The 72,089-nt window shown below is 34.7% G+C and overlaps 4 protein-coding genes and 1 long non-coding RNA gene across 9 annotated transcripts; 4 read left to right on the top strand and 1 right to left on the bottom strand.

Annotated features, from left to right (window-relative positions):
- The first annotated feature begins 28,551 nt into the window (after positions 1-28,551).
- On the top strand, positions 28,552-32,802 carry LOC106425911 (auxin efflux carrier component 7-like). Its single transcript, XM_048766530.1, has 6 exons — positions 28,552-29,693; positions 29,768-30,032; positions 30,126-30,211; positions 31,493-31,650; positions 31,727-31,803; positions 31,869-32,802. The coding sequence occupies exons 1-6, from the start codon at positions 28,592-28,594 to the stop codon at positions 31,933-31,935; spliced, it is 1,755 nt and encodes a 584-aa protein (XP_048622487.1). The 5' UTR covers positions 28,552-28,591; the 3' UTR covers positions 31,936-32,802.
- Positions 32,803-43,220: 10,418 nt separating this feature from the next.
- Positions 43,221-44,097, top strand: LOC106425919 (ethylene-responsive transcription factor ERF069-like). The gene has a single exon (XM_048766529.1). The coding sequence runs from the start codon at positions 43,398-43,400 to the stop codon at positions 43,881-43,883; it is 486 nt and encodes a 161-aa protein (XP_048622486.1). The 5' UTR covers positions 43,221-43,397; the 3' UTR covers positions 43,884-44,097.
- Positions 44,098-48,043: 3,946 nt separating this feature from the next.
- LOC106425886 (2-oxoglutarate and iron-dependent oxygenase domain-containing protein ICU11) lies at positions 48,044-50,375 on the top strand. The gene is made up of 9 exons (XM_013866606.3): positions 48,044-48,473; positions 48,591-48,638; positions 48,721-48,897; positions 48,986-49,136; positions 49,239-49,325; positions 49,410-49,528; positions 49,646-49,764; positions 49,895-50,006; positions 50,089-50,375. The coding sequence occupies exons 1-9, from the start codon at positions 48,150-48,152 to the stop codon at positions 50,131-50,133; spliced, it is 1,182 nt and encodes a 393-aa protein (XP_013722060.2). The 5' UTR covers positions 48,044-48,149; the 3' UTR covers positions 50,134-50,375.
- Positions 50,376-62,939: 12,564 nt separating this feature from the next.
- LOC106425946 (polyadenylate-binding protein 3) lies at positions 62,940-66,584 on the bottom strand. Its single transcript, XM_013866658.3, has 7 exons — positions 65,955-66,584; positions 64,597-65,378; positions 64,430-64,507; positions 64,267-64,356; positions 63,856-64,170; positions 63,516-63,749; positions 62,940-63,306 (listed from the first exon to the last, which is right to left on the bottom strand). The coding sequence occupies exons 1-7, from the start codon at positions 66,256-66,258 to the stop codon at positions 63,091-63,093; spliced, it is 2,019 nt and encodes a 672-aa protein (XP_013722112.1). The 5' UTR covers positions 66,259-66,584; the 3' UTR covers positions 62,940-63,090.
- A 2,684-nt stretch (positions 66,585-69,268) lies between these two features.
- LOC106381134 lies at positions 69,269-71,753 on the top strand. 5 transcript variants are annotated; one of them, XR_007327856.1, is made up of 7 exons: positions 69,269-69,788; positions 70,222-70,366; positions 70,445-70,805; positions 70,881-70,965; positions 71,056-71,361; positions 71,436-71,513; positions 71,593-71,753. It is a non-coding gene; the product is annotated as an uncharacterized LOC106381134 (long non-coding RNA). The 5 variants fall into 5 exon arrangements; XR_007327854.1 differs by having other exon boundaries at positions 69,271-69,788; positions 71,056-71,317; positions 71,423-71,513; XR_007327855.1 differs by having other exon boundaries at positions 69,273-69,788; positions 71,436-71,753.
- Positions 71,754-72,089: the final 336 nt, after the last annotated feature.

Genomic DNA, 72,089 nt, shown 5'->3' with positions numbered 1-72,089 from the left:
GATCCATCGGGATGGTCCTTACGTCTACGTATTCCAGGACCGAGCGAAGAAAACACTCTACTGCCACCTGCCTCAGATCGGCCTGACTGCTCTACTTTCAGAGGCTGCAGTTGAGTTCCTACCCCCTGCTACCGCACTAGTAGACAAGCCATCCTTCTTCACGCCAAAATATCAGACCAAAGGCAAGGGTGTGGTTGATGAAGAAGGACAAGATGAGGCTGCACAAGCCATTCCAGATGATTCACAACCCCATCAGCTACTCCCATCAGATTCCAGCCAGTACAAGCTGGAAAACTTGATGTCTCGAGTTTTAACCCGATTATCTAACTGCAAGTGCACAGTAAAGTACGCAGTAGTAATGCGGGATCGAATCCACAGGGACCGATGATCACACGTAGAGTTGCAGACAAGTTAATAGCTACAGCGAATCAAGATATATTTTTGATGATTTTTATCTAATTTTTTTAGGTGTCACAAAGCATAAACAAGCATGTAAAAAGATTATTTAAACGATTTGAAAACTATTTTAAAACAAACGTTGGGCATTGGGAATTCTCAGGGATTTCTTTTTAATCAAGATACAATTAATGGCAGACATAGGGATATATTAAGAACCATCTAGAACTCAAACACGATATTAGAATTAACCTACTTCCGTAGCGCTAATTCTCTATGTTATAGAAATCTCCACACTAACTTCCGCTGAGTTTCAATTTCTAAACAAGCATTAAGAACAGGTTCAATATGTTCACAAAGCGCAATAACATCAACTTCCGAGGGTTAAGGACACTTTGCTCATCTAAAGTATTTTCGGAAGTTCAAACAATCACTTTCGGTGCATCAAACAATCTAATATCATGAACTAAGTGATCAATTCAGTTCAAGCAGTAAGAAATCCATTAGATGAAGAACCAAAACGTAATCCCTTAGTCTACACACGTTTTATGGATCAAAACATCAAGAAATCCCATATGAGAACCCCTAAACCCAACTAGATGACTACTCACACATAACTAAGCAAGAACAAAACGATTTTGATGAAGAAAACATGATAAGATTGTATTAAAACAGAGTAAAGGTTCAGAAGATCTTCTCCAAATGGTTTTGAGATGAACTCCTTTACAAATCTTCACAAATCACACCAAAACAAGTACAAAACACTCAAATCTCTCTCTAGAACTTGTAAATCTCCTCCTTGGTCGCCCCTGGTCTTTTGTGAGTCTCCAAAGTCGAGTTCTTCTCTGAATTATTGAGGGGAGTGGGTAAAAAGGAGTGAAAAGCTCGTTTGTGCGTGTGGAGCCCGTAGCGCCTGAGATCGGTCGATCCACATGGACCGGATCGGTCGATCTAGGGCATGAAGGCGTGGGATCGGTCGATCCACGTTGTCCGGATCGGTCGATCTGTGGCTCTGTGCGATCAATACTTCTTGCTCGGTCCATCTTGCTTCTGAATAAATCCCGAATGCGTTCTTTTCTTTCAAGCTATCTAGTAACCTGCATATTACACTTAAGAACACCAAAACGCATCAAATAGACCAAAACATTAATTAAAACCGACCATTTATTTGCTCCAAAACGAGTTTAAAACCGTTAAAAACACGGAATATCAACTCCCCCAGACTTGAATCTTTGCTTGTCCTCAAGTAAAGAGGATTAAAATTTGGGAGCTCACTAACCCTCAGTAGACCTTACCTTGTGATTTCGCTAACCACTTAAATCAGAGACTGTCAAGGCATTCATTCCAAATCCCCACCAAGACCGCGCAAACCTTTCCATATTTCAGACCTGCAAGTCTCAGTTTCAAGTAATCAACTCTTTACATTCATTAAAAAGTGCGTGACCTTTCCACCAAAGATATCTCCATCAGGTATAACGGGCTCGGTGTTTGGGAGGTTGTTTTAGTGTTTAATTAGGTGAGGCTCAAGTGTTTGTGGGTATCAGCGATAACAAAAAATGCAAAACATTATGCAAAATCGCTGGAGAAACCGAGTATATTGATAACCACGTTTTCGAACTGCTCAAGTTTCAAATGATCAAAACCCAACAAATCTCAAACTCTAACCCCAAATTTAAACAACGCATCATCTCTGGTACACAAAATAAAAATAAAATGTCTAAATCAAATCTATTGAATGAGATATAAACATGAACTCTTTTTTTTTTTTTTTTTTTTTTTTTTTTTATTATTATATTTTTTTTTTTTTTTTTTATTATTATTATTTTTTTTTTTTTTTTTTTTTTTTTTTTTTTAGAACGAAAACTTATACAAACCGAAATCGAATATATACACTGCGATGCAATCACACACTTACAACACCCAATTTTTCTATTTACACCTCTAGACACACAGGTCCGTGTCTAACCACCTAAATGTTCCGATCCTACCTAAGCAGTCGGATGAACCATGTCTACCCTAATTTCTCCATTGTTTTTGCACATGTATGCACATATGATCATTGTGTAAGAATGCATGGAGATGAAATAAAAGGGTAAGGTGTAGGTGAGGTACCAAACTATTGATGAGTCTGGCCATTCAGGATTATTAAAGAGTGGTAAAATGTGGTAAAGATAATCCTGAATGTGTATATGGTGTACCGTTTCCTGATGTTGATTCCTGGTCAAAAGAAATTAAATTCATTAATGGTCAAAAATATTTGAGTCGATTACAATTCACCGAGACTTGATAAAAGATTTAAGGAGAGGTTGCTTGGTCAGGTGGTTCCTCGGTTTGTCTGCACTAACAGTCCTGAAAAATGGTCAATATGAAATGTAATGCACAACACACAAGGAAATAGTCTAATAATCATCACAGGGTCTGAGAAAAATACGTAGAGAGTTTTTTTTTTTTTTTTTTTTTTTTTTTTTTTTTTTTTTAAAACAATCAAATCCGATAAACTAAGAAAATAAGAGAAATAAAAGCAATATGGTACATAAGTAGCATCCTCCCCCAGACTTACTTCACACCGTCTCGGTGTGAAAATAATTCCAAGAGAGATTACCGATCAGGCGTTGCGGTCAGTGCGCCTCTTGGAGCGCCTCTCCAAGGCTCCATCATCGTCCGAGTCCTCCGCTGCCTCAGGTCCAGCAGCGGTGTCGTGAGCGCCCGAGTCATCATGTGTCGTGAGCGCCTTAGATCGACCGATCCATACGTGTCGGATCGACCGATCTCTTACATGGATCGCCCGTTCTGTTTCTTTAGGATCGATCGATCTCTGCCTGATCGTGATACATGCCTGAAAATCATCTAAAAACACAACCAAAAATCAATTCACACAAGAAAACATAATCACAAAAGAGAAAGAAAATCAAACCATGTGGGTTGCCTCCCACTCAGCGCTTGTTTAAAGTCGCTAGCCTGACTATTTTGTTGTCCTTAGGCGAGATCGGGTTCCGATAAAGGAATGTTGGTTCCTTCTTCGGGTTTTGCATCTGTGAAGTAAGGTTTTAGTCTCTGCCCATTGACGGTGAATTTCCTCCCATTCTCTTCCAAGACAACAGCTCCATAAGGTCTAACCTCTGTGATGGTGAAAGGTCCGGACCATCGAGACTTAAGCTTTCCAGGAAATAGCTTGAGTCTAGAGTTGAACAGAAGGACTTTGTCTCCAGCAGCGAAGTCTCTCGGGATTATCTTTCTGTCATGCCACGCCTTAGTTCTTTCCTTGTAGATTTTGGTGTTCTCATAGGCGTTCAACCGAATCTCGTCCAGCTCGTTCAACTGAACCATCCTCCTTTCTACAGCGGTTTTAATGTCGAAGTTCATCAACTTTGTTGCCCAAAAACCACTGTACTCCAATTCCACAGGTAGGTGACAAGACTTTCCATAGACCAGATTAAAAGGAGTGGTGCCCAAAGGAGTCTTGTAGGCGGTTCTATACGCCCATAAGGCGTCATCAAGCTTCACAGCCCAGTCTTTCCTCGTTTTGCCTACAACCTTCTCCAAAATCCCTTTGATTTCTCGGTTCGATATTTCAACCTGCCCACTTGTTTGAGGATGATAAGGTGTAGCTACCTTATGCTTTACTCCATGTTTCTTCAGCAGTTTATCGAACGTCTTGTTGATGAAGTGAGAGCCTCCATCACTAATAACCACTCGCGGGATCCCAAATCTTGGAAAAATGATTGTCTTGAACATTTTCTTGACAACACTAGAGTCATTTGTCTTGCTGGCTACCGCTTCCACCCACTTGGAGACATAATCTACCGCGACCAAGATGTACTCATTTCCATAAGAAGATGGGAAAGGGCCCATAAAATCAATTCCCCATACATCAAAAACTTCAACTTCAAGGATGAAATTTTGGGGCATCTCATTTCTCTTACTGATGTTACCCTTCCGCTGACATGCATCACACTTTGAGACAAACTCATGGGCGTCTCTGAAAAGTGTAGGCCACCAGTAACCAGCATGCAGAACCTTAGAAACCGTCTTGAATGTTGCAAAATGGCCTGCGTATTCTGAGCTGTGGCAGTGGAAAAGAATCCCTTGCATCTCATTCTCCAGAACGCATCTCCTGAATAAACCATCTGAGCATCTCTTGTAGAGGAAGGGATCATCCCAGTAATAGTGGTTCACATCTCTCATGAACTTCTTCCTCTCATATCCCTTCAGGTTCGGTGGTTCAATTCCAGCACATAGGTAGTTTGCAAAGTCTGCAAACCATGGGAGATCATCCTGAATTTGTCTCATGGCACAGCAATCAGCCTGATCCAAATACTCATCCTCCAGCAAGGTGATCACATAGACATTCTCCTCGGGTAATGTATCATCCAGTGGTGTTTCAGCTTCCACTCTCATTCGGGAAAGATGATCTGCCACTCCATTTTCTGCTCCTCTCTTGTCTCTGATCTCAATATCAAACTCCTGTAGGAGTAAGATCCACCTTAAGAGTCTCGGTTTAGCATCTTTTTTCGTCATCAGGTACTTCAAGGCTGCATGATCTGTGTGCACAATTACTTTCGAGCCCACCAAATAGGACCTGAACTTCTCGAAAGCATAAACTACTGCCAGCAACTCCTTCTCAGTGGTAGCATACTTGATTTGAGCATCATCAAGCGTTCGGCTGGCATAATAGATCACATGGAGTTTCTTGTCTTTTCTCTGCCCTAAAACAGCTCCAATCGCGTAATCACTTGCGTCACACATTATTTCAAATGGCAAGTCCCAATCTGGTGGCTGCACAATGGGAGCACTGACTAGAGACTTCTTGAGAATCTGAAACGCAGCGAGGCAGTCAGCATCAAGAACAAACTTCGCTTCTTTGCACAGCAGACGGGTGAGTGGCCTCGCTATCATAGAGAAGTCTTTGATAAACCTCCTGTAGAAACCGGCATGTCCCAGAAAACTCCGAATATCCCTCACTGTCCCGGGAGGCTGTAGGCTGGTCATAACTTCAATCTTTGCCTTGTCAACCTCGATACCCTGCTCTGATATCCTGTGACCCAAGACAATGCCATCTTTCACCATGAAATGGCACTTCTCCCAATTTAGCACCAAGTTCTTCTCCTCACATCTTTCCAGCACCTTGCATAGATTAGCAAGGCAGTCGGTAAATGAAGAACCGTAGACTGAGAAATCGTCCATAAAAACCTCCATAATGTCCTCAATAAGATCAGTAAAGATCGACATCATGCATCTCTGGAAAGTGGCAGGAGCATTGCACAATCCGAAGGGCATTCTCCTGTAGGCAAAAGTACCGTATGGACAGGTGAATGTTGTCTTCTCTTGGTCGTCTGGATGAATGGGTATCTGAAAGAACCCGGAGTAACCATCGAGAAAACAATAGTAGGGGTGGTTGGCTAGTCTTTCCAGCATCTGGTCAATGAAAGGAAGTGGGAAGTGGTCCTTCCTTGTGGCTGAGTTTAGCTTCCTGTAGTCAATGCACATCCTATGCCCTGTGACTGTTCTGGTAGGAATCAGCTCATCCTTCTCATTTGTGATGACAGTGATGCCACCCTTCTTAGGAACCACATGAACCGGGCTCACCCAAGTACTGTCTGAAATTGGGTAGATCACCCCTGCACTCAACAGCTTTAGAATCTCCTTTTTCACAACTTCCATCAGTTTGGGATTCAGTCTTCGCTGGTGCTCTATGGACGTCTTTGACTCATCCTCCAAGTGAATCTTGTGCATGCAAAGATCTGGAGAAATACCTGTAATATCATCCAAAGAGTACCCCAATGCTTTTCTATACTTTCGCAATTTTGAAAGAAGCAAAGCGGTCTCCACATTATTCAGGTTAGCACAAATAATAACAGGATATGTGGAATTCGGTCCCAAGAATGCATACCTCAGCCCAGCTGGGAGGGCTTTAAGTTCCACCTTTGGAGCATTCTCCTCACTCCAATCTGTTTGGGAGGATGACGGTTTGACGGTTTTATCGGTGCCTGAGTCTCGAGTTTTAACCCGATTATCTAACTGCAAGTGCACAGTAAAGTACGCAGTAGTAATGCGGGATCGAATCCACAGGGACCGATGATCACACGTAGAGTTGCAGACAAGTTAATAGCTACAGCGAATCAAGATATATTTTTGATGATTTTTATCTAATTTTTTTAGGTGTCACAAAGCATAAACAAGCATGTAAAAAGATTATTTAAACGATTTGAAAACTATTTTAAAACAAACGTTGGGCATTGGGAATTCTCAGGGATTTCTTTTTAATCAAGATACAATTAATGGCAGACATAGGGATATATTAAGAACCATCTAGAACTCAAACACGATATTAGAATTAACCTACTTCCGTAGCGCTAATTCTCTATGTTATAGAAATCTCCACACTAACTTCCGCTGAGTTTCAATTTCTAAACAAGCATTAAGAACAGGTTCAATATGTTCACAAAGCGCAATAACATCAACTTCCGAGGGTTAAGGACACTTTGCTCATCTAAAGTATTTTCGGAAGTTCAAACAATCACTTTCGGTGCATCAAACAATCTAATATCATGAACTAAGTGATCAATTCAGTTCAAGCAGTAAGAAATCCATTAGATGAAGAACCAAAACGTAATCCCTTAGTCTACACACGTTTTATGGATCAAAACATCAAGAAATCCCATATGAGAACCCCTAAACCCAACTAGATGACTACTCACACATAACTAAGCAAGAACAAAACGATTTTGATGAAGAAAACATGATAAGATTGTATTAAAACAGAGTAAAGGTTCAGAAGATCTTCTCCAAATGGTTTTGAGATGAACTCCTTTACAAATCTTCACAAATCACACCAAAACAAGTACAAAACACTCAAATCTCTCTCTAGAACTTGTAAATCTCCTCCTTGGTCGCCCCCTGGTCTTTTGTGAGTCTCCAAAGTCGAGTTCTTCTCTGAATTATTGAGGGGAGTGGGTAAAAAGGAGTGAAAAGCTCGTTTGTGCGTGTGGAGCCCGTAGCGCCTGAGATCGGTCGATCCACATGGACCGGATCGGTCGATCTAGGGCATGAAGGCGTGGGATCGGTCGATCCACGTTGTCCGGATCGGTCGATCTGTGGCTCTGTGCGATCAATACTTCTTGCTCGGTCCATCTTGCTTCTGAATAAATCCCGAATGCGTTCTTTTCTTTCAAGCTATCTAGTAACCTGCATATTACACTTAAGAACACCAAAACGCATCAAATAGACCAAAACATTAATTAAAACCGACCATTTATTTGCTCCAAAACGAGTTTAAAACCGTTAAAAACACGGAATATCACAACCCCATCAGCTACTCCCATCAGATTCCAGCCAGTACAAGCTGCAAGATCTTCCACCGAACGCCACTTCGCGCCAGCAACAACATTGGAGAGATCAGAGCATAAAGACAAACAACGACATGCTACACAAGATCTGAGCTGCCATTTCACGTATCAGGCCGTGTCGTTGCCAAAAGGATGATGTAGTTCATCGGGACAACTCTCCATCCAGCTCTGGTTCGGGTTCGAGTGGTACACACAAGGTAAGAAAGAGGTCCAAGAGACCCAACGATGCAGGAACATCTGGAGCAGGAGACGAGGAGTAGGAGCTATCACCGGCTATTTTATTTTCTTTTCTATTCTAACGTTTTATGGTCTTATTTTCTGTTAATTTTGAACTGAGTTTTTTTTTAGGTTTTGTAATTATGAGTTCGTATTTCTTTTACATGGTTTCTTCGTTTTATTTGGTTGTGTTTTGAGTAGCTTTTAATTCGTATTCAGCTTTGCCTTGCTAGATAAACCAAATAACTATTATCCGAGGAAAGAGGTTATATCAAGTGTTCCTCGAAATTTCCTCAGTATTTCTTAAAAAAAAAAAAAAAAGTTCAATGGTAGTCTGTTTCCGAGTCATCATCACCAGATGAATCTGAATCTGGATCTTGGTGAAACTCTCCAATCACTGGTTCATCCTCAACGTGAACGACGGCTTCCTCTCCAAAGTCAGTTAAATCGACTACAAGGCCAACTCCAGCTAAATCTTCTGCTGCACTTAAGTTGCCGGATGTGCTTGGTTGTAGTGGGTCTTCCAGCTCAGAACTTCCCTGAACTCGGCCTCTCGGGTTGAGTCTTGTAACAATAACCCATGGATCATCTCTGTTCCTTACCCGGGGGTACTTGATATAACAAACCTGTAACATTTAGAAAAATTATAAATTAATACACATGATGATGAATCATTCTGAATAATTAACATTTAATTACCTGATCGGCCTGGGAAGTAAGAATGAAAGGATCATAATATTGCAGCTTTCGCCTCGAATTTACTGATGTAACACCAAATGCATATGTTCTCACACCTCGATCTGGGGTGTTGTCGTGCCAATCACAATAGAAAACAGTACAACGCAATCCAACCATGCCTAAATACTTGATTTCCAAAATCTCATGTATGTGTCCGTAGTATACATCATCTCTCTGATGCAGAAAAAACGCCAGCATCATAAGTCGTACTCGAACGTCTCCTCTTCTGAGTTGTGAATGCATATCCTCGAGTACAAAATCTCGGATATGACTTCACAACAAAGTTTGGTCCAACGACCATCTCACGTATCCAATCGTCAAATGTTTCACCTCTGGCCAAACCAGCAGACACCTATTAATAGCACATATATATATATTATATCAATAAATGTGAATTAGTATAAATATGTGATAAAATATATTTTAATTTGTTTAAAGCACTCACATAAGTAAACACCCTCTTGTTCTTCGTAAACAAATTCCTACTCCTACGATATGGATGATCAGGTGGTAGGAATCTCCTGTGACAGTCAAACCAACACGTTTTCCTTCCGTGCTTTAGTTGGAAAGCATCAGTGTTATCTTGACAATATGGACATGATAGCCTTCCATGCGTTGTCCATCCAGACAACATACCATATGCTGGAAAATCACTTATTGTCCACATTAGTACTGCCCGCATTTGAAAGTTTTCTTTACACGAAACATCGTATGTTTCAGCACCTTGAGCCCATAGTTGTTGCAACTCATATATTAGTGGCTGAAGAAACACATCAAGTGATCTCTTAGGATGCTCTGGTCTGGGAACGAGAATCGAGAGAAACAAAAACTCTCGTCGCAAACACAAGTTTGGGGGGAGGTTGTATGGTGTAAGAATGACGGGCCATAGAGAATACTGTCTTCCACTCTTGCCAAACGGACTGAAACCATCAGTACATAATCCAAGGTAGACATTTCTTCTCTCATACGCAAAGTCGGGATACTTTGATTGGAAATGCTTCCACGCTTTTGCATCTGAAGGATGTCTGATCTCACCATCTGTTGAGTGCTCCGCATGCCATCTCATTGGTTGCGCTGTGCGTTCAGACAGATACAACCTCTGCAACCTTTCCGTCAAAGGTAAATACCACATCCTTTTATATGGCACTGGAACTCTTTCACTCGTATCTTTATAACGAGGCTTTCCACAAAATTTGCATGTAACCCGCTGTTCATCCGCCCTCCAATAAATCATGCAGTTGTCGCTGCATACATCTATTATCTGATACGATAAACCAAGACCAGCTACGAGTTTCTGAACCTCGTAATATGAACCAGGAGCTACATTATCCTCGGGTAGAATACCTTTTACAAAATCAGCAATCGCATCCACACAGTCTTCAGCCAAATTATAATCTGTTTTAATGCCCATCAATCTTGTAGCAGATGATAAAGCTGAATGACCATCTCTGCAACCTTCGTACAATGGTTGCTTTCCAGTATCCAACATATCATAAAATCTCCTAACTTCTGCATTGGGTAAATCTTCCCCTCTAAAATGATCATTTACCATCTGCTCAGTACCTACACCATAATCTACATCCGTTCTAATTGGTTCTTCTAATCTAACCGCTGGCTGAGGTTCGCTAGTACTACCATGTTCATAATCAGTTTCCCCATGATGATACCAAATTTTGTAACTTCGTGTAAACCCACTCAAATATAGATGAGTCCAAACATCCCACTCTTTAATAACCTTTCTATTTTTACAATTAGAGCAAGGACATCTTAACATACCTGTTTTTGCTTCCGGTTGTCGGTGAACTAACCCCATGAATTCGGTTATACCTCGTTGGTATTCTTCCGTAAGCAATCTCGTGTTCGGATCCAAATGAGGTCGATCGATCCAAGAACGAAAATAATTTGAAGAAGACATATTTTTTATGAATCAAATTCGTGTGTAAATAGAGTAAGAGGGAGGATGAAGATATGGAGTGAATGAAGAGGAAGAGGAGTGCTTGTATTTATAGTTTAAATCCTGCCGACATACCGAGGAAATTCCGACGGAATTCCGACGGAAAAAACTAGTTCGTCGGAATTTCCTCGGAATTTTGTAAAATCCCCCAACGGCTATAATATTTCCTCGGAATTCATCGGTTTTTTCCGAGGAACACAGTTTTCCTCGGAATTTCCTCGGAATATTCCGACGGACTGTTGTTTCCTCGGAATTCCGTCGGTATATTCCGAGGAAATTCCGAGGAAACCAAATTTTATGTTTCCTCGGAATTTCCTCGGAAATTCCTCGGTATATTCCGAGGATTTTATTTTCTGTCGGAATGTCCGTCAGAATATCGCTGTTTTCTTGTAGTGGATTTCCGAGGAAAGATGAATTTCCGAGGATTTTTTTCGTCGGTATGTCGTCGGAATAGCGTTATTCCGACGACATACCGACAATTTTTTCTCTAAGTATGCCGCTGTTTTCTTGTAGTGTGATGACTGTGTCTAGCTGCTTGAATCAAGGCCTTAGGCATGTAGAGAAAAAGTTGAAAGATGATGAGTTGTTGAATTCTGGAATAAGATACCATGGATCAACAACTTTTAATATTCGATTTAAGTTGAGAGAATCCGTTCCAGTATTGACCACCTCTTTGTAACAAAGATAAGAGTAGAATAAATAACGAATCTTTGATACGCTCAAAAAGGGTCAGAGAAACTGATCATTGCAAAGAAAAGAAAAAAACAATTGTAGTTTAGTCTCGAGCTCTTCTATAACGTATCCATCGTCATGGAAATGCTAGAAAGTTCACATCAAAGGAGTAAATAAACTGAATCTAGTATAGAAAAGAAATTCATTTTTTTCTGCTAAAAGGTGTAAATATCATTAAGAACATAATGAAAGTCTAACACAAGGATCTTGTAATCAGATCCGCTCAAAAGCATTTCCGATTCAAGGAGTCACAAAAAAGAAAAAAAAAACTCATTAAATCACAAAGGTACTATGGTTAATCTGCAAATGAACAGACCTTAGAGCTGCCTTATTAACCACAAGCAGCTGCACAGGTTCCCAAACATGCCTTCCTCATCTTTGAAGACCGATGAATCGAGGAGAAGGCTGAGCATGTAGACAATGTCAAATTAATAGAGATTGGATGCTCAAAGAGCTTTATTGAACTGAAATGAAAATAGATCTATAGAGCTTTATTATGCAAATGAAAGTAAATGAGCGGAAGAGATCGAGATTGTCACCAAGAACAAAGAGATTTGTGAAATGATATTGATTTTCCAAAGTTAAGGTTTTCATTACATAACATGACTATTTATATGAAAACACTTGCTGGAAACCCTAAATATATGGGCTTGATATTGAATCAAACATTGGGCTTGTGTCTAATACTCTCCCGCAAACTTGGCAGCGGGTGAACACAAAGCTGAAAAGTTTGAATGCACTTGAAGATGGTTTTGAAGGAGACATGAAGAATTGAAGCATGATGCTTGTAGTGTTGGCAAATGGTTCTATTCACCATTGTAGACAAACATTAGTGTGAGATCTTTTCAGGCCTATACTTAGAGAGTATCACATGGCTTCATTCAGAGGTTTTTTTTGAATTTGGAGAGCTTAGTTGATCTCACTCAGAGGTATAATTGTGACCTCTTTGTCTCACTATGAATATAGGTTTCCATTACCTATTTCATTCTTCTAGTATGTCTCATGAAAAACTCTTTCCACACCTACTAAACAAAGCTCTACTCAATCTCTGCCTTCCATCTATGTACCACCAAAATTGTGCTTCTAAACAACCTGCCATTCTCGTTGGCATTTCAGCGAGCACTTTGTGTGCTTATACAAAACCAGACTTGCTTCCATAAACCCATTGTTATAACTAACCGCAGCCTACTGCCTTTGTCGAGAACAGAAACTAAGCCTCAGATTTTTTTTTTTTTTTTTTGGTGAGGAAAGATGCTGGCAGCTTGCTCGACGGTTTTCTTCTGGCCCGGCTTTTATGCTGTAAAAGAGCAGCCTTATCCCTCTTATTATATGAATTAAACTATCTTTTATATCTCTTGAAGGCAACACAAGCTTCATCATTTTTTCTTTTTTTTTTAGCGCTGGATAATTATGCTATTACGACTATGAGAAATATTACAGACGATTCTATAGCCGACAATTCTACGTGTCATATGAGGATTCACGCCTGACTTCATCACCTGAGCCGTCCTATGGGATCCTTGCTTGACGGTACTCCTTGCGCCATGCTGGAGATCTCTTGTAAGCCTTTTCTTTTTTAATTCGCATAATTCCGCCTTCTCCGGGAATTGAAACCCAGACCTCTTGGTGTAGAAGCATTAATGAACCCTTAGTCAAACCACTGGACCAAAGAGGCTTCCACACTTCATCCTTTCTTTAGTTTCTTAGTATTTCAATAAAGCTCCTTTGAGATAATCCAACTTTATGTTTGAATAAAGTCCTTTGGACACAAATCTATCTTGTTCTACAAATGTTCTCAGAGCAGATATGATTTGCCAATACTAAATACAGAGGTTGTTTCGAGCTGCGACGACGGAGGGCCCGACCTACCACTCCAATGCAATATTTGAAAATTAGTAATTACTCACATGCAATATTAGAAACATATATATATATATATATAGAAGAGACATATATATAAACGATTTATTTATCGTCAATTTATAGGTTTTTAGTTGAAATTTCGTAATTACTCACATGCAATATTAGAAACCAATGACTCAAACATGCATAAATGATTCTAAAATATATAAATGAGTATTTTGGGTTAAGCGGAAGATCAAGTTGGGGTTCCACTGTAGCCGTAGGGTGTAGGGTTTAAGCGGAAGATTGTGTTGAGGTTCTACGGTTAATTGGACTAATACGCATCCCTGGCCCAGAGTTGATCCTCATGTTCAATAATATTCTCTCCGTTTCACTTTAATTATCATTTTAGGTTTATGCACACATAGACAACATTTATTTTTTATATTTTCAAAATTAAAACATCATTACCTATACACCTAATCATATTTCAACCAATAAAAACATAAACTGAAAAATATTAATAAATTTTGCATTGAAAACATAAAACGATACTTAAAATCAAACAAAATTTTAATTCTAAGATGACAACTAATATGGAACGGATGAAGTATTTTTTTTTCTGAAACACGTTCAATAATATCTCTTAAGAAAAATATCACGAGTTTTTATTTCTTCCACCTACAAAAGTAATTCTCATGCATACATCAAAACTAAAACGCTACGGATAGGTTATTTTTACTTTGTATTCTTCTTTGTTTTCATCAATCATAGCAAAGAAAAGGATTTAACAAAATATAGTTTTATGTGTTAATCATGTAAAAGTGGAAAAGGGTAAAAACAAAGGCAGTAAAAATATATTAGTCCTCTATATTCATTTTTTCTTTGTTATTCATGTAAAAGTGTAAGAGTTTTCCCTTTTGTCTCATCTTTTTATTTACAGTACAGTTGTAATGTACCATTCCTATCTCTTACTCCATTATTGATTTTGGTCAAGAATCTCAAGATGTATGTTTCAGGGGCGTTAGTGGGATATGACTTTCTAATGGTTGTTAAAAAATTTAAAGTCTAGTACTGTTATTGGTTAATGGATTCTAAAATTCTTATTCAAATATAGTGTTATTGGTTTCATGAATGTTGAATCATTAATGGCTTACAAAATCATGTGTAATTAGTTTTTTTTTGGTTTTTAGTGATTTTATAATTCTATCAAATCTAGTATTATTAGGACTTGAATTCTAAACAGTTTTACTCATAAAACAAAACTTCATAAATCTTGCATATAACCTCTAGATTCTTAAAATCATTATACTAGCATATTTTGATAAACTTTTTGAATATGAAAACTTCTTTACAACTCTTTAAAATTTTAACAAATCTCGATATTTACAATCAACCAACTCTTCATAAAGTTTACTCCCACTAGTATGAGTTTTGCAATCTAGGACTGGACTTAGACGATAGTGAGCCTGGTGACATTGAGGATTAAGCCAATCGCTTGGGCAGTGCTGATATCAAGATTAAAATCCCTCGCGTTTTAAATGAATCTTTTTTTATCAACTTGGGGGTTTCCCGGGACTATGTAATGATCCAGACTAATTCCTAAGGAGATATGCAACCTATAGATAGATCTTCTCTCCGTATATTCAAATGAGCCGAAAGCAAATGTCCATATCTACGAAAGGTGTCCAGGTAACATGTGACTTAATTTCGCATGACAGGTGGATTGAACCTGAAAAGTGTTGACATTCAAAACCTTTATCCTTACCACTTGACCACAAGCTCCTGGACTTTTGAATGAATCTTATAGTGCAATAAAAAGTAGAATTTGTTTTTGGTTCAATATCAATTTTTCATTCATACAGAGGTTTTGACCTCAGTCCATTTTCAACCAAATAAACTATGAAATGATAGAACACGTCTATATATGGATCCCACGCTACTATCTTTTCCACCAAGTAGAATTTAGATCAAACAAGTTTGGCGAATACTACACGCCCTTGCTTTAACAATCTATGTTATTAAAACTGAAGTACAATTTAGTGCTGTTTGAAAACATGAATATTAATATAATTGAGAATTATTTGAAAACGAGGATAGCAGTATTACATTAATTGTATTTCCATATTTCACTCATATTAACAAATTTATTAATTATATTATATTAACAATATTTCACATCATTAGTTATATTACCATAATAATAATAGTGTAGATTTTTATTTAGTAGTTAATCAATATTAATTTTGTGTCAATTATAAAATCAAAAGGTAAAATAACTGAGTTTAGTTTGTTTTACTAAAACATTTTTTTTTAATTTCAATCGGTGGAAAATTACGTAGCCAAAAACATAATTCAAAGACATGTTTTGTGAATAAAATCATAATTAAATCAAAATAATAAAAATGAATTACATTTATTGTCACTTAATTTTTCACTCAATATAATTGTCTTACTAAATAAAAAAAACTCTTTCTATTTCACTTAATTTAGCAAAACACATAAAATTTTTTATTAGTTTATAAAATCAGTTAGGCATGAACACTAGATATCCCCCAAAGTTTGCCTTTATATTCTGGCTAGTTATGAATGGGAGATTATCTACTTGTGATCGAATGAGGAGTTGGAACCAGAACATAGATGAAACTTGTGTCTTGTGCCAGAGCTCACCGGAGACGTTGAAGCATTTGTTTTTTGAGTGTGCTTACTCTACTCGAATTTGGGAGAGTCTGGCTAAGGGTGTGATGAGTGACCAGTTTTCGGTCGATCTAGAGCAAATTGTTTGGATTGCCTCAAATGGTCTGAGCCTGAGCAGAATCAAGATCTTCACTCTGAGATATATTATGCAGGCCACAGTTTACTCGGTGTGGAGAGAAAGAAACCAACGAAGACATGGGGAAAGGTCATCACCAAGTGAGGTGCTGATAAAAAGGCTCGACAAAACTATGAGAAATAAATTCACTGTCATCAGAAGAAGGAGAGATAAAGATATGGAAAGAGGAATGATTGCTTCGTTTGAGTCAAGATTGAATAACTAGTGGGGTTTTTGCAAAAGTAACTCAAAACTCGGAGTCAAACAGAAAACTAACCTTTTCTTTTGACTCCTTTTTTTTTTTGAGATTTTAACCCCACACCTGCATTTTATCTACGAAAATGCCATTAACATTTTTTTTTTTTTCGAAAATGGCTTCTTTACTGTCTCAACCTCATCTTCTTCAAGTATTTACAATATTCCCACTGCAATGAATAGTGGCAACAACCTTGTACGAACTGTTTGGAGCTTTTAATGCCCTTTAATGCACGTAAATCTCTTTACACTCTCTCTGTTTCAATTGTTATGAACTAAAAACAACATTTCTTTCACTTTCTCTCTATATTCATCCAAAAAACTCAAGCTTTCGTTTCAAAATATGGGCTATGGTTGACAGAGCCATATTTCTTTCGTTTTGACTTAAGGTTGCTTTTGTTTGAGGTTCTGGGTGGTTGGAGAAGACCCTGTGTGCAAACGAAGTCATCTCACCTAGTTTAAGGTACGAATTTGAATTTTTTTTTCAAGATCTGTTCGCGTAGAAGACTTACTAGTAAGTCATCTGTATGTAGAAGACTTACTGATGAGTCTTCTGGTCAAACGGATGACTTAAATTAAGTCGTCCAGCTTTGTTTGTTAAAAAAAAACACTCCAGACGACTTATATATAAGTCGTCTACGAGAAACGGGCTAGTTTTGCATTTGACCGAATCGTGTCAGATCTTTGACTATTTCTGGACGACTTATAATTCAGTCGTCTCTGGAAAAGTTAAAATTTCAATATTTTATGAAAACTTGACGACTTACGTGTAAGTCGTCCTAGGTTAGTTTTGTAATTGAAAAATAAAACTTCATAATTTAACTTTAACCAGACGACTTAATATAAAGTCGTCCCTCCAGAAGACTTAATTTAAAGTCGTCCGGGGAAAGCAAAGTCGTCCAGAATTTTTCCCAATTTTCTGGTCAAACCTTGCTTATCCCGGACGACCTTAAATTAAGTCGTTTAGCTGGACGACTTTCATCTAAGTCGTCTGGAGAAAGTTAAATTTCAAGTTTTATTTTTCAATTACAAAACTAACCTAGGACGACTTACACGTAAGTCGTCAAGTTTTCATAAAATATTGAAATTTTAACTTTCCCAGAGACGACTGAATTATAAGTCGTCCAGAAATAGTCAAAGATCTGACACGATTCGGTCAAATGCAAAACTAGCCCGTTTCTCGTAGACGACTTATATATAAGTCGTCTGAAGTTTTTTTTTTAACAAACAAAGCCGGACGACTTAGAATTAAGTCGTCCCTTTTAATTTTCAATTGCAAAAGTGACCTCTTTAGACGACTTACCTTTAAGTCTTCTGGACGACTTAATGCTAAGTCGTCTGCGGCAATGTTTATTGAACTTCTTCATTTTCTCTATGTTTACTAATGTGTTTTATTTTGAATATTTGCAGATGATTTTTCAGTTACATGCAGTGTATGGAGAATGGTTGTTGAGAGATTTCCGTTGGGATTTTGTGGTTGATGATCTCAAAGGAGCAAGATTGTTTTTATTGAATGAAGATTCAACACATGCTGAACTTGTTGCAATGGCTCAAGAAGATTATAACCTGGACATGAGAACAGTGAGTGTGGAGATTAGCTACTCATTACCAGCAGAAATGATGATGGCTCCAGGCAGTCTTCCCATTCATGTTACAAGTGATAGACAAGTTCGAAACTTGCTGGAGATACTCAAAACCCATAGAGTATGTCTTTGTGTATCAAGCCGCAGCAAGGTCGAAACGGTTTCAGAGAAAAGGGATATTGATGAAGCTGGTGAATGGGAAAAAGATGTTGGTGATAATGATGAAGCTGGTGAATGGGAAGAAGATGTTGGTGATGATGATGAAGCTGGTGAATGGGAAGAAGATGTTGGTGATGATGATGAAGCTGATGAATGTTTTGAAGATGTTGGTGATAATGAGTTTGTTGAAGATGAAAATCAAGATGGGGAGGAGGAAAATGGGGAGGAGGATGCTGATAATTCTATTGTTGGTGAAACGGATCAGAATGGTGGGGATTACAGTCTTTATGGAAAGGTTCCAGATGAGGACGAGGAAGATGATGATAATATTTGTTTTGAAGAAATCCAAAAGACATATGCTAAACAAATGCTATTGAAGGAGGAAAATCGAATGGTACCAGTATCTATGTCAACCAGAGTTTTGTTAGCAAGGGTGCACTGCTTTCAGAGCTGCGGTTGGCAGCAGTGAGGGGTAAGTTTTCTTTCAGATTATACAAATCAACGAAAACTCTTGTTGTGGCAACATGTCGGGTTAGCTATTGTGGATGGAAGGTCAGAGCGAGTGTCAAACATGGGACAAACACGTTTTGGGTAACAAAGTATGTGGAAAAACATTTATGCTCAGTGGGAGACCGAATCGCTCAGCGGAGACACTGTACTCCGAAGTATGTAGGTAGTCTTTTCATTGATCGTGTTGGAATCATTGATGGGATAACTCCGCAGCATATCACTGATGCAATGAGGAACATGTTTGGCATGGCGCTTGATTACACCACTTCATACAGAGCACTGTTATATGCACAAAGATTGGTGAGAGGATCAGCAGAAGAAGGGTATTCGCGTCTGGCATCATATCTCGAGCAAATCTCCATTGCAAATCCTGATTCTATCACGGCGATAGAACTTGATTCTATGAAAAGATTTAAGTATCTATTTCTCTCTTTTGGAGCTTCTATCAAAGGTTTTAAGTATCAGAGAAGGGTCATTGTGGTGGATGGAACTCACCTAAGTGGAAAGTATGGAGGAACTATGTTAGTTGCAGCCGCACAAGATGGCAATTTTCAGATATTCCCATTGGCTTTTGGGATCGTGGATGAGGAAGATGTACCTTCTTGGGAATGGTTTTTCACAAAATTGGCTAGTTGTATATCTCATGACAAGCCTCTGGTGATAGTCTCCGACCGGCACAAGGCCATTAAAAGTGCGTGTGATAAGGTGTTTCCTTGGGCAACCCGAGGAATATGTTATTATCACCTTCAAGATAACATTGTCAAAAAGTTTAAAGGGAAACATCTCATGTACTTGGTGAAAGGGGCTGCTTATGCTCACACGGTTTACGATTTTGACCGGTACATGGCTGAGATACGGAGTGCAAACCCGGAACTTGCAACGTATTTGGAGAAAGCCGACGTCAGGCTATGGTCAAGGGTTTATTGTAAGGGGAACAGGTTCAACATAAAAACAAGCAACATTGCTGAATCTATTAATTCCGCACTGAAGCGAGCAAGAGGATTTCCGATTACGTTCCTGCTGGAGTTCATAAGGCAGAAGTTAGGAAAATGGTATTGGAAAAGGAGACAAGATGCTTTGAGTCTCACAACTGAACATAGCCGGGGTGTTGAATACTTGCTTGCTGTTCGAGAAGAGATAGCGGATACGATGACGGTCGAACCAATTGATGGATGGCATTTCTTTGTCAAAGGTGGCAAAATGGACTGTGTGGTTGATTTGGAACATGCAAAGTGTGATTGTGGTGTCTATGGAGTGGAGAAAATACCTTGCTCTCATGCTATAGCTGCTGGAACACATGCTGGTTTGCATATCTCCACACTTGTATGTCCACTGTACTCAAAGAATTATCTGTATGCAGGATACTCAGAGAATATATATCCTATCGTGTCACAACATATTGAGGAACGAGAATGCTTTCCTCCAGAACTAAAGCGTGGTCGGGGGAGACCGAAGAAATCAAGATGGCAATCTTGGTTGGAGCTATCTAGGATGAGAGGACACAAACCCAGGAAGAAACACAGGGCACGGAGATGCTCAAACTGCAAGGAAACTGGCCATACGAAACCACAATGTACACAACCAGTTGACTAGTTGTCCAGACGACCTAAATTTAAGTCGTCCAGTCTTGATTACCCGTCCAGACGACTAAATTTTTAGTCGTCCAGTGTATTTTATTTTTAGACGACCTTCTACTAAGTCGTCCAGTGTATTTTATTTTTAGAAGTCCAGTGTAAGTCGTCCAGTTGGAAAACCTTCCAGACGACTTATAATAAGTCGTCCAAACCTTCTAGACGACTTATTTGTAAGTCGTCCAGTTGGAAAACCTTCCAGACGACTTATAATAAGTCGTCCAAACCTTCTAGACGACTTATTTGTAAGTCGTCCAGTTGGAAAACCTTCCAGACGACTTATAATAAGTCGTCCAAACCTTCTAGACGACTTATTTGTAAGTCGTCCAGTTGGAAAACCTTCCAGACGACTTATTTCTTCCAGACAACTTATATATTTACAAATCTATACAAAGACAAGCTGAAATACAAATACTTCGCTCGTTAAAAAATCATGTTCAAATACAAAGACAAGTTCAAATACAAACACAAATCTAATCATACATGCCCACGAACTTATCACCATCCACATTTTCTTTCAAATGCTGATCAACAAGCTCCTTCCATATATCCACCGCCATATTATCCCTCATTTTCTTCGCGTTGCACCTAGCAAAGTCTTTAGGGTCAAAGGAGACCCCAAGAGCATGACATTCAATGTACTTTACAGCGTACACGCCACAATCACCATTGTTGGCCGTGGGTACACCTTTCAGCGGTCTCTCATATGTGTATGGCTCCAACCCGTATTTGACCCGTATTTCGTCGGTGGCTGCGCACTCAACAAGCAGATAAGGGACCATCTGGAGAAAAGGCTCCATTATCGCATCCCATGCGTCTGGTACACTAGATGAAGGTATGCTGTCCCAGACGACTATGTGCCTCTTAGGGATCGATATCCAAATAGCAACCCAATGCTTGTCGTTCAAGTTCACTGGCGCATAGATATCATCAATGTCCTCCCCCCACTTCTTGTTTGATTGGCAAAATGAAGGTATTGATCCGTCATAAAAATTCGACGCCCCACCAGGTAGAACTCTTCCTAAACCTTTGTGATCAGGTTCCGATGTTTTGAAGAGCTGATACTGCTCTCTCCAAGACTGGGAAAAGTTGTGATCCAGGAAGCACATTCGCTCGCTCCTGAAAGCTTGTGGGTTCTCCTGATACCTCTGCCTTAGCACATTAATCCAAGCATCTATATGCTGCATATTAAATATAACAAGTTAGAAGTTACCAGACGACTTAAATATAAGTCGTCTACGTGGTCGTCCAAGTAGACGACTTTCCAGACGATTTATCTTTAAGTCGTCTGGAAAGTAGTCTACTTGGACGACTTTGTAGACGACTTAAATCGTGTGCAGAAGACTTACGCAGTCTTCCAGCCATTCTCTGGCTGTCCGGAGGAAGTGGTACCACCTTGTTGGTGATGTACGTGGTTTGTCCTCGGTCTTAGTTGAATAATGACTGCAAACAAAAAAGCAATCAGTTTTGGACGACTAAATCAAGCTATTATGGGTAAAGCAATCACTTACGGATCAGTTTTCAACCAATCAGCGAGTTCCTTCAACTTATCTTTGTTTACTGGCGGAAATGGATTATAGGCTGCCACTTTATCTTTTTTTTTCTCTGCCGTATAAGGAGATCTCACAGTGGGAGCAGGTTTCTTCGCTCGTTTACTCTTTGCACGCTTGTCCAATACAACCAGGCTCGGTTCTGAAACTGGATCGCTTGGCTCGGTGGAAGCGAGGCTCGGTTGTTGATCGGTGGAAGCGAGGCTCGGTTGGTGATCGGTGGAAGTGACAGCAACAATCTCTTTGGAGGTGACACCATCTGCTTTATCCTCCGGCAAGATCTTATATACCGAGTTCGCCTCGGTTGCTGTATCCTCCGGCAACCATCTCTGCAATAAAAGTTGCACACAAGTTAACCCTGGACGACTTAAATAAAAGTTGTCTGGACGACTAGTTGACCCTGGACGACTTAAATATAAATCGTCTGGACGACTAGTTGACCCTGGACGACTTAAAATTAAGTCTTCTGTGGTCAACTAGTCGTCCAGACAACTTACGTTTAAGTCGTCCAGGGTCAACTAGTCGTCCAGACAACTTTTACAGTCGTCTGGACAACTAGTTAACCCTGGATTTGATACTAACCTCTTTGATTTGAGGAGGCTGTTTCTTTTGAGGAGGAGGCTGTTTCTTTTGAGGAGGAGGAGGAGGCTGTTTCTTTTGAGGAGGAGGAGGCTGCTGTTTGGTTTGATGAGGAGGAGGCTGGTTACTAACCACGGTTTCATTGGCATGAGGGGTAGCCTGTTTGTTACTACCCCCGGTTTCTTTGGCAAGAGGGGTAGGCTGTTTATCTTGAGGGGTAGCCTGATTGGTTAGAGGTGGAGGGGTAGCCTGATTGGTGACACCAACCTTCTTCTCCACAGCTTCCAATCTATCGGACAACTTCCTAAACTCCCTGATGCACTTCTTAAACCTTTCTTTCATGCAGTCAGCTACGCCCTTGAACATAATTTCCAAATCCTCTCTGGTCACCCCACTAGCCTCTTCTCTAGCCTCTTCACTAGCCACTTTAGGAGCCTCTTTACGAGCTTTCTTCCGAGGGCTTGGATTGTCTTCCTCCTCCTCCTCCTCGTCCTCCAACACAACCATCTCTTTGGCTTTCTTCGATGGAGTCACAACCTTAGGTTTTGTATAGACCTTAGTACCAGTGACTTCCCAGCAATCCATGGTCCACTTCCACGGTCTCCGCTCATACATGACTTTAATGATGTTCTCCGCGGGCAGGTCCTCAACATCAGAGTCCCATTTTGGCCACATTTCACTAATGTCCTTCTCAACAAAGTTGATCACGCGGGTCTGCAGTAAATAGAAGAATCGAGTTAGATATTTGAAAAAAAATACTAAATAGACGACTTAATTATAAGTCGTCTACTAAGTCGTCCAGCTGGAAGACCTTCCAGACGACTTATAATAAGTCGTCTAATAAGTCGTCCAGCTGGAAGACTTTCCAGACGACTTAATTAAGTCGTCCGATAAGTCGTCCAGCTGGACGACCTTCCAGACGACTTATTATAAGTCGTCTACGCAGTCTTTTGGATTGAAGTAAATACCTGACTCAAGATAGCAGCTTTCATTGATCTGCGGCCTCTGCTGCCCTCGTAAGCCAGTATCGGTGGAGACGGACTGTCTGCTCTGGGACCACCAATACTAGCACCCAATTCCGGCATAGCTGTGTACGCCCAGACCTGAAGAACTTGTATAAACCCATCCACGGTGTAACAGCCAGTAATTTCTTTGTTCCACAAAGAGTCCATCAGCACCTTAAACGCGACTCTCCCCCATGGATAATTCTCAAACCGTTCTAAATCCATCACTAGCCTTGCCAGAGTAGATCGTGTAGCGGTTGAAAACTTTCTCCCTTCAATGAATCCAGTGAAGATGGAGAGGTACGCGAGCCGCTTGCGATCTTCCCTGGACCAATCCCCGCATCTCTTCAGTGCTGCTATTATCTGATCAGTAGTTGGCCCAGCTTCCAGATGAACTCCCAGCATCCCCCAGAAAGAAACCATCTCTTGGGTAACGTCACATTTTGGTGTCTCAAGGTCCTCGATGTACTCGCAGTTTAGACCAGTGAGGTTTTCAAACTCTAACAGTGAAAACCTCAAAGGTTCTGGACCAACGAGAGACCACATCTCATACTTCTTCTTAATGTCCAGCTTGAAACTGAGCATGTAGTGAACCAGCCTTGAAGCCCAACCAAATCCCTGCTCCTTGAACTTGATGAAAACTCCCAAACTCGACTCCTTGAACTCTTCAAATTCGTCATCAGTAAGAGCTTCCCTAAGAGCAGTATGCAACTTGCTGTTATCCGTATGATACGAAATGCTATTGTGGGCTTCTGGCTCTTCCCCTGATGTGTATAACCTACGGGGGAGTTCTGGAATATCCATCTTTTTTGTCTGCAAAATAATCAAAGACAACAATATAAGTCCAGACGACTTAGTAGACGACTTATAATTAAGTCATCTGGAAAGTCTTCCAAATGGACGACTTATATTTAAGTCATCTACTAAGTCGTCCAGTAGGAAGACTTTCCAGACGACTTAAATTACTTACAAGTCTTCCAGTACAAAGCGGACCTGATTAGTCGCAAAAGGAGTTGGAGTACTCGTCATTGCGGTTATAGATCTGAAAAAATAAACGTGAAACGGTGAGAATGAGTAAATTGATAGAGACAACGTTTTATGTTCATCTTTTCCTCGAGATTGATGACTTACCGGCGTTAGGGTTTACAGAGAAACGGCGCTAAGGTTTACAGAGAAGAAGCGGCGGCGCTAGGGTTTAGAAGAAGCGGCGGCGCTAGTGTTTAGAGGAAGCGGCGGTGAGAACGTTGGTGACCACGGTGGCGAGGGCGACGGTTTGTTCGGAAATAGTGGAAGCGGCGGCGCTAGGGTTTAGAGGAATCGGCGGCGCTAGGGTTTAGAGGAATCGGCGGTGCTAGGGTTAGAAGAAGCTGCGGCGACAACGGTGAGAATGAAGTGAGATAGATAGCCGACGTTGAGAACGATGGTTTGTTCGGAAATCGTGGGAATTCGAAATCGCCTTTGAGAGAGAACTGTTAGGGTTTCTGAATTTCGCGAAAAATGAAAAAAAAAAAAAATCACCTTATATATTGGGTAAATAATCCGGTTAGCTTTAAAAGTACATTGGTAAACCTTAAGGTTTGGTCCGGTTTAGACGACTTATTCTGGCTGATAATGTACAACAGACGACTTAATATTTAGTCGTCTGTTTTCAGACGACAAAATATTAAGTCGTCCTAGACCCTAAAATGAACCCCTAAACTAAAATGACTAGATTAACAAACTAACCACGTTATAAAATCAAATTATACTTAAATAGTGTTTACTATACACAGAAATGAACACGCATAAGTAATTTTAAAAATTTTCAAAAACGGTTTTAATGCTTTCCAAAATCTAACCCTAAGAACACATACAACACTACAACATATGTTGATGAAACATAAACTAAAGAATATCATGACTCACTACTTTCACTCATCTATGCTGAAAACAATTGAAATTTGTTATATCTTAATTTATACCTCCTAAGACATATGTTAATTACATAATTCCCATTTTTCACTTATCAAAATATTTTTTACAAAAATTTTAAATTATGTTTAAGACTAACTGTCCAGACGACTTGCGAGGGGTAGAAACGTAAAAAAAAATCCGTTTTTTTGTTTGGTCACAAGGGGATAGTTGTAATTTCAATAGCCTTTTAGGTAACTTTTGCCTTTGACCCAAGTTGGGGTATTGTTTTGGGTTTGACTCCAAGTTTTGAGTCACACTTGGCAATTCTCCCATAACTAGGAGAAGTTTCTTTTTAAAGATTTACATAAGGATGCTTTGTTGTAAAAAAAATCTTTTTTCTTTGAATTAAATTTAAAATTCAATTCAAAAAAAAAGAATATTGTAAATTTATGTGGAAGTTTTGAGTTAAGTTCTTTTGAGTCTGGATGAGTTTGGTTCTGATGTATATGATCCTAAAAATATCTAAATAACCAATGTACATATTATGAAAAACAAATATTAATCTATAAAAATATAAGTATAGTGTTATTTTATTAATTTCATTAGTTATATTATTTTAACAATACATCACATCATTAATTATATTTACCGTAACAATACATCAAATCATTAATTATAATATACCATAAAAGTAATAATGCAGATTTTTCATTTATTAGTTAATCAATATTAACTTTGTGCAATTATAAAAAAAAATGTAAGATAACCGAGTTTTCCATATGATTAATAGTTTGGTTTAATCTGTTTTACTAAAACTTTCTTTTTTTCTTAGTTCCGATTGGTGAAAAATTACATAGCCAAACACATAATTCAAGGCATATTTTATGTGAACAAAATAATAATTTAAATCAAAATAATTAAAAAGTATTACATTTATTATCACTTAATGTTTCACTTCATATAACTATTTTACTAAATAAAAAATTCTTTCTATTTTTTTTTATTTTTGCCAAATATATAGAAAGAGATTTCTTTTTAATTTATTTGCAGAATCAGTTAAGTATGGACATTTAGATACTCATTGAGGTACAAGTTGTTTCTTTCGGGATTAATTTTTTTGGATTTTGAAATTAGGCGCCACTTGGATATTATAAATTTATGTATGAGGTTTGAGTTGACTCCTATGATTTTGATTCTGATGTGTAGAAACATAAAAATATCTAAATAACCAATATATCTAAAAGGGGTTCGTATATTTGTACCAAAAATAATCTTATTACCCGATTCAGTCCAAATCTTTTGAATACAATTAGTTATACGACGACACATCTTAAATATATAACACTAATTATAAATAACGAATACAAATTTATAAAACCGTAAAAATTAACGTCCGCACGGACGTGCGGGTCAATCTCTAGTTTATATATTAATATATTAACTCCTTAGTCACGTGTTTACATCACCACCAAGGCATTGCCCATTACTCTTAAACACTTTCAAATAGTATAAATCAACTGAACCTTTGATTATCCAACTTATTTAGTTATAAAAGAGAAAACAAAATCATTTAGTTATTATCTCAGTTAAGTCTATTTAACACCTCTTTTCTTGCTGATTTTATTGTGGTCTAGAACATCTCCAAAGATCCCCTTATTTTAAAGTTTGGCAAAGCTTCAGATATAAGGTTTAAGAGTGTTTGTTTCCAAAAACAAAATCTTGTAGTAAACCTTAAATTTTTTTATATTTGACACAATAGTCTATATTTAACAAAACTTAACTAAAAACACAAATCTTTTACAATAACTATAAAATATACAACGAAAGTATTATAAAATTTAATAAATAAATATTCTATTATAGTAAACATCGCATGTAAAAACATACCAACTAATTTATTAAATTTAAATGAGCTACATAATTATTGTTGTAATATGTATTTGTGTAATATTTTATTTGTGTAAAATTTATGTCTTTGCTACTGTTTATGTATTTGTTTGATGTAATATTATTTTTGTATAATATTTCTCGTAGTGTTAATTAAATATTTTGTATTAGAAAGAACTAAAATGACTAAAGAAAAAAGTTAATAACATTATTTGACTGTTACCTAAGTTTTTTTTTTTTTGCCAGCAAACATTCACAGACTCATATAGACTCTGTAAACCAAGGTGGTTACTCTGTATCCATGTGTATGACGAAAGACGGTTGTTTCCGAGCACTACGTGCCAAGCTATCCGCCTTTATGTTCTCCGTCCTAGCTAAATGAATAATATCCGAGTTGACGAAACTTCTGCTCAAAAGCTTAATATACCTTCCAGGTAGCTTTCAAATGCTGGCCATTCATCTGGTTCCGAAACCATTTTCACCAATTGAGAAAAATCCGTTGCAAACGTAACCCGAAACTGTCTTAAATTTCTCATACATTTCATTGCCCAAATTAATGCCTCCATTTCTGAATGAAGAGATGAAAGACATGCCTTATATTCCTTGCGCCTAATAAACCATCAAACCCTAGACCGTTACCTAAGTAAAAAGAGTAGAAAAGTAAAGAACCTTAAAATAAAGTTTTAGACAGTGAAATCTTAAAATTTAAGATTTTAAAATTGTTTTTACGTTACAAAACCTCTTCTCTTTTTTTAACAAAACCTTAGAGTGCACAAAATATATTTGAAGTAATCTGTTCATACGAATCATTCTATCCCAGATTGGGAACTTGGCGTTCGAGCATATGATAAGCTAGATATGGCTAAGTCACTATATGATAAACTATAGCTAGTTACTTAGATTACCATTATCAGAGGTGTTTACTGCGTTTCTTAACGTGGAGGGTTCACACTAGCACTAAAAACCGGTTACAAAAGCTATCAAATAAGAAACGACTTTGCAGTGTTTTTGTACTGTTCGTAGGTTCCACTGACACGTGGCGGACCATGATTCGTTTTTTTATTTTATTTTTTTTTCTTTTTAATAAGAGAAAACAAAAAAAAAAATTTTAAAACCTGTTTTAGGTTTTTGCGATAAAGATACTCTTAGTAAGTAGAACTTTTAAAACATTATTAGTAGCTTTAACATTATAACCGTAACTTTTAAAACATGTAAACATTTTTCAAATACAAATATACATGATGTGAAGAAAGAAATACAAAAGTATTTACGTATAAAAAATAACCAAATAAGTGATTTGTCAGAAACATGCTTTTAATACTCCACCAAGTTTATACAATCCATTCTAACTGAATTTCAAAACAAATTAATAACTCCTCATACGTAGCCTATTTAAAACTCAATCCATAACTATATATTAATAGTATCCTTTCATAAACTAGAGAAAAGTTCAGAAACGACAGGTAGTTGAAAAAGGGTTACATAAATAGTTTATCCGGCGATAATGATCACATGGCACGACCTCTACACGGTGCTGACGGCGGTAATCCCACTCTACGTCGCTATGATCCTCGCTTACGGCTCCGTCCGTTGGTGGAAAATCTTCTCACCAGACCAATGCTCCGGAATCAACCGCTTCGTCGCCATATTCGCTGTCCCTCTCCTCTCCTTCCACTTCATCTCCACCAACAACCCTTACACCATAAATATCCGCTTCATCGCCGCCGATACTCTCCAGAAATTAATCATGCTCACTCTCCTAACCCTATGGGCTAACTTCACTCGCTCAGGTAGTCTCGAGTGGAGCATCACCATCTTCTCCCTCTCCACGCTTCCCGACACGCTCGTGATGGGTATCCCCCTGTTAACCGCCATGTACGGCGAGTACTCCTGCTCGCTCATGGTCCAGGTGGTCGTTCTCCAGTGTATAATCTGGAACACGGTTCTCCTATTCTTATTTGAGTACAGAGGAGCGAAGATTCTGATCATGGAGCAGTTCCCCGAGACGGCCGCTTCTATCGTCTCTTTCAAAGTCCATTCCGACGTCGTTTCGTTGGACGGGAACGACCTACTTGAAACGGACGCTGAGATCGGAGGTGATGGGAAGTTACACGTCACAGTGAGGAAGTCAAACGCTTCCCGGAGATTGTTATGTTGTCCAAGTATGACTCCACGTCCGTCTAATATCACCGGAGCTGAGATTTACAGTCTTGACACGACTCCAAGAGGTTCAAACTTTAATCACTCGGACTTCTATTCAGTGATGGGGTTTTCCGGTGGCCGTCCCTCAAACTTTGGTCAGTCGTCTAGGAGTCAAACTCCTAGGCCTTCAAATTTCGAGGTGAGTTGTGGTATGGCTTCGTCGCCTGGGTTAGGATATGACCCGGTTACTTCCGGGTCATACCCATCCCTGAATGCTGAGTTCTCCTCCTCAGTTGCTAATAAAACCATTAACAAAAACCATCATATCGGAGGAAAGTCTAGTAGTAGTCATGATGCTAACGAGCTCCATAAGTTTGCTTGGGGCTCCAACGGAGGATCCGATCAGGGAGCAAAAGAGATCCGAATGATAGTCCCTGAACCTCCTCAAAAAGCAGAAACAAAAGGTTTTTTTTTTTATATAACTTTCTATAGAACTATATTGACACAAAATCTTAAACGAAGTTGCTTATAGTGACAGCTACTGGTCCGAGGAATATAGACTTTGGCGGCGAAGAAGAGTCGGAGAGAGTGAAGGAAGTGGCAACCGGACGAAACAAGCTTCAGTGTAACTCCATGGCGGAGCTAAACCCTAAAGAAGCGGTGGAAACCGTACCAGTAAAACATATGCCGCCTGCCAGTGTGATGACTAGGTTGATACTGATAATGGTGTGGAGGAAACTCATCAGGAACCCTAACACTTATTCTAGTCTCATTGGTCTCATATGGGCTCTCGTTGCTTTCCGGTAACTAATCAAGAACCAATCAGTACTTCATTATTAATATATTATCATTATAGACTAGAACCGAGTTATGATTGGTTTTTGAAATTTGAAAAGGTGGAATGTGGCAATGCCTAGAATCATTCAGCAATCAATCTCAATCCTCTCTGATGCTGGTCTTGGTATGGTAATGTTCAGTTTGGGTAAGTCCCATCTTCCTCACTCTTGTTTATGTGTTTTAATTACGCCAATGCACAGTTACAAACAAATTAATTGTTGCATTTTTTGGTTGGTAGTCAAAAATGGTTTAGTATCTTTTAGATTTTTTGGGGGACTTATTCTTGAACCTCTAGGTTCACCAACCAATAAAATTGTGTTATTTCATATTCGAAATCTTTTAAAAAAGGAAACAAAATATTTTCTCAAGCTATAAGTTATATTATATTTTTAAAACAAAAAGGTAAAAAGAAATAAATTAAAAAAAGTAGTAATTAAAAAATATTTTTAACGTCCTCAGCAATATACTAAACTTTAAATTCTAATCCCTAATCCCTAAACCCTAAATCTTAAATCCTAAACCCTTGGGTAAACCCTAAACTCTTGGATAAATCCTAAACTCCAAATCAAAAACACTAAATACTCAAGGGTTTAGGGTTTAGAATTTAGGGTTTAGGATTTTAGGATTTAGTGTTTTTGATTTAGAGTTTAGGATTTATCCAACGGTTTAGAGTTTGCCCAAGGGTTTAGGGTTTTGATTTAGGGTTTAGGGATTAGAATTTAAGGTTTAGTGTTTTACTGACAACGATAAAAATATATTTTTTTTAAATTCGTTTTTCTCTAACTACTATTTTTTCTAATTTTTTTAACCTTTTTATTTTAAAATATAATATATCTTGAAAATATTTTGTTTCTTTTTCTAAAAGATATCGAATTTGAAATAATGAAATCCTATTGGTTGGTGAACCTAGAGCTTCACCCTAGGTATTTTGTTTCCTTTTCTAAAAGATATCGAATTTGAAATAATGAAATCCTATTGGTTGGTGAACCTAGAACTTCACCCTAGGTATTTTGTTTCCTTTTTTAAAGGATATCGAATTTGAAATAATGAAATCTTATTAGTTGGTGAACCTAGAGCTTCACCCTAGAGTTGAACCCAAGAATAACTTTTTTCGGGGTGGTCCGTTGTGGGATGGACCATCCGAGAATGTATGGTCAACGATGAGACGTCGTATTACAAAGTGGTCGTTGTGTGAGGACAGCTGAGCTCGTGTTCATGATTGTTGCGTGGTCCACAATACTAACAGGAGTTTACATTTCATTCATATTTACGTGTATGCTATCATCATTTATTGGATTTACATTGTATTTACATGATGTATCCTATCATCATTTATTGTAATAGATGTTGCATTTACATGATATATCCTATCAACATTTATTGTGTTTGAATGGAAATTAAATAATTGGTTGCACAAATGGTCTAGGGTTGTTCATGGCATTGCAACCTAAATTAATCGCTTGCGGAAACTCTACTGCAACTTTTGCAATGGCTGTGAGGTTCTTGACAGGACCAGCAGTAATGGCCGTTGCTGCCATGGCTATTGGATTACGCGGAGATCTATTACGTGTGGCCATAGTTCAAGTAAATACAGTTGATGTGGCTAAAACAACTTTGATAATTTCATTATAACAAATCACTAAACGAGATCTTGTGGTAGGCTGCATTGCCTCAAGGAATCATGCCGTTTGTGTTTGCAAAAGAATACAGTGTTCATCCGGCAATCTTAAGTACAGGGTTAGTATTTTATCTTGGATAAAGAGAAACTTTCATGCGTATTATTACTAATGTTGATATTACAGGGTAATATTTGGAATGCTTATTGCACTACCGATCACACTTGTTTACTACATTCTACTTGGGCTATAAAAAGCTCTGTCATGGAGAGATTTGCTGCAGAAAAACAAGAGAATTCCAAATTAGTTGAATAAAAGAGAATGTAACACGAGGTCTAGTAAAGTTAGTGACCAATATTTGATTTGAGGATTAAAAAGCTCTTTTCTTTCCAGTATTTTGTTTTTTTTGATAAACTTTGATTCCAAAGGCTTTTTAATTTTCTTTCCAGTATTTTCCTAGAGATTAGAAGATGATGACAATGATAGAGACAAGAAGCGCAGAACAAGGGCAACAAGGGCAACAAGACAAAGCAACCAACAAAAGAAAAAGCGTCTGACTATATATCTGATTTTGCCCTTTTACGGAGCGTGAAGGTTGTTTTTGTATACTATCATTTCTCATTTTGTATTTTTTTTTTGAACAACTTCTCATTTTGTATTATTCATTGTTCCTTTTTTTTTTGAACAACTTGAACTACCATTATCTTTTTTTTTAAATGAATGTTAAATTATATTCAAGACCAAAAAAAAAACTGTTTTGCATCTAGTGCATCTATAGAACTTTTAAAGAATGAAAGAAGTTGGTTGGAAAAATCATTTCGCTAAGCAATTTTCTCTTTTCCTTGCTTTCTTTACTACTCAGTGTCTGGTAGAGAACAAGACCTTAAGACCCTCGACATACTTCTTGTCTCCTAACTGTCAAATGGCAGATAGTCTGTTCCTCATTGTTTTATCCAAGATCTTGATAAGCCTCATTATCGGTTATACTTAACATTTTCTATCGACATGTGTTTTGAACCATGACGGCCTAGACCATCTTCAAAAGATACTCTATAACTTCAAATATAAAGTTTTTTGCTCTTCAAAAATAAACTTCAAAACATTAAATTTGAAGTTCTAATGAGTGAAACTCTATATTTGAAGTTTCACTTCTCAAAACTTCAAATTTAAAGTTTCATATTTTTATTTGCATTTTGGTCTCTACAATTACACATCGCATTTATAATTCTTAAATATTTTATTGTTTATTGTATTAATCCTAAAAAATTTCATATCTCATAAAATTTCAGTTTTTTTTTTATAAATTTAAGTTTTACACACAAAATTAAACAAAACTTTAAAATAAGATTTAAAATATTTTAAAAGTAGATTTAGACAATAACAATACAAAAGAAATTTAACAACAAAAATTCTTTTCAAAAATTATATGAAGACATAACTATTACACAAATTTAAATATTACAATACTAGTAGTCATGTATATTTGATCCAGAACCTCCAAAATCTCCAAAATATTGTTCAAACAAATTTTGTGTAACCAAAGATGGTTGTTGTTTTGATGTCTATTTCGTACAATTCTTTTTTATCATGTTGAATGTATTCACTGAGTTTTAATATCATTGATAGAAATTAAGTCTTTTAGCAATATTTATTTTCCTCTTTTACTTTCTTGTTCAGATCTAATGTATTTACAAGTTTAAGATCACCTGATTTCAACAACTTTTAGTTTATGATCTACAAATTAAAAATAATTAAAGAGAGTCGTTTTTACTTTGAAATACACTAGTTGATCATATATGCATTACGAAAATAGTTTTATGGAATAATATGGTATTTTCTTGAAGTTTAATATTAATTATGTTATTTCTATTTAAAATTTGAATTTTAATATAACATTTTATTTGTTAATATTGTTGTAATATTTTTATATATGTGCTTAGTTATTTACTTTTATGAATTTAAATTAACTATGACAAATATAAAGATCATAAGATAAAATACAAATAGTTTTGAAGTTAAGTTTGAAGTTTTATTTTTGGAGAAAAATACTTTTAAACTTTAAATTTAGAGTTTTGAAAACTTCGTAATATAATATAATGTCTCTTTGGATATGCTCTTAGACAGCGATAACCTACATCCACCTCAAAAGTAGTTTACTAGGTTTTGTTTAATGTTTGTTTCTAACGACCAATATGGTATTGTGTTACTAAGAATATAATGAAGAAAAATCAATCTGAAATATGAAATAGCGAGATTGTAGTTATTTGATTTTTTTTTATATTGTCACGTAATTTGAATAAGACTAGGGAAACATTTTTGAAGCCAGCTTACAAATAATATCAGGGGGAAAACAAATCAGCCATCTATGAAACTCATCATTTTGCCAATCAAGTCACTTCAGATTATTACTAATTTCTTGGAGTCTCTAAATTTTGGTAGATGTAGCTAATTTAATAAATGTTTCAATAATTTTATTTAACAATTTTGAAAATTTTATGTTTGTGTAATTTTCTTCAAAAAAAAATTGGAGACATACCAATGCTATGTTTAAGATCAGCTGTACATGTCTCTGACCATTACGGCATGGTAATGTATTTTCTCCGTTTTAGAAATATACATATTATGAATTTTTCTTTTCAATATAATATATTAAACAAAAATTATAAATTAAAATTCTGTAAAAGTTTGTATTTATTGAATTTTTATTAGTTAAAAATTATTAAAAAAATACTAATCACTGATAATTATGCATTTCTAATTAAAATTTAATATGTTTTCATGTGAAAAATTCTTAGAATATACATTTTAAACACAAAGAATATTAATTACATAGACAGATAGGGCCGAACTGAATCCGATTTGAAAAAGTAGTATCGAACTCAAACTGAAATTGGTTAAATATCCGAACGGGTTTAAAATTTTGGTATCTAGAAAACCGGAATCAAACCCGGCTCTAACCTAAGTATTTCGGGTACCCGAATGTATCCGAAATAGATTTATATAATTAAATATATTACTTGTTTTTAGATTTGATATATTAAAAAGATCTAAAATATATAAGATATTTTGAAGTTATCCAAAACTAAATTTCTAAAATAGCTAAATGATACTCAAAACACCAAAGATACTTGAAATATCTATTAATTTTCTATTCAAATATTCAAGCCATGCCTATTTAAATGTTAAGTTTAGGTATTTTAGCTTGCAATATTCAATTTTATATACATTATATTATTTCTAATTTTAGATTTTGAGAAATTTAAAGTATATATGATTTTTTTAAAAGTATAAATAGGTTAGCCAAATCCGAACCAAAATTTATAAATATCTGAATATGGCTAAAACTTTTAAGCCCGAAAATCCGAATAGACCCGAACCGAATCCGAATGAGTACCCGAATGCCTACTCCTAGTCTCAGACCACTGCTCATTATTTTGCGGTGAAGAAAGGTCCAACGTACACCGTCTTTAAAGTTTAAACCCAAATGAAACATTTTTTTTCTTGAATCCTATCGATAAATATCATGTGAGGAGAAAAAGGTTATGTATGTTATACACTTGCACTCTGATCCATCTGAAGTTTGTATTCAATTTTCGTAAGACGATCCATATATTTCGGTTGAAATAGAAACACATAATGATAGGTTAACATATGACTGAAAATTGGTTCAGCACTGTATAAGTTTTGAATATCGTTGCGTGAATAATCGTTGGTTTGCGAATAACATACTCAACGCACATCTTTTCCTTCTACAGAATTGAAAAAGTCTTGCAATAAATAATCGACAATCACAGACTAGACCAGCCATTGAGATTAGATTAGCGTATTTTGTTATTGATTTATCTTTTACACAATCTTAAGGCCAACATGCCTCGCACAAAGCCTGAATGAACTCCGTGCACCATTTTACCCAAAACTTGTATTTAAATAAGTCACTGTGAAAATAAATTATAAGTAGTTGATTTATCTATTGAAAAACATTAATGTACAAAATTCATCTTTGTGAAACAAGAAAAAAAATTCAAAACATCTAATTTTCAGTAGGATACATACAGTCCTATATATATATATATTTTGTTTTTTTGAACTGTCATTTATTATTTCTTGCTATTATCGAAAATGTCTTTGAGAATCAGAAATCCTACTATATATTAATTGAGAAGTCACTTTAGTGATTTTTGCTTACGTGTCGATCATAGGTGAACTCTTACAAAATTGTTATAATTTGATTGGTCCATGATTTTTAATTTTTATTTATTTTAATTAAATCTAAAAAGAAAAGGTAAGTCTACAACCAATTAATATCACTTGCCAAATAATTTACATAATATTACAAATAATGATTTATGGTAACTAATTATTAAAATTATAGAAAGAGAAATAAATTGATCATTTTTTATATTTAAAAAATACATAAACTAATAAACGACAAACCGTTTATATAAATCAATATAATGATTTTATATTCTTATTTAAAAACATTATATTTTATATAAACTATCATAATTACAATTAACATCTTCTAAAGTTCATATTATATGCTTTATAAATCATCTATAAAAACATTTATCAAATTATTTATCTTGGTTTATTGTATATTTTAAATTATTATAAGAGTTTGTAAGTCATCTATAAGAGCTTAAATCCAAAGTTATATATCCTACTATATATTAATTGAAAAGTCATTTAAGATATTTTTGGTTATGTGTCAATCATTTATAAAATCTTAAAAAACTGTTATAAATTGATTGTCGATAATATTTTATTTCTATTTATTTTTTTATTTTAATTAAATTTAAAAGAAAAAATAAGTTTATAAACAGTTAATATCACTTGCCAAACAATCTACATAATATTACAAATAATTATTTATGATAACTAATTGTTGAAACTATAAAAAGAGTAATAATGTTTAATCAATTTTTATATATTTATCAACTACATAAAATAGTAAACAAATTTTTATATTAAAATCGATATAATGATTTTATATTCTTATATAAAGCCTTATATTTGTATATGGTCTTATATTTGTATATAAATTATTATAGTAACTATTAATATCTAATAAAATCCATACATGATTTATAAATCATTTATAAAATTATAAATACGTTTATAAAAAATTATTTATCTTGGCTTATCATATATTTTAAATTATGATAAGAGGTTTTAATTTATTTATACAAGCTTAATTGAGAAATCATTTAAGGCATTTTTGGTTATGTGTCGATCATTTATAAAATCTTAAAAGCCGTTTTAAATTGATTGTCGATAATTTTTAATTTATATTTATTTTTATTTATTTTAATTAGATTTAAAAGAAAAAAAATAAGTCTATAAACAGTTAATATTACTTATCAAAAAATCTACATAATATTACAAATAATTATTTATGTTAACTAATTGTTGAAACTATAGAAAGAGTAATAATGTTTGACCAATTTTTATATATTTATAAACTATATAAAATAGTAAACATTTTTTTTATTAAATTCGATATAATGATTTTATATTCTTGTATAAAGCCTTATATTTTATATGGCCTTATATTTGTATATAAAGTATTATAATAACTATTAATATCTGAAAAAATCCATACATGATTTATAAATCATTTATAAAATTATAAATACATTTATAAAATTATTTATCTTGGCTTATCATATGTTTTAAATTATGATAAGAGATTTTAATTTATTTATACAAGCTTATAAATTAATTTATAAAATATATTTTTAAATTTCATTTTACATTAAATGACTAATCACTTAATTAATTTTTTCTTATGTGTCGATCATATATATAGAGTTTGAGAAAAAATATTATAATTTGATTTGTTAATGGAGTTTCAATTTTTCTTTATTTTATGAGTACGAAAATTAGTTTTAGAAATAATTTTATCAGTATCCAAACGACCTAAATATATTGCACAAAATAATTTATGGTAATTAAATATGTGATTTATATAATATATATAATGCTTCATAAAATCATTTTAGCAATCGAATATTTCTAAACTATATAAAATATTTCAAGAGTTTCAGTATTATATACCTTCAAAACTTAAGTAATTTTATTAAAAACTGAATTATGAATATTATATATAACTAATTTTAGTACAATTATCAATACAAAATTTCAAAAAATATTTAAAACAGCCATATTTATCTTTTTTTAAAAATTATTCTTAGAAAATATTTAACAAAAACACATAATGATAAAAATATATTTTAATTTGAAAAATTATAATAAATATATTATTATAAAACATTCAAACCCGCAACCGCGGCATCTACCTAGTAGTCGGTAAACAAAACATATGGAAGGGGAATTGTATTAATGGTATGGGTTGGTATTAAATATGAACCGATCATCCGTTTCTTGAATAAAGTTTGTCTTATTGAACAAGTTCATATCATCCGTTTCTTGAATAAAGTTTGTCTTATTGAACAAGTAATTTTTCTAGCATTTCTTTTTCTGTTTCAAAATATGTCTTTTTTAATGTATTCTCAGCATACGTTTTGGCACAATACACTTAAATTCATCCTAAATAATAATGAAGAAAAATATAAGATAGAACATTATACAAAATACTTGTTTTTAAAGTGTACCCATATAAAAGCCGACTTTTTACTACGAAAAAGAAAACTATTTATTATAATTTTTTCAAATTAAAGGACGTGTCTTCCAACTGAAGAGTGGAGCATTGATGCTTTGATCAATCTGCTCCCAAAACCACGAATCTGGAACGTGGAGGGCAGAGTCCGAGGAACTAATCTCGGGAATGGACGCTTCCAATTGGACTTTGAGAACGAACATGACCTCCAGCCGGTTTTAAACAAGAGGCCATGCCATTTTAATCAATGGAGCTTTGCATTAGAGCGATGGGAACCCTTTACACGGGAGGACTTCCCTAACTCAGTCCCTTTTTGGATTAGTGTTACGGGTGTTCCAGTCCACTTCTTGAATGATGGTACTTTCTCAGAGATTGCCAAGGCCCTGGGAAAAAAAGCTAACGTTGGATTCAAAACGAGCAAAAATCCAAGTTTCCATTAACGTGGATAACCCCTTACAATTTGAAAGGAGAGTTGGTTTTCCCGATGGTGATATAGGGAGGGTAACGTTTGTGTATGACGGTCTCCATCGATATTGCTTCAACTGTAAACATATCTCTCATGATGAGAACTCGTGTCCGTTACTGACGGAGAAAGAACGTGAACACAGGAGACTTCAACGTCTCGATCAGAATATCAACAGTGAAAAAAATCTTCAGCTCGAGCTTGTGTGTCTCAGGTTACAAATGAAAATTTTTGATTCTCAACTAGACTGTTCGAAACTGGATTTGAGCCAACTAGTAAATATATACTCATTTATATGTATTGGTGTAACGTGTATAAATGGAAAAAATTATGTGCATGTAAAATGGAACCATCATACATATGAAATGGAATGTCATATATTTATTTGGACCGACAATAAAACTTAGATGAACTGCAAATTATTTCGTTAACCAACTCACACAAATGTAGACTTCTTAAAAAGTTCTCTTAACCTATAAGTAATGACACTCCACTGGTTATTTCATAGTAAATTTACTTTTTTTTATTATATTCTATTTGTCGAACTTATAATAAAAATATGAATTTACAGTGAATAAGTATGAGGTATGTTTTGTTGTATTTACAGTGAATAAGCATGGGTCAACATTAAGTGTTTCCATGCAATCATAGAAATTTCATAATTTCACCAATATGTATTATTCTATTTATTTTGTTCCATTTTATTTGGATTTAAAGTTTCTATTTGAGTTTAAGGTTTATATTTGGGTTTAGAGTTTAGTGATTAAAGTTTGGAGGTTAGTATTTAGAAGGTGGGGTTGAGTTTGGGGTCAATATTAACTTCTTTCATGCAATCACAGTCATTTCATAATTTTACCAATAAATACTATGATATTTATTTTGTTTCATTCCATTTGGGTTTAAAGTTTATATTTGAATTTATGGTATATATTTGGCTTTAGTTTTAGTGATTAGTGTTTAGGCTTTATTATTTGAATGTTGGGGTTGAAGTTGAGGTCAACATAAACTTCTTTCATGGAAATATAGTCATTTCATAATTTCACCAATATGTACTATACTATTTATTATGTTCCATTCCATTGAGGTTTAGGTTTTACATTTGCATTTAGGTTTTATATTTGAGTTTATGGTTTAGTGATTAGAGTTTAGATTTACTATTTTGAGTTGATGGTGGAATTGGGATATAGTTTATTATTTAGGGCCTAGGATGGGTTTGGTGCCCTATTATATTTTGATGATATGTAATAGAATACTCCGAAATTTTCAAATCATGTGTTAATGCATTCTTGGACTTGATATTTGTAAGTAAATGAAATAGCCCTTTTTTACGGGTTTTAATTTTACATCACTCGTTTTACTGCATATATACAGTAAAAATACATTTGGTAACTTTCCCTTTTGACGTGGCTTCCTCTTCTTCTTTTAAATGGAATAACTGTTAAACATTATTGGCCATATATTCCATCGCTTACGTATTTGCTCTCCAAACTGACAACGTCATCACCTATCAGACGTTAACTGGGAACCTGTTAAATAATGGAAAGATAAAACAGACTGGGAAGTGGTGTAAAAATCTGACATTACATTATGTCAAAATCAGTATTAATTACTTAATTTATACACTATGGCTATTCAGCAAATAAACCCTAATAATTATCGTTATTCTAGTAGTATACATCATTTTAAGCTTTCTATTTGGAAAAAGGAGAATAGCATTTTAAAGAGAGAAGAAGAAAAGATAAATGACAGGTGATATTGTGATGGTGGCTGTCGGCAAAACCACTGACCACTGGTTTGAGGTCTACGACAAGTAAATCGGTTATAGTGGGTAGTGGCGGTTCTGAGGGGAAGTATTACAAGCACCCGCTTTCAGTCCACAAAAAATATTTGCATAAATCAGCCTTTTTTAAAAAAAATTATCTACAAAATTTATAAAAGTGGCCAATTTTTTTAAAATTGCTTGTGGTCTTTTTTATTTCAGGACCGACACTGATATTTGGTAACATTATTTTTTGGGTGTAAATGTTAAGAATCGAACGTACCATTGACAGTAGCGGAGCCACTTAGGTGTGAGGAGGGTTAGTTGACCCATGAAAAATATATAAATTATGAACTTTAGGTTTAGTTTATATGTAATTGTTGTGGTGAGATGATTACATTTCCTTTCTTGATCCCTATAATAATTTAGTTATGATCCATGTAAAAAAAACTTTCTCCCTACTATGCGATTGCCTCTCTTATTTAACTCTCACAGAACTTTCTCTATGTTCTGAAGACATCGCGTTAATGTTACATTTTTAGGTTACATTTTTATGAACCTGAAATCCACAACATCTTCAAAAAAGCTATTGGCTTTGATCCAATAGTGGATTTTAAACCTTAATTTAATTTGCTCGAGCTGAACTTACAATCTCTATATGGCCCTTAACTCTCAAACTGGAAACTAAAAAGGAAATTAGTGTTTGGGCTGTTAACATGACCACTTCTGTTTTCTCTATAGAATGGGTCTACTTTTATATCGGGCCACATTTCGTTTTTGATGGTATTTCATTTTCATCATCTATTAACACCCAATATTAATTAGATTGTTTTTTTTTTCCGAGAAAGTATATTAATTAAATTATTATGATCCCTATGAATATCCCTTATATATTAATTGAAAAACATTACAATTTTTAAGTGTAGTCATCACCGGAATGAAATTCAGAATCCTTAGAAAATATATTGGTCCAATTAAGTATATATTATATTTTTCATTAAACTAATTATAAAATTAATTAAAGTGTACAATTACTATTTTCTTTTCTTTCCATAAATAAAAACTACGAAATTGTCAAATATGACTAATATATATATATATGACAATTAATGATTCTAATAATAAAGATTTGATAACAATTTATATCTCATTCACAGTTTTTGTTTAATTTTATATTATTAAAATAAAAATTAAACAATCAAATTAGCTATAAAATTAAAATATAGATTTTTTTCCGTATATGTTATATTTTGAATTTTAAAAAATGACAAAATTACTAAAACAAGAGAAACATTTAAAAAGTTTAGAACATGTAGTTTGTACTAATAAAAAAAATATCATGTTGAGTTGTCACGTAATTTGAATGTTAATTTGTTTACGTGGCGGCTTGAAAATCAATTGAGAATTTTGTTAGTCCAAAATTAAATTGTTAAAGAATGTTATATTATATAGTATGTCTATTATGGACTATTCATTTGTCAAATTGAAAATTATTATATATTATTTTCTTAAATAAAACCTACAGAATTACCTAATGTGATTATGATATATATAGTAATTAATAATTTTAAATAATGAAGATTTGCTAATAATATGTATACTTTCTATCATTTTTGTTTAATTATTTATTATTAAAATAAATTACGCAATTACATTAATCATATATTAAAAATTTAGATATTTTTGTATATGTTATATTTTGAATTTTTCAAAACGAGTATAAATTAGTAAAACTGTTAAAAATCTCACATAAACTTTTGTGATCAATGTTTAATTTTTTTTCTATAATAAGATACAACGATAATAAAATCATATAAATAAATAATTTTATTTTAATAGGTGTTTATGTTAATATATATATATATACTTCATATCGTTTAAATTTAATTATATATCATATACGATAGATAATATCGATTGTTTTGATTTATTTATCTTAAAATGATCGTGAATAAACATGAGCGGTCATTTGATTTATATGTGCAAGCCAATTTATTACATAATAGTACTTATTTATTAGTTATTTAATATATAATTATTATTTTATTATTTCATAATATGCAGAAAAATATAAAATAAGTAATAAATATAAAATAATTATTCTGCACAAGACGCATATCTTAACCTAAGTATGTATCTCTTTAATAATTTTGAATCTAAAATATTTCTAAATCTCAGACCAAAATAAAAGAAAGAAATTAGAATAAACTCAAAAATCAATATTTATATCGAGCAATAACCAAAATGACACAAAAAAAAAAAAATATCGAAGACAGATATGATTGGCACGTGAACGTAAACTTCTCATAACTATAATTAACTTTTAAATTGCTAAATCATGATATAAAACCGAGCTGACATAGTTTTATTGTAACCAAATAGTATGCATGAGATTTTTCGACATAAACGTTAGGTTTTTATGCGATAAATTTTGACCTAAAATATTTTTAAAAATGGAATTAGTTCATTAGTAAACAAATTATGTAATTAACAAAAGAGTTTTTAAAATTTTGTTTAAAAGCCAAAAATATTAATTCGATCAATAATGTAAATTTTTATTTCTATATGATATTTTTTAAATAATTTTTATATATATTTAGGCAAGACGTATCTATTATCCTCGTGCCGAATTAAAAGAAGAACATTTGCACCCCCAACGCTTTTCTTGACCAGTAAGTACAAATATTCACCCTGCAATTTATTTTTGTCGCTATGTTTCAAAACCGACTTAAAAATGGGATGAGAAGTATCTCACAAGCCAAAGGCCAATAAAATTCCGATGAAATAAAAAAAAAAACACATCCTTCATTTTTAGTAGTGATCGGGCACAAACGCTAACTAACACCGTTAAATCCCAATTTTCACGGCGTGACGATGAAGAGAATCGTGAGGATATCATTCACCGACGCGGAAGCCACCGATTCCTCCAGCAGCGAAGACGACGAGCAAACAAACACCGAGTCGCCGCCGTCGCGACGCCGAGGGAAGAGGTGCGTCAACGAGATCGTCATCGACCCGACCGATTCCGCCGGTAAGAACAATCGCGATCGCGGCGGGAAGACGCGGTTCAAGATCAGGATTCCGGCGAGGCTTCAGAAGAAGAATAAGAAGTTCCGAGGGGTGAGGCAGAGGCCGTGGGGGAAATGGGCGGCGGAGATCAGGTGCGGCAAAGCTCGCGACGGACGGCCCGTTCGCGTCTGGCTTGGGACGTTCGAGACGGCGGAGGAAGCTGCTTTGGCTTACGATAAGGCGGCGGTTCAGCTGATCGGGCCTGACGCGGTGACTAATTTCGGGGGTCTTAAGGTGGTGTCTAAGGCGGCGAAGGAAGGTTCCGATGCTGGCACCTCCGCAGAGGCCTGATCGTCTTTTGTGAATTGATTATTTTTTTACTTTTTTAACTTTTGAAAGTTGTCTTTGTGAATAAGTCATAACAACATATGTGCAGTTTTTTAATCTCTCATTCTGTGATTCTGGTTTTTGTGTTTCTTCCATTGTGCAGATTTGGAATCGCTATTTGTTGCATTTTTGATGTTTTATGGATTTGATTTATAAAGTCTTTTCATTTGGATCGAAATTGAGACAACGAAATGGCTTAAGTTCGAAACTACACATGTAATTGTCGCTTTGTTCAGTCTCAGTTTACTCGTTAGATTTTACAAGAGAAGCAAGCATGCATACTTTCTTAGAGATCAAAGATCCTCTTGCAATATGCGACTCTGTTATTACTGCCATACCTCGTCCAAGTTCCTTATCCTGTGATAGTGAATCTGCTTAGTCATATCAGAGCGAAGCTGCTAAGCCAGATCATTCACAATGAATAGCCTCACAAGACCATCACAGCACACTGATATGTTACAATCATCACTTTTCACTTATTTTAATCCAAACCATATAAAAATTAACTTTTTAACTACAACTGGTGGAGCCCCGATTACACGTCAGCTGATAAAAGATTGAAGTCACAAATGTCCAAGGGAAACGGGTGATTTAACGGTTTTTATCAGTGGGTTTCAGACAAAAAAGTCCAAACCGGAACGGTTAAGAGAACAATTGAGATAAAGCCTTGTTTTTGTCAACGCCACGTCAGACACTCACTCCAATCCGAGAAAGGATTGATGAGCTCAAAGCGTATTGGGTCGCCGGGAGGAGCATCGTTCTGGGTATGCACGGAATCAACGATCTTTTGATTGAACGCGTTGCTTGCATAGGATTGTGCCGAGTGTTGTCACTGTGAGCACCATTCTTGATTCTTGTTTCAAAGGTGGTGATTTGGTTTGCAGCAAGTTATATGCCTAATGTTATCACTTTTTAACACCTTGTTTGGATTCTTGTTTCAAGTCTGGTGATTTGCAATGCAGCACGTGACAAAGGTTTTAACAGAGATGGAGAGAAGAGGAGCGAGGTTACATACAACGTACTGATCAACGGATTCTCCTAGGATGGTAAAAAAATGGAGGAAGCTATGCGGTTTCATGGAGATATGCGAAGAAATGGATTCCCTCTCACATCTTGACCCTTTGATTGAAGGGTATTGCAAACAAGGCTTGTTTAACGAACATCGGTCCCAGTGTTGTGACTTACAATCCTCTAATGGATGATGGTCTTTGCGAGTCAGGGGGTTTGGATACTGCTCTGCGGTTGAAAGATGAAATGTCAAGACAAAAGATTGATCCTGATTTGAAGACGTACACGGTTCTTGTTAAAGGATTCGTTAAGAAGGGGAATCTATCCATGGCTACTGCTGTTTATGATGAGATGTTGGGGGAAAGGGATTAAACCTGATACACTACGTACAAGGATTGTTGGTGAACTGCATGCAGATTGGTGGTTACTTATAAAGAGATGATAGATAGAGATTTTTTTCTTGGAGCTGGCCGCTTTCGTTCCTGAGTGCATATGGGTTATGCACATTGGCTCAGCTTGATTGGTATGTACAAGCTTATTCTCTTAAGCTCTCACAAGACTTGTGCAGTATCTGTGATACTAGACTGTAATGCCAGCAACTTCTTCAGGGGATAACACAGCTCTGAGCTATGGCCGGAATCGATCCAATGTTGCTGAAGCTCGTTACTTTACATAGAACCTGCAAGTGTGGGCACTATTATGTACACAGCAGAGGCAAAGAAGAATATGAATAAAGATAGACACATAATTGGTTGTTTGCAAGGAAGTTCACACCGGGTGAAAGAAGATTCCTTTGTAATTGTTTAATTCTTTGAGAACACATTTTGGGAAAGAGAGAAGGTGTGAAACACACGTAACTTCATTGTAGGCTATTTTTGAGAAGAAAGCTAAAGTGAACAAGCTTTGCTTCTCTCTACACTTTGAAGCATGTTTCAGGTAAACATTAGAATGAATGTTGTCTCCTCATGTAAACCCCATTCCATTTCTAACTCCAAAAATAAAGTTTGAAATAAAAAAATTATTCTAACCATGTTCTATTTTTTTTTTTGTAATAGAATAGAAAATAAGTTTACTTTATAAATGAAATAATTTATTTATTTTTTTGTTTATTATTCCATTTTAGAGTATGATTAAAATTCAATACATTAGAGATATTCAAGTTTCTATCATTTTGTACATATGCTATTTTTATCCATTTGGAGGAAAGGACATTATATAAGTTTACTGGTATTTTTGGAATTCAAGTCTATGCTTAGCAGTCTATATATGATTTATACTTCTTTAAATACATGGTGACTTTTAGATTCGGATTTTTACAGTTGCATCAATTCTTACATTTGCATATTTTGTTTGGTCAGTCAATCAACAAATCATGTATGACCGTAGCTAAGATTTCCTTATGTTTTTTTAGTCATTCAAGAACAGAGACATAATTAACCACAAAGGAGAATCAATTAAGATCAACAATGATCTACACAAGAGATTCGTGTGGGTAAAGGATCCATGATCATGCCAAATCGCTTTGATTTGAATCTTTCTAGAGACCATCAGAATACTTTTCTGCATAACTTTTTTTTCTTTCTTTTTTGATATTTTGGACTTATGGAAAGATTCCCGACTAATCCCTAAGTAAAAGTGTAGCTTATGGATGGACTATTTTTCCAGATATTCAAATGGACTCTAACCAATAGACTTATATCCGAAATACCACCAGACCAGATTGATAAAATGTAGTTAAATACCTTCGAACCCAGATTGGCAATCGAAAATGTGACTACAAATTGACCACCATCACATGGTTAATATTCTGCATAACTTAACAAAGAAAATGAGTTTCAGTCATGCATGGCGATAACTCGAAATACAAGTATAGCATCCTTCATTAAAAGATGAGTCTCAATATCTCATGAATATTTGATGAATTCAAGTTATTCCCAAAAAAGCAATCTATGAAGATCTCTACGACCATTCATAACAACATAGACATCCTACTCAAAAGACGACGAAACCAACAACTAAGAGAGAATTAACTGCAAGCAGAAGCTCTATCCACAACTAAAACATAGATTTCTAACCGGAAAGAAAAAAAGTAAAACCCAAACAAATGAAGATAAGTCTAAACAAAAAAAGACATTTTAAATACACATCAAAAACTCATAGATCAAACAAACTAATTTTGCTTATGTATTGTGTGATATTTTTTGAAAAGTAATTAGAAACATCATTTTTCTTTCTCAAATTCATCATTATCCATGTGTCATTGAAATCTTTTTTTTCGTATTATAATTGTTAAATCTTTTTTATATATACATAGACTTTGAATGGTATCGTATCGCACTGTAGTTTATAATAACAAAAATTTATACATATAATTTATTTAATATGTTTTTGTTACTCGAATCTAATAGTTTATTCCGTTTTTCTCCTTAGACGCTCCATCTTTATCCGCCGTGTCACCAAAATCTTATTCTTTCCAATAATCCCATTTTTCATAGATTACTTTCTAAACCTATTTATCCTCTACAAAATTCTCATTTGAGCTTTTTACCATTATGTATGTTCTTTACTTTCACATAAAGTTTTTTTCTAATACAATTGGTGAAACCCAAACAAATGAAGAAAAAAAGTAAAAAACCCAAACAAATGAAGATAAGTCTAAACCAGAAAAAAAGACATTTTAAATACACATCAAAAACTCATAGATCAAACAAACTAATTTTGCTTATGTATTGTGTGATATTTTTTGAAAAGTAATTAGAAACATCATTTTTCTTTCTCAAATTCATCATTATCCACGTGTCATTGAAATTTTTTTTCTTTATATTATTATAACTGCTGAATCTTTTTTTATATACATAAACTTCAGATGTTTATAAACCGCACCGTATCACACTGTAATCAATAATAACAAAAATCTATACATATAATGTATTTATATGTTTTTGTTGCTCGAATCTAATCATTTATTCCGTTTTTATCCTTAGACGCTCCATCTCTATCCGTCGTGTCACCAAAATCTTATTCCTTCCAATAATCCCATTTTTCATAGATTACTTTCTAAACCTATTTATCCTCTACAAAATTCTCATTTGAGTTTTTACCATTATATATGTTCTTTACCTTCACATAATTTTATTTTTTTGTCTAATACAATTGGTGAAACCCTAACCCCCCAAACAAACCATCATTCTCCTCTTTCAAAAAAAACGTAAAACCCTAGAAATGACCTCCTCTGACATGAATTCCAATTTAAACCGCCTTAGATCGATGGCTCTCGGCTCTTCATCCAAACAATCCGATCCTCATCAGCAGCAACCGCGAGCCTCCCAAGAAACCCTCAACGCGAGATTGAAACTCCGGAGAACCCCCAACGAAGAGCACGAGCCGGAGCACTATGAGGATCTGCAGCTCGACTTCAACCCTTCTCTGTTCAGGTCCCTCGAGCGGTTCTTGCCAGAGAATCTTCTCAGCTCCACTCGCATCGAAAAGGCTCGTGCCATGAGTGACCTTCTCCTCCGTTACTCGCCTGAAAGTGAACGAATACGGGTACTTTACTTATTCAAAAAAAAGAAAAAGTTTCGACCTTTTTCTCGCTCTGTTTCTTGTTTATTGAAATTGAGGTTGAATTTGTAAAACCCATTTCGTTAATTTTGGGAAAAACAGGTTCAGAAGCATAGAGAGTACAGACAGAACATCTTGTCTTCTTACCAGGTAAAATGTTAATTTTCTTACTCAATCTTGTCTTGATTGTGTGTCATTGTCTAATTGAATCCTTTTTTTTTTTTATGTTCAGCGTCTACACGAAGAGCTCTATACTCTTGACCCTGTTAGCTTCTTCGTCCCTTCGTTTCTTGACGCTGTTAGCAACACATCGGAGGAGAATTTCAAAAGCATAATTGGTCGTGCAGCTCCTGGGATCTACACTTTCGATATGTTAAAGCCACAGTTCTGCCAAATGTTAATAGCAGAGGTTTATGAAAATTTGAGTCCTTTTATGTGTGTTGTGTTGTGTTGTCTTCTCTGTCTGATTCTAAAACTAATATACATTGCCACCACAGGTTGAAAATATGGAGAAATGGTTCCATTATTCAAAATCCTCAATGATGAGACCAACAACAATAAACAAATTCGGTGTTGTTCTCGATGATTTTGGCCTTGACGGCATGCTCCAGAAGTTGCTTGGGGACTTCATAAGTCCTATATCTCAAGGTTGCTGGTTATTTTTGGGGATTTGTTTGCAAAAAGTTTTATTTGATGTATGTATGTATGTACGTATGTGCTTCATGGGTTTGGTTTTGTTTCTTATGTCAGTTTTGTTCCCGGAAGTCTGTGGAACCGGTTTGGATTCTCACCATGGCTATGCTATTGAGTATGGAAAGTATAGGGATACTGATCTTGGTAAGTACTTCTGGGAGGGGAGGCGTCTGGTTTGATTTGAGTGGTGAGAATATCTAAAACTTTTTGATTTTGCTTGATTTTTAGGGTTCCATGTGGATGATTCAGAGGTTACTTTGAATGTCTGCTTGGGCAACCAGTTTTCTGGTGGGGAGCTGTACTTTCGAGGTGTGAGATGTGATAACCATGTGAATTCTGAAATCAAGGTACTAGTGAAAACCAAACCAAACCAACCCATCAATCAAGTAGTTGATGTTGTGCCATTTAGTAGCTATCATCATCACTAGTGAGATTGATTCTTAGTTAATTTTTTTTTTCTGTAGGAAAATTATGACTACTCACAGGTACCTGGTCAAGCCGTTCTTCATCATGGACGTCACCGCCATGGTGCTAGAGCTATAACTGCTGGACGCCTAGTGAACTTGGTTATGTGGTGTAGAAGGTAAAGCCTTTCACATTCCCCATCTAACTAAAGTTTTTACAAAATGCTACATCAGATGTTTCTTGAACCATCTAACTTGTTCAAGGGAATTTTTCATTATCTTCCCTTTGTCTTTCTCTCTCATGTATAGCTCAACTTTTCGAGAGGCGAAGAGATACCAAAAAGATTTCTCAAGCTGGTGCGGAGGATGCAAACTTGAAAAACACAATAGGCAGCAAGCGGCAATTAAGGCTACTGTAGAGGTAATATATATATATATATATATCAATGCTGCAAGCAATTGTTTTCCTTTTTTCTTTCCTCATGTGGTTCTTGTTTTTGCAGGTGCTGAAGAGGAGAGGTGCAGACAAGACGCATGTCGAGCATTAAGATAAAAAGGGATATGTCAGGAGAATCTATCTTCTTTGTATTAATTTTCAGTGGCTATGTATGTAGAGGCAGTTAAAGTACCGCCCTTTGTTCAAGGGTATAGTATTTTGTTACATTTTTCTTGGAGAGAGGCAAAAAATCATTAGAGAGGAAGATTAGTTAAAGTGATTATCAGCATTGTGTAACCGTAAGAACTTAGATGTAAAACACCTTTTGCTCTCTTTAAGCGTTTTATGCGACTTCTTCGCTTGAGTAAAAAAAAACACACTCTTGGTCAAACAAAGCTGACACTACCAGCTACGCCTTTTAGATTTGGTGGCATCTAACAGACTCAGCATTCTAAGGCAACCACTGGCAATTCTTGATGCCTTAATACTTCTTTGAGCCCATCAAGTCAGTTACACTCGTCTTTAGCTTGATACAATTTTGTTATTTACCTCTGCAAATAATTTCATCAAAAGGTTGTAGTTTAGTATACTAATCATTGTAATCCTTTAACCAATGAAGCTGAGAAGCTTGAGCAAGCCGAGAGTAGTCTGCTGGCTCAATCTTCACAGGAAAAAAGAGGTTTATGTTCTCAATGTTTCTCGACAGTGTCTGAGATACAGAACCATGAACTTTCATCCCGCGCTTTATACTTAGGCTGTATGTTACTTCAATATAAGCTGATAATCACTCTCTCTACCTGCACCAGCATTTTGATTCACCTTTTATAGTTGTAGGGTTTTGCAATTGCGTGTTTGTTTAGTCAAAATCGACAGAGTTTTTTAAAGTTTGATGTGTCAAAACCGTCAACTAGTTGTTGCCAATAGTCTGTGCTTGGCTTTATAGAGTTCTGTTGTCGTTTTTTCGAAATTTTGTTTACATAATAAAATAATCTGTTTTGGGATATTTTAAAGCCTAACTAGTGACGCAAAGGACTATGTTGATTTATAGATGGATCGTGGAAAGATAAAGAATTATTTTCAGGACAAGATTGGTATAACACTTTACCGGGTTTTGATGGTTTATTAGGGGCAAGGACTGTAAGGACATGTCTCTCACCCTTTCACTCGGAAGTGGAGGCATTAATTTGGATAATGGAATGTATGAAGAATCTAAGGCAGTTCTAGGTGACGTTTGCGACGGATTGTTCTCAATTGGTGAAGATGGTTTCAGAACCAGAAAAATGGTCAGCATTTGAAAGTTATCTAGAAGATATCAAACTTTTAAAAGGAAGCTTCCTCAACTCAGACATCGTTCATGTACCCCGGACGGAGAACCTACGGGCGGATAGCTTAGCACGCAGTGCTAGGAAACAACCGTCTTTCGTCGTTCACATGGATGCGGAGTTACCGATCTGGTTTACAGAGTCAACATGAATCTGTAAATGTTTGCTAACAAAAAAAAAAGCCTAACTATGTGTGTTTTCTTCCAGGAGGAGCCTCCGCTCGCTAAGATAACTCGGGATAGTGCCAAGATAACTGTTGAGCAGGTGCATGGACTAATGTCACAGGTGAGTAAACACAACAGTCTGATGGCTATTTATTCCGTTTTGGTTCATGAATCCGTTAGATTCACTCTCAAGTCTTTTACTCATTCATCAAAATGTTCAGGTTATCAAAGACATCTTGTTCAGTCAGCCCGACAAAAATCCTAGCGACCCGTCAGATCCAGGGCCGATGGTTACATCGTGAAAGTTGGTATTCTTTTGTTTTAATCTTGCGCAATTGCAAATGATTTGATTTTTAGTGGCATTCGTTTAGTTGTAGACTTGGAAAAAGATTGGCATATACTTGAAAAATATTTGATCCTCTATATATTAATTGAGAACTATTTAAAAAATAGTAACTTTATATTTTTTAATATTTACAATTTAATTTTGCTGATGTGTCAATTTATTACATCTCAATTTTGCTGAAATGTCATCATTAGAATTGATTTCAAAATAGGTTAGTCCAATTTAATCTGTCTAAGAAATGTTATATTAGCTGCATATAATAAGGTATCCCTTAAATGTTATCACTGTATTTTTTTTGGCCTATGAAAGGCAACACATGCATATTTATATATCTCTAATTGATTCCACTTGCCAACTAAAATTACATATGACTAGGTTAAGATCCGTGCTTTGCGCGGGATGAATATTATATATAAATTACTTTTATATATTATATTTTTTTACATATTATGAAATAATAATTATATATTGAATAATTAAAAATTTAGTAACTATTACGTATATAATTAAATTGGCGCAACTACATAAATAAATTCTATTAATCCATAGGAACACTTTTTCTATTTTTTATGGTATAAAATTAAGTTTAAATGATATTAACATAGATATATAGTACATTTTTAATATTGACATCTCTTAAAAAATATTCTATACTCATATTACTTTTGATCATTTGTATTTCTTTACAACAAAAAATTTAAATGACTGATAACAATAAACAATTTGTGAGATGTTTAATAATTTTAGTAATTTATAATTTTAAAAAAAAATTCAATGCAAAGTTTAAAATCTAAATATTAAGTTTTCAATATTTGTTCAAAATGTTTATCAAAAAAATTCAAAGCAAATTTCTAAATTAAAATATATTGTATTTTTATATGGTATATAATTTATTTTTAAAAAATATTAATATACATATATATAATATTTATTAAATGAAACTTCCTATTTATGTAATTTTGTAATAATTTGAATCTTGCTATAACAGAAATTTTAAACATGGATCACAAAAATTTAAATGTGAGATTTTTAACAATTTTAGTCATTTATAGTCGTTTTCAAAAATTCAAAATATAATATATACGAAAAAATCTAAATTTTTATTATATAGTTAATGTGGTTGTTTAATTTATTTTAGTAAGTTAAATTTTTAAAAAATGATAGAGAATTAGACTATTTTTTTTATCAAATCTTTATTATTCAAAATCATTAATTGTCATATATACTTTAGCCACATTAGGTAATTCCGTGATTTTTATTTACGGAAACAATGAAGAACATTCATGATTAATTTATGGTTAGTTTAATAAAAAAATTATTATATATTTATATGGACCAACATATTTTTCTAAGGATTCTATAAATGATTGTGGTGATGATACGTGGCTACAAAAATATGTTGTAATGCTTCTCTTTTAATATATAAGGGACATTCAAAACGCATAGTACCTAATATGAACGCATACTACCAGCAATATTAGAATATCTCCAATCCCACTCCATAATTACTGCAAAATGAAGTGAAAAATAGAAGAATGACAAAAAAAAAAGATTACTCAATAAATAGAGTGGTTTTTTATTTTTATTCATATTCCATTTTCCACTCTATTTTTGAAGTAAATTATAGAGTGGGGATGGAGATGTCCTTGTGCACAATGAACCAAACAAATATCAATGCTTACGTGTTAAGAACAAACATTGCATTATAAATGAGAGTATGAGACAATGAGATCAACTTTTTGTGTGAATCGATAAAAAATGTAAGCATTACCACAATCTGCATATTCTGCATGTATCAAGGTGATAATGAGCTCTTATATAAATGTAAGCACTACCACTCTAATGTAATTCGAAATCCTTTATTTTCAAACATTTGAGCTGCTGGTCGTTTGTAAGGTAAATAAAATGTTTATTCTTCAGTTTATTGAGTTTTGACCAAACACTATAATAGATGAATTATCACTATAAGTTTAGTCCAATGATATGTTAATTGCCAAACCGACTCAGTTCAAAAGGCTTAACCAAAATGTACTGAAGTTTGGTATGCTGGCCGGTTTCGGTTTGTAAGAAACAATCTGTTTTGGAAAGCAAATCGTGAAAAACAAGTTTGTTTCAAATATTCTCTTATGTATTTTCACCTCTTTGCCGGGAACCCAAGCATTGTAAATAGTTTCTCCCAGCGCGAATCGAGCCCGCGTGGCGGAAGTTACAGCCGCAACCGTTTTACCACTGGGCCAACTCGACATTGGTTCTCTTATGTATTTGTGGCAAAGGTTATGAGTTAATAAATTTTGTCATTACTGCATTGTAACTAATGATGAAATAATAAATAACAATATTAAGTCAAGTTGTAAATATATAGAATACCTTTATTGATGCATTACTCTATATATGGTTAATGTTCATTATGCTTAATTAATAAAAAAAATCATTTAGAATAGTCAAGTTAGTTATTGTGGGAGGCTAAAATCTAGAAATTACCATATATTTACTTCTAATTGATTTAAGAGTCGGATCTACATATCTGTAGAATTTAGCACAAATGATTTGATATTATTTTCAGCATCAAGAATATATTTGGTACCCTTATATTCTCTATTATATATACTAGGATCTGGAACCCTCCGCGGCTTGCGGGGGAAACAATATCAAATTTTATATGTAACTTTTTAACAAAATAACTATAGATAGAAGTGTGTAGAATGAAAAATGATGATAAATATTTTTAATATATAAAATGTTTCTGAAATTAATGTTAAAATTAATAGATTATATCATTATAGATTGAAAAATTACTAATTTCTGAGTGAAAAAATAAGTTATTTTTAATGCAATGTTTGGGGAAGAATGATGAATTTGTTATAAATTTTGTCATTGGAACTTTAAAATGCTTATTTTTGCTGGAATCTAATGTTTTCAGTAAAGATGTTTCCAACATGAACTACATATTTTTAATAAATTCATAATTTTTTTAATAAAACGTGAAAAATATATAATTGATCAGGTGTATCATAAAGTGATGCTTATTTTATTATCTCTTTCCACATTTTTTTCTTTCTTTTTGATAATATATATATGCATCTTTGAAAACTATGAATTTTCCATCAAATGTACAAATATCTTCATAATGTTTTAAGGCATTTACATAACTAATTAATATTCGAAGTTTGTGTAACTGGCCAATTCAAGGGTGGACATGTTCTGACAGCATTAATCAATATGATCATAACCAAAGTTCTAAAAAGCAGTATAGGCGGTGTCTAGGCGGCAAATCGGTTATATCCGAAATAATTTTCTTAAAATCCGATTTATACCGCTTTATATTATTAAAGTTGGTTTAAACTGTTTTAAATTAGTTTAAGTCGGTTTAACTTGGTCTAAATATGTTAAATTAAACAATAATATTATTATAAATCTAAAAATTTGTCAAATTTGTTTTGTTTTGTATATCTAATTTTGATAAATTTTCACAATAATTTTGTAATTATACTTAAAACTAAAATATGTCATAAAATGTATTATATATATATATATATAATAAATCGATAATTTGCTAATGCCTATGCCTCGCCTAAGCCTCGAATAGTTCGCCTAGTCGCTAGTCCTCTATAAAGCGACTAGTTACCGCCTAGCAATTTTTAGAACATTGATCATAACTATCATTCTCAAGCAGCAAATGTTTATGGTGTTCATACCCCAAAACTTGAAGATGCTGAATCAGGTATTCCTTCTTTCACGCATAATGTCATGTTGGCACGTGAAGGATGCCTTACCTTAGAAGTAGTATGTATCTTATGTTATGCATAATTAATACTATCATTATGTCCAATGGAAGCGTAAGTTCTTGTAATTACCGTCTGATACTTGCAAACGTTATATATATGGTCTTTGCCTTTTTAAGCAGCCAGACTCTTCCATAATGATAGCCAAAAGCTTCGCATAGTTCCCGTAACAGACTCTTCCATAATGATAGCCAAAAGTAGAACTATCAACGGTACTTAAGTAACAAATGGCTGACGAGACAAAAAAAAGGTCACTGATTCCTTCTTGATTCCCAAATTTGGAAAGAGATTCTGGGAAAATGTGGCTCTGGAGCTGAAAGTTTACCTATGCAGCCTAACAGCGAGCAAAAAATTCTGGACCAAATACTCAGATTACTATGCAAGATTTTGCCAGACTATAGGAGTCCATGTTCAAAAGTTATAAACAGTTCTAAGTCTATTTGTCTAAGGGTATGACTGGTTTTCCCCTACCACCCGCAAACACAGCTTTTGCGGTTGGCAACAACGCAACAATCACTCAAACTGCTCTAAAACGCTTCAAACCGCTCTAAACCTTATAAATTCAAAACCTGATTCCAGCTAGCGTTTGCGGTTGTGGACGGTTGTAGGAGGATAATCTTCTTAAAACAATATAAATACAAAGGTAAAAATATTCAATAAAATTTTAAAATTGGAATTATAAAAAAAATACAAAATATATCTATTATATTTTAATTAATTTTATAAAATTTGAAAATAAAAATATTTTCTATAATTTTTAAAAATTTAAAACTATAATTTTCTAAATATAAATTTTCTATTTATTATAATGTTATGATTTTTGATATTTTTATAATTATATAAAATATAAATATTGTTAATTAATTATTTAACCGCTGCTGCATTTGGTAGTTAACCAGTCATACATATCCCGCAAACGCACCAATTTCTAACCGCATAACCAGTACAAATCTCTTACAACCAATAGAAATTGCAACCACCCGCAACCGCTGCTAGTCAGGTCCTAAATAGGCTATGTATTCATTATGTATCGTTTTTCTAGTTTTTTGTTACAAGCGCCCACAGAATCTGGAAGTAAATTCAAGATTTACAGCAGATCATACCATGTGGCTCCAAGACAAGGTTTGCAACTTTACACTGGACTCATCTTGTTAAAAGGTTGAAATTTACTTGGTCTGAAAGCTAATCTTCAGCGTTTTCGTATCAACTGCAGATATATTGCTAAATGCTATAAGCAGTTTAGCTTCAAGAGAAAAAACTCCATATCTATCTACGATGAAACAGCATTGGTTAGGCGGTGAAGAAAAAAATGGACAATTTCAATTTCAATTGCTGATGCAGTTGAGTCTTTTACTCATTCCAGTTCAACAGTCTACTGGGAAGAAGTTCAGAGTGAGGATGGGTCCAATAATCATAATTCGAGGAGGGACTTGTCTGTATATGTTATGAGTCCTTCCCTGTTAGAGGAACAGCTCTTTACTTTAGCATTATTGACTTTGCTCTAGACTGGACTTATGTGGGTCACTGGGTTGTGACGTGAAGGTAACACTAGTAATTTGGTTGTCCTTTTGGGGAATCAAAAGATAGGTATGTGCTTGTTTTCTTTTGCAAAAAAATATATGTTCTTGTTACTGGAAAATTCTTAGAGACTCGAGAGGAGGCTGAGACTACAGAGTGGTCTTGCATGTTTGGCAAACAGAAGTTCCAGCAGATGTTATATCTAATGGTGGATTAAAAACATTTAAATTTAAATTATAATTAATTTCTTTTATTGATATTGTTAATTTTATTTTTTACCAATATTTTAATATAAATTTGATTTAATTAAACATAAGTCTAAGATAAAAGTAATTTTGTTTATGTTAAATTATATTTAAGAATATATATGTATATATTTAAAATTATAATCTTAGATAGATTTTTCTATATATTTCACTTTTACATATATTAAATCAACTTGTATAAAATTCACAAAAAATATAATTATCAATTATTTAAACTTAACAGTATATAAAATTTATAAATATATGAGAAACTAATGATTTTACAATTAAAATTTATAATTTTTTTTAAAAAAATGTATAACATTTTTGAACATTTTAGTAATAAATTTTTTATAATTATGAAAAGATAGGATTAAATAATATTTCAAAATTTGTAATGTCTGATTTTAATATATTTATTTTAATGATGATGTATGAATTATTAACATATTTTAAAAAGTTTACCAAAATTATAAATCAACATTGTATGAGTTATATTACCCATATTCGAAAAAATGTACCAAAAATATAAATTAACATTAAATATAATCGTTAATATCATGTTTACTAATAAGTCATGTCATCAATTTTAATAGGCATGTCACATCTATTTTGTTAAAGTGATTATAGAAATGACATGTGGCAAATCACTTCTCAAATAATGTTAGTACCATTATTATATATCTTATACAATAAAGTAGAATATACTCCCTCCTTCTTGCGCCACGTCACCATGGAGGGAGGGGCAATCGCTGACACGTGTCGACACCTAAAGCTGTTTGCGATTTTTGGTTTTCTGTTGGGTCTGTTAATACATTGATATGATCTGGGCTTTTATTTATTTTGCACATTTACCCCAAACCGAAAACCCAAAGTTAAACACACATGTTGGAAACCCACGTGCATTACGGTTCCTCCCTCTATCGTCTTCTTCTAGCGCCGCGAACTCAACGATGAAAACACACAGAAGTCTAAAGCGACGTTCCAAACTACATAACGTCTCCACCATCCATAACTCTGTTCTTTACTCCGCGTTACCCATAGTTAATCCACTCCTTTCACTAGAAGCAATCAATCTACCTCTTCGTATCCCACCGTAACCGGCTTCAGCTTCAGCTATAATTATGGCATCCCAACTTCCTGCAATGTATAGTTCATCTCAAACGAAATTTATTGACAGAGCGAAAGTGAAGAAGGAGGAAGATGCTGATGCTGAGCATCTCGATTTCAACAAGGAAGTTGGACCTGGTGAAAAATCTTAACAGGATACGTTTCGCCTGCCAACTGAAGAGGTAACGAATCTTGGTTCCTTCCGTGAGAATGAGACAAGAACTAACTGCTGTTTTGTTATGTGTCCAGGAGCTTGAAGAAGAATATCGTGGGCCACCTGATCTTCCTCTACCGCAAAGTAGAATCAAAGAGAGTCAGTAACATTTCTCAAAGTTTGTTTCTTTATATACTGTTGAATGTTTGTATAATAGTCATTTCATGTTTCTTTCAGTTGTTAGAGCTCTGTCGAATTTTAACGGTCTGAGGCCAAAAGGAGCGAGCAGGAAAGATTGCGCTGAACAGCTCAAATCTGATCTTGCTTCTTATTATGGCTATAGTCTTCTTATTGGAACTTTGTTTGAGGTTTATTTACTCTCTCTCTTTTCTTTTATTTCAAGTTCCTTTTTTTTGATGTTGCCAATGCTCTCTACTTATGGAGGTTGAATTGGGGTTTTCTCATGCAGCTGTTTCTTCCTATTGAACTTGTGGAAATTAAACTTATGGAAATAATTGATGCCTTTGATAAGCAAAGGCCTTCATCTATCTGGACAAACACACTTAAGGTAATCTTGGTTCTGATATATCATTGGTTATAGCTTATGTCTTTTGTTGTTATGCAAGTGTGATGTTTGTTTTGTTTTTAGACTCGGAGACGGGATCTTGCTGATGTGCTTTTGAACAGAGGAGTCAATCCAGACTTGTGTTTTAAAAGGCGAGCGCCTTTTGCGCCAAGGCGCAAGGCGCACTCAGGCGACAGTCCCATCGCCATGCACCTCCCAGGCGAGGGTATGGTCCCTAAGGCGCACGCCATTGTGCACTTTTAGCTTAAATCTAAGGCATCTAAGGCACCAAAAGCGCTTGAAAGGCACGCCTTGTAGATTCCTATCAAAACATAATGTTTTGACCTAACTTTATTTATGTCCTACGTTCTAATCGTGACATGGCGGCCGTTCTGTTACATACTCTAAGTGAAGAAGACGACTAACTGTAACCTAATTAACTCTAATAATAACTCAGCCCGATTTAATTCACTAAACCATGTGCATTTCAAGTTATTTTAATGAACCAACTCAATTAATAAACTAATTAACCAAGAAGAAGGTTTATTGAACCAATTTAGAACCAATTGAAACAACTTTCCGGAACTGAGAAACGTCCCAAAGGCGAGCGATTTAATGCGCCATGGCGCAAGGCGCAAGGCGCAAAGCTAGGAGCATATCGCCTTAGTGCGCCTAGCGCTTTTTAAAACACAGATCCAGACCCATTAAGCAAGTGGTCAAAAGTAAGTTGTGCTCTTAGATTGTTTGTCATATTTTATGATTGTTCCATAGTTAACATGTTATACGTATTGTAGCTCGGACTTGTAGTTTATGATTCACAAGTGCCAATCAGTGCCACTCCTGAATATTTGGCTGGTTACTACATGGTTAGTGATCTTCTGACCCGTGCATGCTCTGATTTTGGGAAGCCCGTAATGTCAAGAAAGGAGGAGTACTTGTGGGGTTGATACATGCGATTAAAATTGTTTATGAACTTCATATAAGAAGTGGGATTCGATCTGATGTCATATGAGGTATTTGGGAGAAAATATTGGGAATATGCAGAAGGCGCTCTCCACTGCGATGTTAATATATCAATCCATCCGATTGTTTAATCTAAAGTTTGTCACCAAAGTCAACAATTTACTTTTTTTCTTTGTCGTTTGTATATTATGAGTTAAACATGTGAATAGATATGATCAACTCATTCAGTTTTGATTATAATGTATAATAAGAACTTTAGTGCGTTTCAGCAAAAGTTAACTTTGGAAGATCAAAACAAGCATTTCTCTACAACCAGAGAAGGGCTTAATATACATTACGCTGCAGTTTTTTTTTTTTGAGCAACTCGCTGCAGTATCTATATATGTTTTTCTTTATCATATCACCATCAACTAACTTGAGTCAATTACTGGTACTTTCCAAACCAGATCTTCCAGAAGTGATACTCGCCCAAGGATACTTTGATAGCAACCGAACTTCTTATTATTGAACTTACGTATTTAAAAAAAAATCAAATTTGTAATCGACTATCAAATGTTTGGAAAGAAACAAAACATTTTTATATTTTAGTGGAATCAATCCTAAATTAACATCAACGTCATGATCATCTAAGAAATACAAATCTCTTTGTATGTTTTTAATTTATTCTCCACATAACTATTTAATATTCACAAATTGTGACCTTAAAAAATGATAATTGTCCGCAATAAAATGGAAGTGATAATCACGTGAATAATAGAACCTGGAAGGCTGCAGAAAGCTGAAATCATGCTTGATTAAGATAACCAAATCAAATCACTAATGTAAAGAGGCACACTAAATGCCTATAAAAGTGAATAGGTGGATTACTACAAGATCTATATATAGTCTTATGAATCGGTTATTTAAATCAGTTATTTTATTATTATAGTTAAAGTTCTATAGTCTTATGAATTAACACAAGAAATATAAAATTATACACTATTTTAAATATATATATTTTATATTTTTTTTGGAAATTCGTTACATATTTTGGAAAATTCAAAATTTAGAAAAAAATGTTTGATCATATTATTAACATAGTTCATTTCGTTTTCAAAATATCGACATATATAGATTCAAACAAACATGTATATCTATAAAGAATAATAGTTACTATTAGGTTTTAATGCTGCTTAGCTAACTTATAATAATAGATTCGCTGTTTTCCACCGTTTCAATTTATAATTTGAGAAACTAAAAGAAGAAGATAGTGTTATTGGATTCAATAAATTAGCGTACAAAAACAATTATATATTTACTATGTTAAATATAAGCAACAACTGTTTTAAATAATAATTCAATATATAACTACTAAAATTAAAGTAGACAAATAATAAATAATTAAATTTTCATGACTTTTAAATGATGAAATAAATATATGATATGCAAAAAGAAAAATAAAATAAAAATTTAAAAGTTATTATTATTTTTAATTAAATATAAAATAAATATTTAAGATTCGCAGGAAAACATATTTCTCAACTATATTCAAAAAACACAAAAAGAACAAATTAGATGGTATTAAATACTTTAGTCAACAACTATAACTCAAACGAAAGCATTGACAGCTATGATGGAAACTCTTCAGACACAGACCCTGACGTCTATTTCAAAAACCTTAGCCTACAATATTTTTCAGCGGAACCACTCAGGATGATGAATCAATAAATTTAGTTAATTAATCAATGTTGGGATAATGACAATCCAGAAACTCATTACACGGAGGGGTTAAATCAATACTTCTTCCACCTCAATCTCTCAAAAAATACCATCATCTTCGCCAATCCGGAAACACTAATAATGGTACATATCTTTATGATATATTAATGTTACACATAGACAATTTTGAAGAGGAAAAAGAATTTTTGAATAAGCTATCCTGAGAAAATAATCAATTCAAATCCGATCAATGTAAAAGCATGATTAAGAATTTTTTTACTCGATTCATGATCTTTTTGAAGACAAAGTATTTAACCAATAAAGCCCCCAACAAATTGCCACATCTTTGACATAAACAAAGTATGCGAAGATTGTTACAACTTTAAGAGGATGAAACAATTTATTATCTTCGTTTAAACAAGATAATCACAAAAACAAACACAAGCATTTACATTTTAATATCAACTTTATTTTATGTTTCAGTTTCAAATGAATTTACTTTGTTATGACTATCAACTTTTTATTCTACTTTTATTGAATCAAGCAGTCACAATCAGTTATACTTTTCTACATTGATCTACACAACTTCAAAACAAAATAATACAGTACTATCACTAATTACTATCAAATAGATAATAAAAAAATATCATTCTCTTTCAACATATATTCATCTTTATATTTTGAACATATTTTCTTTACTAAGACCATAAAATAAATTGTAATTTCATTTAAGTATAAAATAGACGATTACGCGCCGGAAGACCACTAGTATATATATATATAGTCAAGAATAAACTAATTGAAGTAGATTCTTGTTGTGATTCAGTGAATATGCGAGCAACATAAACCAAATATGTCAAACATTTATTATTGTGAAATGAAAATGTTATAATCACTGAGTTGCTTGTTTCCGGTTTAAAAACCATCAAAAAATAATTTTGTGCACATACACAACTGAAATCAAGAATGATGAATGCAAACCACAAATTCAAGTAGGACACATTCGAATAAATTCAACTTCTGGTTAATGACATTATTAAGAAAATCATCATCGTCCGGAACAGAAACTCTAAAATAAAATGGACCAAATATTAAGTTAAAAGACTCAAAACCATAAGTTTTAATAAATAGAAAGTTTCTAAAAAGACTAAAGAAAGACTCCATAGTATAAAACTAGGAAAATAAAAAAGAAGGTGGAGATTTCAGTCGATGGTAGAGAAACCAAGATCATGATCAGGTGCATCAGCAGAAAGCCTGAGAACATCTAATGCCTCAGAAACTTTAGACTTGAGTGCCTCTGGTGACTCCATCAGGTGCAATATCTCGGCCTGATCCATCTCCAACAACATTCCTGTCACTTTAGCCACGTGAAGTGGTTCCTGCCTTTCCACAAGTGGGTATAGTCGCTCTCCGAGCATCTGTAGAGTCCAACCAAGTCACAATATACATGTTACATTAACTTGCCAATCTTAATCAAATCTCTTTAACATGTTCTTTAAAAGATGTTATAAAGCTAATGGATTTGTTTACAAATTATACACTAAATGTAAAAGCAATATAAAACAATGGAAACCTAGCTAGGTCTCATATGAGGTTAGCTGAGATGTAGAGGAAAGAAGGGGCAAACCCGTGTGCGATCAGCTGGACTAGCAGAAGCTAAGAGAGAAGTGAGCTTAGAGATTGGAAGTAGAGGAGCTTTCTGGTGATTTTGAGGAGCAACAATACCAATTGAAGAAGCATCAATTGGCAAAGGCGTGACTGGAGGCAACGTTCCTTGTGAAACACTCAATTCCAATCCGTTCCTCCCGTTACCCGCACCATTCATATATCTCATTCCCGGGCTCGGGTTATGGTGTATAAGCTGCAAATATCCAACACAAATTCAGTCTCATGATTAGCTTAAGAACTTTTTTTTTGTCGGCGATTAGCTTAAAAACTATAAACAAAACTATGTTAGTTTAACATACTTGTTGCTGTTGTTGGATGTGATGTGGCATGTTAGTAGCACCGCGCCCAAATCCCATTCTATGACCGGCCTGAGTTTGTCTCTGAAGAGGATAAGGCATGATGAAGTTGCGTGGGCCAGAACCTGGACGCATCCCGGGCATGAACTGAGGCTGGAATCCATATCCCATGGGCTGGGATGGGACCATGCTTGAACGCCCATTCTGGCCTACGTACATGTGCTGAGGTGGACCATGCATTGGTCCACCTCGTGGGTGATTAAACCCCGTCATTGGAGATTGCATTGACTCTGGTGCTCTAATCTGTGAAAACAGCGCCTGAAAATAGCATGACGTAATCAGTCACACAACACAGCTTTAACAAACCACATTTTAAAAAAATAAATGTGAATAAAGAGAGTTTGATTCAGAAACCTGTAAATGTGCTTGTCTATCTTCTTTGCGCTGCGCAAGAGCTATGTAAAGTGGTTTCCTTCCTATCATCTTCCCGTTCATTTCATTCAGCTGCATTGTTATAAATATTACTTCATATCTCAGATGTCAAAAGAGAAGAGTAAAAAAGCTTTAGGCAACTCACGGCTCTTGAAGCTTCTTCAGGATTGGAATAAGCAACAAAACCAAACCCTCTGCTTATTCCTTGTGGATTAACCATAACCTTTCACATATTATTAGAGGAGTTGTGTTCAAACACAAACGTAACATCAATAAAAAAAAGATATTTGCATGCATTTTTTTTGCTATTACCTTGGAAGAGGTTACATTTCCAAACTCAGAGAACATCTCCTTGAGTTTCTCATCATCAACGCTATCATCAAGATTCTTCAAATACAGATTTGCTCCTTGAGATTTCTCAAACCGGTTCATCCTCTCTTCCTCAAACTTCCTTCTCAGCTCTTGCTCTCTCTCAGACTTCTTCTGCGCCCTCCCAACGAACAACACATCATCCCCTAAGCTAATCCCATTCATCTTCTCAACGGCTTGCGCCGCTGCTTCGGCATACTCAAAGTTCACAAACCCGAAACACCTCGAGTTTCCACTCTGGTCCCTCATCACAACCGCGCTCGAAATCGATCCAAATTTACCAAACGTCTTCCTTAGCTCGTCCTCACCAATCTCCTTGGGGAGATTCTTGACGTACACGTTAGTGAAACGCGGCGTAGGGGCGTTTTCTTCCCGAGAGCGTTCTTGGCGTCTGATGAAGTGTCCCACGTATACTTGCTTGTCGTTCATTAGCATTCCGTTTAGCTTGTCAATTGCTGCTTGAGCAGATTCCTCCTTCTCGAACTGGACGAACCCGTATCCCTTGGACTGTCCGGTCACGTCAGTTGCAACTTTGCATGAGAGGATGGTTCCGAAACTCGAAAAGGTCTCGAACAAGGCCTTGTTGTCGATAGAGGCGTCTAGGCTTTTGATAAAAATGTTACCTTTGCCGCTCTTTCGCGTGCTGGGGTCACGGTTCGAGAGCATGATCCTGATGGGCCTGTCGAAGAGGGGAGTGTAGTTCAAGGCCTCCATTGCGCGGATAGCTAGGAAAATAACTCACGTTTATTAGTTAACCAATCATATATAAATAGCTTAGAAATATATAAGATCGTTATTGTAAAAGTAAAAGACTAGCTTGCATCTGCGATGACATATATAAAGGCCCAAACACACTAATTAATCACGTTTTTGTCAAGCATATCATTATAGAAAAGTTTTTTTCTATTGAAAGAATCTTTATAGAAAAGTTGCATGAGCGACATCTACGAATGCTCCTGACTCCTGTATTCAAACGATACATGTCAATGATGCATCAGTGTTACAATATACTGACTATAATTAAATAGCAGGTCTAACAAAACGCTACATTGGAACATAGTGATTTGCATGAATAGTAGAATATGAAGTTTTTTTAAAGAACAAAAAAAAGAATATGAATATAAGGTTTTCGCAAATATAATTATTAAAAGGTGAAAAAAACGATGATCGTAATACTAGTGTGAATGTACCATCAATCAACTTAGTATAATTCTCTTTATTGTAATGCAATTCATGAGAGTGTGTTTGATTACATGAAACCCTAACTCGAGCATGAAGCGATAGAGTAACGTGTATTTTACCATCATTAGGGTTACTGAAATTGATGTAGGCATATCCCAAAGATCGACGGCTCTGATCGCGACAGACTCGTACCGAGACAACACTAGCGATATGTTTGAACAGATCGAACAGATGTGCTTCGGCCACTCTCGGGTCTAGATCTCCCACGTAGAGCGATGAATTCGGGTGCGTTTGATCAGCCGCAACCACTGGAGATTGAACCGGTACCGAAACCGGAACCTGAACCGAAGTCTGAGCCGTCGGACTCGGAACTTGATCAATCATTGTCGACGGTGCAACCCCCGTCGCAACCGCGGCCGCCATGCTCGTGCGTTTACCTTTTTAGAGAATCACCGATCCTAAAAAGAATAATGGGAGGATTAGATTCTCTAGGGGCTTTAAGTGTGAGAGATTGTGTTTTGTATATTTTCTTCGAAGTTTATAATTTCCTTATTTTAAAGGGAAATTGTTTTTATTCTTATGTCGATTTTTTTTTGCCTTTTAGTTTTTTCCTCCAATGATCGAGAGGGATTGGTGAGGGGAAAATCGAATCGATGTGAAGAGTGTGTCTAAGGTATTTATAGATGAGAAAATGACTTATTTTATTTATTTTTAATATGAAAAGAGTTACAATTTTTTTTCTTCTCTTGTATTTTTACTTGTTTGTGTGTGTTTTATAGTCTCAAAATTCAGGATGATGATGTCTCTTTCACATTAGTAGTGCTTTTTTATACACCATAAGAAAAATCAGGATAAAATAATATATCTCAGTGAGTCTGGAACTAGATGATTCATATAGTTCTATAACACAAAAAACTGAAAGGTGTAACGAACCAAATCTTTTTATAAACCATTAGACCATAATATTTTCGTATATGTTATAATTTAAGATTTTAGAAATAATACAAATGATCTAAGATATTGATAACATTTTTTAATAAGAACGTAACTCTTAGAATGTTATTTAAAAATATATTAACATACATAATATCAAAATATTTATGAATAATAAACAATATCAATACTATATTATACTGATTTTAGAAGTTAAATAACTATATATATTTTCTCAAAAAAATATTATATATAGAATGGTTTATACGGAAGTCACATGATTTAATATTTTAAAGTTTTATACAAAATCTTAATTTTTTAGTTTTTTTTTTAACGATGATTTATTAGGATATTACAATTATGATACGAGAAAGATTATATAGAAGATTCGACAACCGAAAATACTATGTGCTTTATGTAGACCTATGCCTAATTGCATCACTTTAGCCGTTCTACGAAGATCTACCGACGTCTGACCAGATTTACTTGACCATGTTGAATAAAATTTAATACACTCAAGATGATCATTTTTATTTTTAATTATATTTGTGGTATTCCCTCATATATACATACTAATTACTAACAAATGTATTGATAACATTTGACTAGCTTGTATAATAATGGTACAGAACAAACACCCATCTATCTTAAGGAGTAGAGTTTGCGAATCTGGGAACTACTGATTTGGTCATGGCTAAGATATTTATCTACATTACCACAAATAGAACACTAAACTATTTTTAGATTATTTTGACCAGATCATGGATTACTGTAACTATAGTATGAAGTTCTTCAAAAGTTTAACTAGACATCTTCAATATGATTCTTTTTATATATACTGCTAGGTGAACACCTCTCTCTCTCTCTCTCTCTCTCTCTCTCTCTCTCTCTCTAATTAAACTGATTTAATGTTTTTGAGATTTAAGATATCACTTTTCTCTTATAGATTCATCCATTTTTTTTTTCAAATATCACACTTGTAATTTGATTTACGATAAATTTTGACAAATTTCGATTGGATTAAAGTACAAGCACCCATCTGTGTCTAGGAGTATAGCTATTTTTAGGAGTATAGCTAACAACTATTGATTTGGTCTCTAGTCATGACTAAAGATATTTGTAAACAGTACCATAAATAGAGAAGGTAGTCTATTTTTGTTCTTTGACCAAATAACAACATATAAAACTATATTTAGTTCCTCAAAGTTGGGTTTAACGAGTTTACGATCCATGTATATTGCGAGGAAAGTCTTTTCATCTCTTTTCAATTGTGTAGTTTTTATATCAGTAAAAAAAATAAAATATGACGATATGGTGATGAATATGTAAATAATATAGAATGAACAAAAAACCAAAAAAGAATCTTATAATCTTACAGAAATATTATTTGTGATTTAATTAAAATTTGAGTAATGTAAGAAAATTAATCCATTGCATTTATTATGTTTGTTAGAATTGAAATATACGTTAAAGTGATACTGTATCATTTGAATCAAAAGCGCAACCGTGTGGCCCGGTACATTGATGATCCGTTCTGTAATTTTATATATGTGATTTTGTCCTTTGCTTTTTAACTTTTGTTTTTTCGTGTTTTCTATAATGGGAATGAATGGAACATTGGAAGTTACACAACTTGATTAATTTGATATAAAAATGACTGCGAATTCATATGTGTTGGTGTTTTCATATCTTATCTTCGTAATGATTTGATCGACCATTAACGTTATTAGCGCTTTCATGTTCAAAATATGAGTTTTATGGGATTGGTTAGTGTTTACTTAATTGTTGTAGTATATAAATCAAATAGTATATGAAAAAGTTATAAAATTCGAATTTTAAAATTTAACATTTTATACGAATATTAAATTAAATTATTTTACTTATTTTACCCAAATTAAATTTATTTATTTTTTGAACAAACCCAAATTTAATTTAAAAATATAGAATTGCGATAAACTGTTTTTAAAATTAATAACTCTAGAAATTTATAAAATTATATAATTACAAGTTTTTTTTAATATGTTATTGTGTAAATTTAGTTAAGTTGTTGGCTATGCTTATCTCTGTTTTTATTTGGTTTAGTTAAATTATACCGTCTATTGCGATGGAACTGTTTCAAATCCATAATTTTCATGGTGAAATTTGTGGGCTGCATCTTGAAAAGACTAAATGGGCTCTGATGTCACTTGGTAGTAGAGGATCTTTAGTACCAAATGAATTTAAAGGTGCAGTGGGTTATATGGAGCCATATTAATAATATTCATTTAAAACTAAAGGGTTTAATTACATTTATAATAAGTTAGCCAAAATGCATGTATACGTGAGTTCTATGTTTCTATATAAACATGAAATCATGCATTTAGTTTTGAACACTCCGTCAACGCTGCCTTTATCTATAACAATAAAGGAGGGTTTTCTCTCACCTCATGCGTCCACGTCACCACATAGGGTGGGGTTTTTCGTGACACGTGTCGCTATACCAAGCTATTTGTGATTTTTGTGCAATCTGGTTCTTTAATGCCACTTATTCGAACTGGACTTTTATTACATTTTCATATTAAGCCCAATCATTTAGCCCATTCCTTTGAACATCTGTTACAAGCCCACACGATTAGGTTTCTTCTTCATTTTTCCTTTCACGCCTGCGACCTTCCTTCTTCCTCTCAAGACGACCCCCCTACGAAATTTCACAGAGACTTAAAGCTGCGTTCGATCTTCCTAACGTCTCAACCATCCATTAATCTGTTCTTTACTCCGAGTTTTTCCTTGATTATTCCACTCCTCCCGCGTTTCATTTATTCCTCATCACCACCTCTGTCAGCTTCCTCACACTCATTATCTCAAAGAAGCGTTGTGACTCTCCTCTCCACAAACGGCCAAAAAACTATCCAAACCATGACGGCTTCCCAACTATGGCTCTCTGCATTGAATCGTTGTAATGGCGACAATTGTCACACGGCTGCTCCCTTTTTGGGAAGCTCGGAATGTGAAGAAAGGCGTTGAAGAAGCTGGGATGATGAGTACTGAATCCTTACTAAACAACTTCTTAAGTGTTTTTCGTTACTTCCCGTTAAAAACTCAATTTTTAGGTCTTTAGTTTGCTGTTAGAAAGATTGAACCTTGCGTCTAGGGATTGATTCATATAGGCTGAGCTTTATGTGTAGAAGACTAAAGGAAAGATCTTTCAAAATCAAAGCTTTGATTCTTCGGCTGACAATGCGTTATCTCAAATATTTTCTCTACATATAATGTCTAACAAGAGTTTTGACCAAAAAAAAAAAAATATAATGTCTAACAAGAGAAAGTGGTGAAAACAAATCGTGATACCACTATGAACAGTTCAAAAGTGATCGATCAGGTTCACTGGTAAATCAAACTTCTGATTTGGTTTTCATTTTCAGTGACTTAAAACACATATGCTCTGTATTTGGGTTATAATTTTTTTTTTGGCAGATTCGGTAGAGACAACAAGTGATCATTTTGGAGAAAGCAAGGCAAGATTTAGAAACACTGAGGGAACACATCTTTTCACGGCTGATGAAAGAGCTCCAAGTTACTGATTTGTGGAAGCTGCTGCAAACTTATTCCCCAGGGTCATGTGAGATATGAACCACTCATCTTATGGAACCATTTTGGTTAATTGATATATAATGTGTTTTTTTTTTTTTGCTTACAGATGCATGAGTATGTTGACAGCAACGGTTTTTAAGTTCTGTGTATCAAGGACACTCTCTACTCCCGATGAGATTAACACTATGCTTTTACAGCTTAGTGACTCCTTTAAAGCCGCCGCAGATCAATATGCTCAATGCGTAAGCCGTTTCGTCAGATGTACAACTTAATGTTGTTCTATATCAGTGAAAACACTTAAGCTAACAGCTACAACATTCACGAAGCAACTTCATGCAATGGTCAAGAAAAAGTCACCTCCACCGGCTAGAAACCAAGCTCCAGCTCCGACAGAGTGATAACAAGCGTTCAAAGCATCTTCCTTACGAACTCCACTGCTTGGTCGCAAATAGTCAATGAACAACCAGGTACTACGTTGATTTTATGAGAAGGAGATAATTAATAAACAACTATACACACTGAGATTATTTATCCCAATGCAGTGGCTGGAAAAACATCGAAAGGTGGTCATGGTTAATGAGGAGTTTTTAAGGCCACAACCCTGCACAGCTACGAGAGCCACTAAAGGTTTACTTTCACTACTTTGTATCACCATGCTGACGCACAGTTGATTGGTTAAAATCAGACCTTCACCAACTTCAAACTGTAATATTGTAGAGCCTTTGGGAAAGACTGCTCGAGCAGCTCACCAAGAGATCCAAGCACATAAAAGAAATGGTGGTTTCCAACAAGTTTATTGTGGATTATGTCACTGTTTTCAGATATCATTAAACTCAGTGTAGCATCTATTACGTAATGTTTCTTTTAGATTTGTAAAACTGGAAACACACCCTGACATTCAAAATATTGGTGACTAAATGCAGGTTAAAAAAAAAGGTTGAACAGGGTCCCCCTAGGCTTCCTATAGGGCACCACCAAAGTACAGTTCAACTACTCTAAACATCAGACATATTTGCACTGCTGGTCAGAAAATAACAGAGTATTTTTAAGTATCCACATTTAAACATCAAAATTCATATTCCAGATGCTTGCCACAGCCTCCGTAGATTGCTGGGGAATAGAAACTGGAATCTCTGTTGCAGCAACCAACACATATGATGGTGTAGAAAACAGAGGTCGGGATCATTCTCCTTATAGTTAATACCATTATATTCCTGGGTTCTAAAAGTTTATGTCCATATCTGTGCGATGTAGCTAATGCGAACAAATCTAGAGCTCTACAGATAAACCAAGAATCTTTGTACATAGTGAAAGCCACATGTCTTCATATTCTGCCTATGTCAGCATTGAGAGTTGAAGTATTCTCTGAAACCACAATGCTTTGTTCAAGAATTATTATACAACTTTTATGTCAATCTCTCATGATCTTATTTCTGTTTCAATAAATTTTTTATGTCGATGAAAACTTGAATGTTAGAATATTATGGAGCAATTTGGCATTTAGACCTACAGGTGAATTCTTTTGCCTTGCAGTTTTTTTTTTGGGTGTTCAATGGAAAATTATTACAAAATTAATAGAGCAAATATAATATAAAAAAACGTTAAAAATAATTTTTACACGTCCAATGAAAAAGAAATACTCTATTAATTTTGTAATACACATTCCCTACATTCTCTATGAGCGGCAATGATATATTATATGATGCACATAGCTTCAATCATCATCAAGATTAATTTGTCTGACTATCTAT

The sequence above is a fragment of the Brassica napus genome, chromosome C8, assembly GCF_020379485.1.
Source record: "Brassica napus cultivar Da-Ae chromosome C8, Da-Ae, whole genome shotgun sequence".
NCBI lineage: Eukaryota > Viridiplantae > Streptophyta > Magnoliopsida > Brassicales > Brassicaceae > Brassica > Brassica napus.
The sequence above is the reverse complement of the archived record's forward strand: the minus strand, read 5'-3'. Positions and strand labels throughout refer to the sequence as shown.

Bases quoted from the DNA above. Each gene is read 5' to 3' on its own strand.
- LOC106425911 (XM_048766530.1), top strand. From the start codon at position 28,592: ATGATCACATGGCACGACCTCTACACGGTGCTGACGGCGGTAATCCCA. The intron at 29,694-29,767 runs GTTTTTTTTTTT...TTATAGTGACAG, and splicing joins TCAAAAAGCAGAAACAAAAG to CTACTGGTCCGAGGAATATA. The intron at 31,804-31,868 runs GTTAGTATTTTA...TTGATATTACAG, and splicing joins CCGGCAATCTTAAGTACAGG to GGTAATATTTGGAATGCTTA.
- LOC106425919 (XM_048766529.1), top strand. From the start codon at position 43,398: ATGAAGAGAATCGTGAGGATATCATTCACCGACGCGGAAGCCACCGAT.
- LOC106425886 (XM_013866606.3), top strand. From the start codon at position 48,150: ATGACCTCCTCTGACATGAATTCCAATTTAAACCGCCTTAGATCGATG. The intron at 48,474-48,590 runs GTACTTTACTTA...TGGGAAAAACAG, and splicing joins CTGAAAGTGAACGAATACGG to GTTCAGAAGCATAGAGAGTA. The intron at 49,529-49,645 runs GTACTAGTGAAA...TTTTTTCTGTAG, and splicing joins ATGTGAATTCTGAAATCAAG to GAAAATTATGACTACTCACA.
- LOC106425946 (XM_013866658.3), bottom strand. From the start codon at position 66,258: ATGGCGGCCGCGGTTGCGACGGGGGTTGCACCGTCGACAATGATTGAT. The intron at 64,508-64,596 runs GTAATAGCAAAA...AATATGTGAAAG, and splicing joins GAAATGTAACCTCTTCCAAG to GTTATGGTTAATCCACAAGG. The intron at 63,307-63,515 runs GTTTGCCCCTTC...TGGACTCTACAG, and splicing joins GTCCAGCTGATCGCACACGG to ATGCTCGGAGAGCGACTATA.